At 43.4% G+C, this 72,089-nt stretch overlaps 2 protein-coding genes and 1 pseudogene across 4 annotated transcripts; all 3 read right to left on the bottom strand.

The window, feature by feature from the left end:
- Nucleotides 1–1,730, bottom strand: part of LOC109773570 (uncharacterized) — a 2,781-nt pseudogene extending 1,051 nt beyond the window's left edge.
- Nucleotides 1,731–24,920: 23,190 nt separating this feature from the next.
- LOC141041270 (uncharacterized) lies at nucleotides 24,921–28,001 on the bottom strand. The gene is made up of 11 exons (XM_073507398.1): nucleotides 27,522–28,001; nucleotides 27,274–27,429; nucleotides 26,972–27,175; nucleotides 26,780–26,885; nucleotides 26,665–26,729; nucleotides 26,288–26,573; nucleotides 25,996–26,168; nucleotides 25,680–25,880; nucleotides 25,278–25,393; nucleotides 25,124–25,199; nucleotides 24,921–25,037 (listed from the first exon to the last, which is right to left on the bottom strand). Exons 1-11 carry the CDS (start codon nucleotides 27,999–28,001, stop codon nucleotides 24,921–24,923), a joined length of 1,980 nt encoding a protein of 659 aa, XP_073363499.1.
- An 11,728-nt stretch (nucleotides 28,002–39,729) lies between these two features.
- LOC109773568 (small ribosomal subunit protein uS11m) lies at nucleotides 39,730–42,003 on the bottom strand. 3 transcript variants are annotated; one of them, XM_073509005.1, is made up of 3 exons: nucleotides 41,754–42,003; nucleotides 41,025–41,198; nucleotides 39,730–40,528 (listed from the first exon to the last, which is right to left on the bottom strand). In XM_073509005.1, the coding sequence occupies exons 2-3, from the start codon at nucleotides 41,118–41,120 to the stop codon at nucleotides 40,052–40,054; spliced, it is 573 nt and encodes a 190-aa protein (XP_073365106.1). In that variant the 5' UTR covers nucleotides 41,121–41,198; nucleotides 41,754–42,003; the 3' UTR covers nucleotides 39,730–40,051. The 3 variants fall into 3 exon arrangements, with proteins under 3 accessions (XP_073365106.1, XP_073365107.1, XP_073365105.1); XM_073509006.1 differs by having other exon boundaries at nucleotides 41,025–41,120; nucleotides 41,754–41,983; XM_073509004.1 differs by having other exon boundaries at nucleotides 41,025–41,193; nucleotides 41,754–41,978.
- Between the last annotated feature and the right edge of the window lie 30,086 nt (nucleotides 42,004–72,089).

Consider the following 72,089-nt stretch of genomic DNA (forward strand, 5'->3'; position numbering starts at 1 on the left):
TGCATGGCCAGGGCGTCGTTGTCGGCGCCGAAGCCGAACGTGTGGATCGGCCCAGGCCGGGTGCCGGCGTGCGTGAACAAAGGCGGCACGAGCGTCATGTAATCCTGGGCGGTGCGATTGGGGGGTGGCATGAACGATCTGGGCGCCCACGCGGAAGCCCTCGCCGATGTTGGTGCCCGTCCATCGGACGACCATGCCCTCCACGGCCAGCTTGGCCCGGGCCTTGCCCGCGACCGTCATGCGCGTGAGAGGGATCAGCCGGGTCGCCTCCCCGGAGAAGTACACCATGGAGAGGCGGTCGTCGGGGCCGAGCTGGTCGACGACGAATCCCGTGGCCTGCTTCAGCAGCTCCATCTTCTGGCCGTCCATGCTGCCGCTGACGTCGAGCACGGTGACGAGGTCGAGCGGCGCGCGCGCCACGTCGGCCGGCGCCCTGACGTGCACGAGCACCGCGAACTTGTCCCGGGACGCGCCCCTCCCGAGGGCCGGGAACTCGCACTGCGTCTTGAGGACCAGCCCGCCGTCATCTGCCGGCGCCTGCGCCTGCGCCCCGGCGGCAGCAGGATGCTCCAGCGGCTCGTCGTCATGGTACGCGCCGACCTGGGCCTGGGCGTACGGGGTCGGCGGCGGCGCGGCGAGATGGAGAGCCTTGGTGAGTGACGTCGCTTGGCGGAAATGGATGGCGCCGGCGATCCGGCCGACCAGAGGCCCCAACGGCTCGTCGTCTTGGTACAAGCCAGCCAGCTGGGCCTGCGGAGTCGTCGGCGGCGCGGCGAGACGGGGAACCTTCCTGCCCGACATGTCGCTCGTCTCGGTGGGTGCTAGGGTTGTGGGAATGGATCGGCTTATGTATGTTTGGCCCAGCCGCCCGAGGTGTATATACGGAAAGAAACGCATCAAAAATATATGAAAAAAATATATATCCATGCAGTGCAGTTACTAACCCGGACGTCCGGCGCACTTGATTGCTTGATATCCGATGGCTCCGGTGATTAGGCCACTATCCTTATCCATGCAGTGCTGTTACTACGTAGTAATATATAGCGCACAAAACATGCAAAAAACTGCTTTTTTCATATTCAAATACAGTACAACAAATCATTTTCGAAATATAAAAATCATCAAATCACCATGCTCCCTAATTTTGGGGCTCTCCCATTTAATTGAGCCATTCAATTTTGATCTGATTCATGATTTTGACGGGGTTAACTATTTTTAATTTACTATGTTTCCTAATTTTGCATCTCTCCCATTCAAGTGAATCGTTCAGCTTTAGATTTAGTTCCTGATTTTGACCGGGTCAACCATTTCTTAACAAGCTCTCTCATTCACTATAGATATTCAATTTTGAATTTGATTCACTATTTTTACTGGGTCACCGATTTCTCAATTAATCGGCAACAAACAATTTGTAAAAACACAGCAGTCCTGTCCACCCTCCCACCATCAAAAAATGAAGCGTCCACATATGACATTGTAGCATCAATATAGTATTCCCTCCGTTCTAAAATTCTTGTCTTAGATTTGTCTAAATACAGATGTATCAAGTCACGTTTTAGTATTAGATACATCCGTATCTAGACAAATTTAAGACAAGAATTTTGGGACGAAGAGAGTATATACAATCATCAACGCAAGAAACTTCTCACATAAGTATTGTTTGATTAGCAGATACCATAGAATCACCCTGCCAAGAAAAGCCAACTAAAACACCGTATCATGAAAAAAGAAAACACACTTCATCATCTTTCCCATGCACTACCAGATTTTATCTTTTTGAATCCCAACAGCACCAACGGCGAGCGAAGCGGGTCCAACCCTTCTAGTACATGATTATGTATACATTTCATTAAAATCCTAGATTTTAGGTATTTCAAGCTTTTGGACCACTGTATTGCACACACTTTCATCTACTTCCACTAAAACTAACATTGCATTGGACAATCTTGTAATCAAATGTTGTCTTAGAAGAAAACATAAATATCAGAGTGGTAGATGGATTAACGTTTTCACTAAGTGCAAGCACACCGCTCTTAATTTCACAGATAGAAGTGACTGTCTGTGAAGATGACAAGTACTCCCTTTGTAAAGAAACATAAGAGCGTTTATATCACTATTCTTCTGCTCTGCAATCCCACTGGACCAAACAACGCTTGTGTCAAATATATTGATCTGGGTTACTTATGCTTAAAGTTGCCTCCTGTTTTCTTATGGCGTCCATCGATACAGGTGATCTCAAGTGTCTGGTGCTAAGTACTGCTCTTCTAGATAGTTTAACATACACTGGTGCTCCTGGTCAAGTTTATGCAGACAAGATGAATTGTGTTGGTTGCAGTGCTTGCGTGTTCGCTATTGTGATTTTATGACATGGAAATGATGTTACACGCTCCACATCTTACCAAATTTGAGTTCGATGACTATCGAACGCAAATTGTGCTCAGTGAATGTTTGACATTGTCATAGGCAACCTTTGTGTCAAACATGAGAGTCACCAGATTTTATCATTAGAGATATCATTAGTAGTATGGAGGAGAGGGATTCTTGCATTGCTCATACTCGTCGGAATTGTAATATGGTTAGTCACGCCTTGGCTAATTTTGGTAGGGTGCAACGCCGAACTATGGTTTGGCTAGGCTCGGGACCGGATGAGGTTATGGAACTTGTAAGACGAGTGTAGCGACCAGACCTCAAACAGTCTAGTCTCTGTGCATCAGTGTCATCCCTGGATCGGTTATGCTGACACGCACAATACTTTGAAGGATTTATAATAGAGTAGCAATCACACACTTATTACATCAAATAGTTCAAGAGAACTCAATACAATAAATATGGCTTCAGGCCATCTAAAATACGATAACAGCAGAAGGCTTGGAAGATAAAGTGAGTCCATCAACTCCAACGGCATCACTGAGTATAAGACCACGACCTAAGGCTCCTTACTCGTCGTCTGAAAAGTCTGCAACATGATACGTTGCAGCCCAAAAACGGGTCAGCACATGGAATATGCTGGCAAAGTAACACATAGAGAGTAATGAACAGAATAATGCTATCACTACATGCATATTTGGCTGGTGGAAAGCTCTATGGTTACAGTTTTGCGAAAGCCAATTTTTCCCTACCACAAAGGAATAAATTTTATTTAACTATCATGGTGGTTGTTAAACATTGAGAAGGTACCTCCAACTCAATCCCAATTAAGAACGTGATTAACCCAATCAAATTAAATTAAGTAACATGATAATGAGATTCACATGATGATCTAAGAACTAGATACTCAAGATGTCCATAACCGGGGACACGGCTAATCATGATTAGTTTGTACACTCTGTAGAGGTTTGTGCACTTTTCCCCACAAGACTCGATCGCCTCCGCTTGATTTCTCGCACTACATGGTGTTTGAGAAACGGATGACCGAGACACAGTTTTTCAGAAACACTACTCTTTACTCCGGGTGGACAGTTACACCTACTTTCCCCTATATCTGCTAGCCCACCTCTTCAAGAGGTCATGTAACCTACTCAACTATGCTAGAGCCCATAATAGCTTGTGGCTGCACACGGAAGTTTCTAGCATGAATAATCTCATGATCCCTTTGAGTCTGGGTGGCGGTCCATAGGATGATCACACGGGTACTCCGGGATATCCAAAAATACAGGCAACACTGGTTTCTCCAGGTGCCTCAATCCACCCAGATGTAAATTAAAGTAGCCACCTTAAGTTGAACCATAAATTAATAATCTCACATCTGTCATGAAGAATTCACTCAAACCCAATCCACGTCTACGAGCATAGCATAGCAATATAAGCAAACGTAGAAGTAACTCCCAAAGGTTTGATAGTAAACAAGACAATAGGTACTACCTCATCTACTTCCCAAAACCCACATATTAATCAGATCCTAATCATGCAACTGTTTGAGGATTGATCTAATGTAATAAAACTGGGTGATGAAAAGTATGATCAAAGTGTTACTTGCCTTGCTGATGATCCGTGAAACCTAGAGACTCGTATTAGCACGCTTCGCACTCCGGGTACTCTATCGCAAACAAAAAATACATACATAAGCAATCAAGCAAGGGTGCACGAAAACTCAAAATAAGAGATCTAACCAGCAAGTTCAACTTAAGAACTCCGGTTTGCAAAAAGAATCAATTCAAACGAAGCAACGAAGGTCAAACGGCGAAAGAAACAAGCTTCATTTACTAATCTGGATCCAAGTCAAATTTTACAGTAGCAAAAACTTGTTTGAGTTTGTTAAACGTAAAGAGAATTTCGAGATGAAACTCTAGGCGCTTGAATCGCCTGATTCTGATAAACGAGCGAAAAGTTATACTAAAACGAAAAACAGATCGGAAATCGCGATCAGGAATAATCGCGGAAAATCCGAGAAAAAGAAAAACTGACGAACAGGCTAACGATCGAACGTTCGCTGTCTGAAAAAAAACCGAAAACCGTTCGTTAAAATGAACGAACGAACGAACCGGCGTTCGCTATTTAACTAAACCAGAAAAAATAAACCGATCTAATATAAAAAAACGCATCTCGGTTTCGAAATAAAACCGAACGGTTTTTCGAGAAAAACCGGCGGCTACCTCGGTTCGCGTGACGGCGGCGGCGAGCGGCTCCGGCGGGTGGCGGCGTCGGGCGAGAGGCGGCAGTGCTCCGGCGGGCGGCGGCGGATGGAGGCGGGGCTCCGGCGGGTGGCGGGTCGGGCGGCGGGGCGACGCGGGCGGCGGCGGATGGAGGCGGGGCTCCGGCGGGTGGCGGGTCGGGCGGCGGGGCGACGCGGGCGGCGGCGGCGGCTAGGGTTTCAGGGCGGCGGTGACTTGGGCTGAGGTGGGGCTCGGGCCGCGGCTTTAAAGGCCGGCCGGGCTGAGATGTCCGGGTCGGACACGGCCCGCAAGGCGGTTGACTTTTAAAAAAAATTCGGACGTGCAAAAAAAGTAAGAAAAGAAATACTAAACGGACTCCAAAAATCACGAAATAAATTTTCTCCGTCCTCTAAAAATAAGCCGGACAAGATGAACATTTATTTGGTCCTAAAATGCAATTTTGAAAAACGCGTATTTTTCCTAATTCGAATAAAATCAAATAAAATCCAAATAAAATCAAATATTTGTTTTTTAATATTTTCCTCCAATATTTCATTATTTGTGGAGAAGTCATTTTATTCCCTCTCATATATTTTGATATGAAATATTTTTGAAGAGAAAAATAATTAAAACAAATGATCCTATTTTCAAAATTTGAGAAACCCAAATATGAAAATAACGAAATCCCCAACTCTCTCCATGGGTCCTTGAGTTGCGTGAAGTTTCTAGGATCGCAAATCAAAATACAATAAAATATGATATGCATGACGATCTAATGTATAACATTCCAAATTGAAAATTTGGGATGTTACAAACCTACCCCCCTTAAGATGAATCTCGCCCTCGAGATTCGGGTTGGCTAGAAAATAGGTGAGAGTGGTCCTTCCGTAGATCTTCCTCTCGCTCCCAGGTGGCTTCATCCTCGGTATGGTGACTGTACTGAACTTTGCAAAACTTGATAACCTTGCCGCGGGTGACTCGGCTGGCATACTCAAGAATCTTAACTGGTTTCTCCTCATAGGTCAAGTCACTATCTAGCTGAATCGCTTCCAATGGCACTGTATCTCTCAGTGGTATCTCAGCCATCTCTGCGTGGCACTTCTTCAGCTGAGAAACATGGAACACATCGTGAACTCTCGACAATCCTTCGGGCAATTCCAACTTGTAAGCAACTTCCTCCATACGCTCCAAAACTTTGTATGGTCCTACAAAACGTGGCGCTAACTTTCCCTTAACTCCAAAGCGCTTTACTCCTCGAAGTGGTGATACTCGAAGATAAACTCTGTCTCCGACTTTGTAAACTGTCTCCTTGCGTTTAGAATCCTCATAACTCTTCTGCCTGGACTGGGCTACCTTGAGCCTATCGTGAATCAACTTCACTTTCTGTTCAGACTCTTTAATCAAATCTGGTCCAAACAACTGGCGGTCTCCAACTTCGTCCCACAACAACGGTGTCCTGCACCTCCTTCCGTACAGAGCTTCGAAAGGGGCCATCTTCAAACTGGATTGATAACTGTTGTTGTAAGAGAACTCTGCATATGGCAAATTGTCGTCCCAACTAGATCCATAATCTAGCGCACAAGCTCTCAGCATGTCCTCCAAAATCTGATTGACTCTCTCGGTCTGTCCGTCTGTCTGTGGATGAATGGCTGTACTGAACTCTAGCCTGGTACCCAAAGTCTCGTGCAACTGATTCCAAAACTTTGAAGTAAACTGGGTTCCTCTATCTGATACAATGGTCCTCGGAACTCCATGCAGACATACGATCCTGGTCATGTATATCTTTGCCAACTTAGCACTTGTATAAGTGGTCTTTACTGGGATGAAATGAGCTACCTTCGTCAAACGATCGACTACAACCCATATCGAGTCATAGCCTGAACGAGTCCTGGGCAATCCTGTGATAAAATCCATGCCTAGCTTATCCCACTTCCATTCGGGTATCGGCAATGGTTGTAGAAATCCTGCTGGCTTCTGATGCTCTGCCTTTACTCTCTGACATACATCACAAACTGCTACATACTCCGCAATATCCTTCTTCATTCCGGTCCACCAGAAAATATCCTTCAAATCCAAATACATCTTGGTATTTCCTGGGTGAATCGAATATGGTGAATCATGGGCCTCTTGCAGAATCAACTTCCTGATCTCCGGATCATTGGGCACATAAACGCGGTCCTCAAACCATAAGGTACCGTGTTCATCCTCACGAAATCCCTTGGCTTTTCCTTTACTCATCCTTTCCTTTATCTCAGCAATTTCCTTGTCTGTTTTCTGAGCTTCTCTGATCTTATCCATCAAAGTAGACTGAATCTCCAATGCTGCTACAAAACCTCTTGGAACTATTTCCAAACATAGTTCACGAAGATCCTCTGCTAATTTCTTGGGTAACTCTCCGGTCATGAGCGTGTTGGCATGGCTCTTGCGGCTCAACGCATCGGCTACTACGTTAGCCTTCCCTGGGTGATAATGCAATCTCATATCATAATCCTTAATGAGCTCCAACCATCTCCTTTGCCTGAGATTCAACTCCTTCCGCGTGAAAATGTACTTCAAACTCTTGTGATCCATGTACACCTCACAATGGTTTCCGATGAGAAAATGTCTCCATGTCTTCAACGCATGCACTACGGCTGCTAACTCCAAATCATGTGTAGCATAATTCAACTCATGGGGTTTAAGCTGTCGTGAGGCATATGAAACAACTCTTCCCTCCTGCATTAGCACTGCTCCAAGTCCTCGACGAGAAGCGTCGCAATATACTTCATAATACTTGCGTTGATCTGGCAGAATCAACACTGGCGCTGTAACCAAACGTTTCTTCAGTTCCTGGAAACTAGCCTCACATTCCTCAGTCCAAATGAATTTGGTGTCCTTCTTCAACAACTCCGTCATAGGCTTTGCAATCTTCGAGAAATTCTCGATGAATCTCCGGTAATATCCTGCGAGTCCAAGAAAACTTTGGATTTCTCCAACTGTCGTGGGTGCTTCCCAATTTGTCACAGTGTTAACCTTGGTGGGATCTACTGTTATTCCTTCTCCGGATATAACATGTCCAAGGAATCCAACTTCCTTTAACCAAAACTCGCACTTGCTGAACTTGGCATATAACTGATGTTCTCTGAGCTTTCCAAGTACCAAACGCAAATGCTCCTTATGCTCTTCTTCATTCTTCGAATAGACCAGAATATCATCAATGAACACTACGACGAACTTATCCAAAAACTCCATAAACACTTTGTTCATCATGTTCATGAAATAGGCAGGTGCGTTAGTCAGGCCAAATGACATAACGGTGTACTCATATAGCCCATACCTTGTGGTAAAAGCTGTCTTGGGTATATCCTGCTCTCGAATCTTCAATTGGTGGTATCCTGATCGCAAATCAATCTTGGAAAATACTTTAGCTCCTTGTAGTCGGTCAAACAGATCATTGATCATCGGCAGTGGGTACTTGTTCTTGATTGTTACTTCATTCAATCCACGATAATCAACAACCATCCTCAACGATCTATCTTTCTTCTCCACTAGAAGTACGGGTGATCCCCAAGGTGACGAACTTGGGCGAATATATCCTTAATCCAGTAACTCCTTAATCCACTTCTTAATTTCTTCCAAATCCTTAGCGGGCATCCTGTACGGTCTCTTAGATATTGGCCCAGTGCCTGGCAAAAGCTCAATCAAAAACTCGATGTCTCTATCCCGTGGCATGCCTGGCAACTCCTCTGGAAATACGTCAGGGAATTCCTTCACCACTGGTACTTCCTCCTGTACAACTCCTGATAAGGAATTCACTTGAGTCCTCTTCGGCACATGTCGGGATACATACTTAATCCTTCTTCCTTCTGGGGTAGTAAGCAAAATCGTCTTACTGGCGCAATCGATGTTTCCTCCATACATCGATAGCCAATCCATTCCCAAGATCACATCCAAACCTTGTGACTCCAAAACTATTAGGTCTGAGGGGAAAACATGCCTACCTATGGCCAATGGCAACTGAAAACATCCTTGGCTTGCCATATACTCTGCTCCTGGCGAGGTTACTAACATAGGTGTTCTAAGAACTTTGGTGGGCAACTTAAACTTATCCACAAATCCCCTTGATATGTATGAATGTGATGCACCAGTATCAAAAAGAACGATTGCAGTAAATGACTTAACCAAGAACTTACCTATTACTGCATCAGGTTGTGCTTCAACCTCCTCCACATTAACGTGGTTCACCTGTCCCCTGTTGAAAGGGTTCGGCTTCTTCCCCGAGCTTCCATTGCCATTTCCATTCTTTGCTTCTAGACAATCAGTGGCATAATGTCCAGTCTTCTGGCACTTGAAACAGGTAACGTGGCTTAGATCCCTCTTGGCTGGGGTTGATGGGTTGGTACGGTTCTGTCCGTTGCTTCCTCCGTTCCCATTGCCATTCTTGGGGCCACTATGATTGTGCGAACTTCCTCCATTGTGATTGTGACCTCCATGGTTATGCTGAAGGTGTCCTCCCGCGTTCGGGGTAAAACGAGGCTTCTCGTGAGCTCCTGTACTGTACTTTCCTTGTCCATACTTCCTCTTACGACTCTCAATCTGCTGCTGCTTCCCTTCAATCATGAGAACTCTATCTACCAACTCCTAGTAGTTGTTAAAAGTTGCCACCATCAACTGCATGCTCAGCTCATATTCAGTCCTTCCAGAAACTTCTCCTGCTTAGCTGCGTCCATAGCAACGTCATCTGGGGCATAACGTGCTAACTTACTAAAATCCTCCACGTACTGGCCAACGGTACGTCCTCCTTGGCGTAAGTTGCGAAACTCACGCTTCTTCATGGCCATAGCTCCTGCTGAAACATGGGCAGTACGGAAAGCTTGCTGAAACTGGTCCCATGTGACAGTGTCAATGGGGTGAGTGGCTGTGTAATTCTCCCACCATGATGCTGCGGGTCCATCAAGCTGATGTGCGGCAAAACGCACTCTCTCCGCATCTGTGCATCCTGAAGTGGTCAGCTCCCTTCCAACCTTGCGGAGCCAATCATCTGCCACAATTGGCTCGGTGCTACTGGAAAACACCGGCGGATTCAGCCTAAGAAATCGGGCTAAGTGATCAACAGGTGGTGGTGGTGGTGGGTTATTGTTGTTGTTGCCTTGGTTTTGAACTAGCACTTGCATCAGGGCATTCTGCTGCTGAATCAACTGAGTGATCTTCGGTGGGAAAACAAATCCGGTGTCACGTCTCAGAGGCATCTGATGGTTTAGAAAAGATGAGAAAATAGAATAGAATGAGGTCTAGAGGGAAAACACTACCCATATGCACATGAGACAAACACAATCATATCACTCCAATCAATTCAAACAAGGCATACAATCGATCTAACTATTGTTACAAAGTGCTTGGACTATAATATATACATGGTGGAATACTACTACTAATTTGGTGTTCTACTAGAAAAATTGCTCAGTCGAAGACTCCATGATATCTGCTCCGGCTTCATCCTCCAAATCATCCTCACTGGGTCCGAGTCGGTGTCGTCAATGATGATGTAATTCTCCGGGCAAGTAGAATCGTCATCATCTCCTCCTGGTGTTGGGTCTCCCATGAAAACTCCTAGCTTCTTTGTCAGGTCGTCATTCTTCTCCACTAGTGCGACGATTTCCTCCATATAATCCTCGCATGTAGCCTTGAGTTCTTGCTCCAGTTCCATGATCCTAGTCTTTGCCTTCTTCAGTTCTATCATGCCTGCGCACATCTGGTTCTCCTGGCGACGAATGTGCTGGTTTAACTCCTGGATGAAAGCTGCAATAGATATATCCTTCCTGGTACTGATCATCTCCCATTACTCGTCTCGGCGCCCACAAATCTGATAGATAGTATCCTTGAGATCATTGTGGTACACTTCTCCAATGCGTCCCATGGTGATGTGGGTTGCCATGCTCTTTCCTAGACTCCAGGTTGGTGCATCAAAGGAAAACTCTATGGGCTCAGTGATTGGCGTGAACGTCCTTCCTGGAACTTGAACTTGAATCATCCAGCGCTCCTCTTCTGGTAGTGTGGCGTTGTAGGTTCCGGTGAAGCTTGGTATTCCGATGTTCAGGTATTAGTAACTTTCTTCAAGTGTCGTCCAAAAGGTGTATCCTCATCTGGTTGCGCGAACTTGTTCCTTGCATCCGCCATCCTAAAAGAGTGGAAGAAAGGAGAGGAGTCAGAAATGAGAAGAGAGTAGTGATCTAGTGCTTTAGCTTAGTGGTCGTGTCCTACAGTCAGCGTGTGCTCTGATACCATCTCTGTAGCGACCAGACCTCAAACAGTCTAGTCTCTGTGCATCAGTGTCATCCCTGGATCGGTAATGCTGACATGCACAGTACTTTGAAGGATTTATAACAGAGTAGCAATCACACACTTATTACATCGAATAGTTCAAGAGAACTCAATACAATAAATATGGCTTAAGGCCATCTAAAATACGATAACAGCAGAAGGCTTGGAAGATAAAGTGAGTCCATCAACTCCAACGGCATCACTGAGTATAAGACCACGACCTAAGGCTCCTTACTCGTCGTCTGAAAAGTCTGCAACATGATACGTTGCAGCCCGAAAACGGGTCAGCACATGGAATATGCTGGCAAAGTAACACATAGAGAGTAATGAACAGAATAATGCTATCACTACATGCATATTTGGCTGGTGGAAAGCTCTATGGTTACAGTTTTGCGAAAAGCCAATTTTTCCCTACCACAAAGGAATAAATTTTATTTAACTATCATGGTGGTTGTTAAACATTGAGAAGGTACCTCCAACTCAATCCCAATTAAGAACGTGATTAACCCAATCAAATTAAATTAAGTAACATGATGATGAGATTCACATGATAATCCAAGAACTAGATACTCAAGATGTCCATAACCGGGGACACGGCTAATCATGATTAGTTTGTAGACTCTCAGAGGTTTGTGCACTTTTCCCCACAAGACTCGATCGCCTCCGCTTGATTTCTCGCACTACATGGTGTTTGAGAAACGAATGACCGAGACACAGTTTTTCAGAAACACTACTCTTTACTCCGGGTGGACAGTTACACCTACTTTCCCCTACATCTGCTAGCCCACCTCTTCAAGAGGTCATGTAACCTACTCAACTATGCTAGAGCCCATAATAGCTTGTGGCTGCACACGGAAGTTTCTAGCATGAATAATCTCATGATCCCTTTGAGTCTGGGTGGCGATCCATAGGATGATCACACGGGTACTCCGGGATATCCAAAAATACAGGCAACACTGGTTTCTCCAGGTGCCTCAATCCACCCAGATGTAAATTAAAGTAGCCACCTTAAGTTGAACCATAAATTAATAATCTCACATCTGTCATGAAGAATTCACTCAAACCCAATCCACGTCTACGAGCATAGCATAGCAATATAAGCAAACGTAGAAGTAACTCCCAAAGGTTTGATAGTAAACAGGACAATAGGTACTACCTCATCTACTTCCCAAAACCCACATATTAATCAGATCCTAATCATGCAACTGTTTGAGGATTGATCTAATGCAATAAAACTGGGTGATGAAAAGTATGATCAAAGTGTTACTTGCCTTGCTGATGATCCGTGAAACCTAGAGACTCGTAGTAGGACGCTTCGCACTCCGGGTACTCTATCGCAAACAAAAAATACATACATAAGCAATCAAGCAAGGGTGCACGAAATAAAACTCAAAATAAGATATCTAACCAGAAAGTTCAACTTAAGAACTCTGGTTTGCAAAAAGAATCAATTCAAACGAAGCAACGAAGGTCAAACGGCGAAAGAAACAAGCTTCGTTTACTAATCTGGATTGAAGTCAAATTTTACAGTAGAAAAAACTTGTTTGAGTTGGTTAAACAGAAAGAGAATTTCGAGACAAAACTCTAGGCGCTTGAATCGCCTGATTCCGATAAACGAGCGAAAAGTTATACTAAAACGAAAAACAGATCGAAAATCGTGATCAGGAATAATCGTGGAAAATCCGAGAAAAAGAAAAACTGACGAACAGGCTAACGATCGAACGTTCGCTGTCTGGAAAAAACAAAAACCGTTCATTAAAACGAACGAACGAACGGGCGTTCGCTATTTAACTAAACCGGAAAAAAAATAAACCGATCTAATATAAAAAAAGCATCTCGGTTTCGAAATAAAACTGAACGGTATTTCGAGAAAAACCGGCGGCTACCTCGGTTCGCGTGACGGCGGCGGCGGCGAGCGGCTCCGGCGGGTGGCGGCGTCGGGCGAGAGGCGGCGGGGCTCCGGCGGGCGGCGGCGGACGGAGGCGGGGCTCCAGCGGGTGGCGGGTCGGGCGGCGGGGCGACGCGGGCGGCGGCGCGGGCGGCGGCGGCTAGGGTTTCGGGGCGGCGGCGACTTGGGCTGAGGCGGGGCTCGGGCCGCGGCTTTGAAGGCCGGCCGGGCTGAGGTGTCCGGGTGGGACACGGCCCGTAAGGCGGTTGACTTTTTTAAAAATAAAATAATAATTCGGACGTGCAGAAAAAGTAAGAAAAGAAATACTAAATGGACTCCAAAAATCCTGAAATAAATTTTCCCCGTCCTCTAAAAATAAGCCGGACCAGATGAACATTTATTTGGGCCTAAAAATGCAATTTTGAGAAACGCGTATTTTTCCTAATTCGAATAAAATTAAATAAAATCCAAATAAAATCAAATGTTTGTTTTTTTAATATTTTTCCTCCAATATTTCATTATTTGTGGAGAAGTCATTTTATCCCCTCTCATATATTTTGATATGAAATATTTTCGGAGAGAAAAATAATTAAAACAAATGATCCTATTTTCAAAATTTGAGAAAACCCAAATATGAAAATAACGAAATCCCCAACTCTCTCCGTGGGTCCTTGAGTTGCGTGAAATTTCTAGGATTGCAAATCAAAATGCAATAAAATAGGATATGCATGATGTTCTAATGTATAACATTCCAAATTGAAAATTTGGGATGTTACAACGAGAGAGTAACAATTGATTTGAGTAATGCAAGAATTATTTCGCAAAAAAAAAACATGAGAGCCACCAGGTTTTATTATTATGGTTTTGACTCACCGTGTGCAAAAACTATTTCTACTTACTAGGCGGCAAGCCTGATAAGCTATCAAACAAACAAAAAGAACTATTTCTACTTTTAAATGTTGATCAGGTTTGCTCTACAAAGAAATGCTTCCTTTTATAGAATTTTCTATCACAAATATTTGCATCTCAAATAGATTACTCCCGTCAATCTGAATTAAATGACGCAACCTCCATATATACATTGTATAGAGGTTGCGTCATTTAATTCGGATCGGAGGGAGTATTATTTTTGCGTTTGTTCCAGGTGCTATGATTCACTAGAAACCAGGCTAATCTGAGGCATCTGAACATGACCTTGAGATCATGTTCAATCCATGTGCTGGTAGTTAGGTTATGGGGTTTGTTGAGGTTTCACCTTCCTGCTATGAGGACGGTGAGGGCCTCTATCATCACCTAAGGAGTGTCCACATGTCAGCAATGCTACCAGGCTTAAACGTATGGTAGTAGATTCAGTGGCATATGGTGACCCTCATCGTACAGATGATATCTATTCAGTCGGCAACGCCGGTACTACCGGGGGTGGAGTTGGTGAGGCTTGCTCCGGTGCACCCCCTAACTCAATTTCCTAGGGGTATTCTTGACCCCCGCCATCTATTTTTTCTCCGGCCCGCCGCTGCCCATATCCAAGCCCTGTAGCCCATATCCAAGCCCCGTATAACCCGTATAACCCATACGTATGTATATGGTGACATCCCAAAAAAAAGGATGACACGACCCCACGACCAGGTAGGACCTGCCGACGGCCGATCCATCAATCACGCAGCTCCATCATTCACACAGCTCCTCCATCATTCTGGTGAGGTTCTGTAGGAATATCGGCGGCGGCGATCTTATCGCCGGCGATCTCGTCCGAGAGCGCGCGCGGCACCGTCGTCAACCTCCAGCGCTCGCAGGTACCGCATCCCGTTTTCCCACGTTTGTCTCGCTCGCGGCAGCATCAAACGAACTGCCGCTGTTTTCGTCGTAGTGGTTAACCTAGCGGGGCGGGCAACCTAGCTTTCTGGCGGTCCAGGCCATCGCAGATCTTGTTCTGGTAGTGCTGCTCGTCGTGATATACACAGTGATCACGCGGGCTAAAGTGGGTTTCTTCTTTCTAGGGTTAACCTAGCGTCGGTTGCCGTCGGTTGTGTGCACGACGGCTCCGTTATTTGATGCGGCGGCTTACCTAGGTATCCGGCGATCCAAAGTAATCACGACTGGTGCCGTGGGCTAGGAATCCGGCGGCGCATGTTATCATGGGTAGCGCTGCTTCTCGCGATCCAAAGTGATCACGTACTGGATTCGTGGGACGTACCTTAACGCCGCTCGGTGTGGAGAGGGGGGAGGATCCATGGGCGATCAGAGGTCGTTGGCGTCGGTTGTGTGCATGATCTGAACGCCCTCGGTTGGGGCGCTCTCCGGTTGGTGTAGTTTATTTAACATCCGTGATCGTGCGCTAGGTGTTGTATATGTCAGCATTGATAATGTTTGCACATGTGATGATACATATTAATTGTTGTAGGAAATGGCGGACGATGAGTTAACTGATATGATGTATGACATGGAGTTTGGAGAGCTGATGAAAGACTGGATAGAAGATTGGTCAGATGATGAAAATTCAGATCGTGGAGATAAGTCAGAGAATGGGAACGTATTGGAAGATCTTAATGTGAGTGGCATTATCATGTTGTAATTTTTTGGTGGCATCCAACAATATTATATTTTGAAAATTTATAGATGGATGAACATGATGATGGTCAGGAAAACAATGAGCATGATGATGGTGAGGAAAACAACTCGGAGATCTCGAATGAAGATTACATTAGTCAGGTATGGAAGTGGAATTTTTTGTTGGAATGCATGCAAATTGAATTAATCCTGGAATATTATATGATAAGTACTTATGTATTTGTGTTATATTTTTCAGCTCATTTCCGAATGTCATAATGCGTACGACTATTACGGTGAATTCGACGCGGAGACAGGCCTTGATGTCGAATCATTAGCTGCACCTGATTCTGGGGAGTCGCAATCGTCGGTCATCATGAGTGAGGTATGTATGTAATCAATGTTGTATGGAAGTAATGTTATACCATAGAAAACTGTTTTCATGGCTATGTTATGATTGTGTAGGTGACAGAAGTTGAGGGGAAAAAGAATGTCCAAGATACTGCTAGTGCAGATGATAAGAGGGATATGTTCATGCAGATAATACAAATGACTTTTACGTCTCACGAGGCTGCCTATGATTTCTACAACAGCTATGCTAGAGATAATGGTTTCAGCATTAGAAAGAATAGGGTCAGGTATAGCAAAACCGAGTCACGCCATATGCGTTATAGGTGGTTTGTTTGTTCCAGACAAGGAAAACGTGACAGCAGGTTGCTAACCGAGGAAGGACACAGCCGTAGGCTCAGTCCCGAGACACGCTGCCACTGCGAAGCGCACCTGACCGTGAAGCTTGACCAAAAGCATGGGGTTTGGTATGTTGATAGTTTTGAGGACAAGCATAGCCATATCTTGGCAGGACCGGATGAGGTACCTTTTCTTTGGTCCCACAGAAAAATCAAAGAGTACCAGAGAGCTGAGATACTTTCCATGGGAGCTGCAGGGATTAGAATTCACGACATGATGGATTCCTTCATCAGCAAACATGTATGGTATGGCGGTGTTGGTTTTACCAGGCGTGAAATATACAACCTTTGCGCCAGGGAGAAGAGGAAGCTGCTTTCAAAAGGTGATGTTGCCACAGTCATAGGCATCATGGTCAGTAGGAAACAGAGGGATCCTAGCTTCTTTTTCGAGTACAAGCTAGACAAGGAAGGACATATGAATAGGATGTTCTGGTGTGACTCCCAGTCTCGTCATGACTATGAGGACTTCGGCGACGTGCTTGTATTTGACAGCACGTACAAGATGAACCGGTATGGTATGCCATGCATACCCTTTGTTGGTCTTAACAATCACCGGAAGACCACTGTTTTTGCTTGTGACATAGTTTCAGACGAGACCGAAGAGACATATGTGTGGCTGCTGGAGACTTTTTTGAGGTCCATGTGTCAAAAGATGCCGAAGAGTGTTATCACGGACGCCGACGCTGCGATGATCAAGGCAATTCGCCAAGTCTTGCCAGACGTGTGGCACCGTATATGTACGTGGCATATAGAAAAAAATATGAAGATTCACCTCAGTCACAAGTCCTTGAAGGAGTTCCGAACTCTTTTGTACTACAGCACGTCCACGGCCACGTTTGAGGAGAGATGGCACGCGTTTTCCAAAAGATGGCAGTCGGAAAAAATAGTAACATGGTTGAGACGGATGTATAAGAAGAGGAGACTGTGGGCCGCGGCTTATCTGACGGAGGGTTTTTGGCTTGGCATGAAAAGCAACCAGAGGAGTGAAAGTCTAAACTCATGCCTTCTGTGACGCCCCCGATTTGACCGTACACTAATCATGCACGCAAATGTGTACGATCACGGTCAGGGACTCACGGGAAGATATCACAACACAACTCTACAACATAAATAAGTCATACAAGCATCATAATACAAGCCAGGGGCCTCGAGGGCTCGAATACAAGTGCTCGATCATAGACGAGTCAGCGGAAGCAACAATATCTGAGTACAGACATAAGTTAAACAAGTTTGCCTTAAGAAGGCTAGCACAAACAGGGATACAGATCGAACGAGGCGCAGGCCTCCTGCCTGGGATCCTCCTAACTACTCCTGGTCGTCGTCAGCGGCCTGCACGTAGTAGTAGGCACCTCCAGTGTCGTAAGTGTCGTCGTCGACGGTGGCGTCTGACTCCTGGACTCCAACATCTGGTTGCGACAACCAGATAGAAAGGAAAGGGGGAAAAGAGGGAGAGAAGCAACCGTGAGTACTCATCCAAAGTACTCGCAAGCAAGGAGCTATACTACATATGCATGGGTATATGTGTAAAGGGGCATATCAGTGGACTGAACTGCAGAATGCCAGAATAAGAGGGGGATAGCTAGTCCTGTCGAAGACTACGCTTCTGGACATCTCCATCTTGCAGCATGTAGAAGAGAATAGATTGAAGTCCTCCAAGTAGCATCGCATAGCATAATCCTACCCGGCAATCCCCTCCTCGTCGCCCTGTTAGAGAGCGATCACCGGGTTGTATCTGGCACTTGGAAGGGTGTATTTTATTCAGTATCCGGTTCTAGTTGTCATAAGGTTAAGGTACAACTCCGGGTCGTCCTTTTACCGAGGGACACAGCTATTCGAATAGATAAACTTCCCTGCAGGGGTGCACCACATAACCCAACACGCTCGATCCCATTTGGCCGGACACACTTTTCTGGGTCATGCCCGGCCTCGTAAGATCAACACGTCGCAGCCCCACCTAGGCTCAACAGAGAGGTCAGCACGCCGGTCTAAACCTATGCGCGCAGGGGTCTGGGCCCATCGCCCTATGCACACCTGCACGTTGCGTACGCAGCCGGAAGCAGACCTAGCCCCCTTAATACAAGCGCGAGCTTACGGTCCAATGCGGCGCGCGCCACTCAGTTGCTGACGTCAAAAGAGCTTCGGCTGATACCACGACGTCGGGATACCCATAACTACTCCCACGTAGATGGTTAGTGCGTATAGACCAAATGGCCAGACTCAGATCAAATACCAAGATCTCGTTAAGCATGTTAAGTAACCGCGAACGCCGACCAGGGCCAGGCCCACCTCTCACCTAGGCGGTCTCAACCTGCCCTGTCGCTTCGCCACAAAGATCCACTCGCGGGTACTCCTACGAGCCGACCCGACTTAAATCATCACATGTGTCATGTATATAGTATATAAGTATATACCCGTGATCACCGCCCAGGTGATCACGGCCCGATAGTATAGCACAGCAGACGGACAAGAATGTAGGGCCACTGATGGAAATCTAGCATCCTAGACTAAGCATGTAGGATTGCAGGTAAGGTAACAACAATAGTAGCAAGGATAGGCTATGCATCAGAATAGGATATCGGAAAGCAGTAACATGCTACACTACTCTAATGCAAGCAGTATAGAGAAGTATAGGCGATATCTGGTGATCAAGGGGGGGCTTGCCTGGTTGCTCTGGCAAGTAGGAGGGGTCGTCGACTCCGTAGTCGAACTGGGCAGCAGCAGTGTCGGTCTCGTAGTCTACCGGAGAGAAGAGGGGGGAAGAAACAGTAAATACAATGCAAACATAAGCATGACGATGCGTGACATGACAATGAGCGGTGCTAGGTGTGTCCTAACGCGACAGTAGGTGGTACCGATGAAGGGGGGGAACATCCGGGAGGTATTCCCGATGTTTCGCGTTTTCGGACAGTCGGACCGGAGGGGGAAAGTTGCTAGTTCGATAGGTTAGGGAGGTGTGGTGGATGAACGGACTGCGTATTTGGATTCGTCTCGTCGATCTGAGCAACTTTCATATAGAAAACATTTTCATCCGAGTTACGGTTTAAAAGATATGAATTTTCAAAGATTATTTGAATTTCTGGAATTATTTATATTCAGCAAAAATGAATTATGACGTCAGCATGAGGCAATGCTGACGTCAGCAGGTCAACAGGTCGGCTGACCAGTCAAACCAGACAGGTGGGTCCAGTGGGACCCACATGTCAACCTCTGTTAGTCTAATATTTAGTTAAACTAATCTAACAGTCTAATTCGAGGGGTGGGCCCCATATGTCAGTGAGTGTTTAGTTAAACTAATTATTTTTATTTATAAAACATTTTCTTTTTCTTTTTTTTATATTTTTGCGGCGGGGCCCGCATGTCAGTGACTGGGCCTGCCCAGTCAGCAGTTGACTGGGTCAACCCAGTCAACTGGGGCCCGTGGGGGCCACTGGCAGGGGCACTGGGGTGGCCCCAGGCCAGCCACGTCGGCGGCCGGCGCTGGAGCGGCTCCGACGAGCCAAACGCGGCGGCGCGGCTCGGGAGGGGGTGCGGGTTTGCGCTACGGTGGGTTTGCGGGGGCGTGGCTGGGCGCGTTCGACGCGGCTCGGCGTCGCGCGTCCAACTGCGGTGGTCGGAGGGGCTGGAACGGCCGGGGGCGAGCGCTACGAGCTCGCCGGCGGCGAGGTGCTACGGGTGCCCGACGGAAACGCGGCTACGGCGGCCTATCGAGCAAGCGGAGGGGCTGGGGGGCATCTATGTATGGTGGGGATTGCAACGGGCTTGAGCCCGTGACCAAAAGGTCACCGGAGACCCGCCGGCGGCGAGCTCCGCGGCGCGGCGTTCGGGCGCGCGTGGGGGAGCAGCTACGGAACGCGGGCGAGCTAACGGAGAGGGGGAGGAGAAGCGGGAGCTCACAGCGGAGCCGTAGGGAGTGGCAGTGAGCTCGGGGAGGGCGCGGGGTAGCCGGAGTCGGCGACGATCGACGGCGGCCGTGCGGGGAAGACGAGCTCGGGGAGGTCGGTGCAGTGGCGCTCGGCTCGTTCCCGATGGCGTAGTCGACGGCGGGGAGTCGTTCGGGCACGTCGTCGGGGCAATCGGGGCACGGTGGTCGCGGGAACGACGGTGAACGGCGGCGAGCGCGCTCGGGCAGAGGGGATCGAAGTGGAGAGGGAGGTGGATCTGACGGGGGAAGGCGCAGAGGCCGAGGGGAGAGCGGGGGCGAGTGGGAGAGAGGCCCGAGGAGGCGGGGGGAGCTGGCGCCCTTATCCTCCCCGTCGCCGGCGAGAGGGTGCGGCGGGGACGGCCACTGTTCGACCCCGGTCGGGGGAACAGGGAAGGGGGCGAGGGGGAGAGTGGGCTGGGCCGGGGGTCGGGGGGGTGGTGGCCCAGTTTGGGCCGGGGGTTCGGTCCAGATGGGCCACGGGTCCAGTGGGGGGGGGGAGGGCTTCTCCTTTTTCTTGTTCTGCTCTGTTTGTTCTGTTTTCTGTTTTCTTTTTATTTGTTTATTTTCTTTTCTGTTTTATTTCATTTAAAAGTATTTAGGTGTTTTATAAAAATGTGTTTTCTCCACCATAATTACCAGTGTATTATTTAGCACCCACCGAACATTTTTGTTTAAATTTTTGAAAACTTTTATTTTCCACTTTTAAATTTAATTGAAGTTTGAACTAGGAGTTTGAAAAGGGTGTGATTCAAATGTGATCAAGCCCTGTTTAGCAACATGATTAGCTTAATCACAGGGGGTTACTGTAGCATGATTCTCAGGGTGTTACACCTTCACCTCCACCTAGACGGTGAAATGACCCTGGTGGATATGATTTTGCACTATGAGAACGCCGTTGTACGTATCTGTGAGAATGAGGCACGAGATGATTGCACGGCCTCACAGAGTTTACCGGTGCCAGTTACTAGCTCGAGGGAACTGGAGATAGCTGCTTCTCACGTCTTCACTCCAGCAAACTTCTATATGTTGCAAGCTGATCTTAGGAAAATTGGTGGCATGGAGATTGTAGAAATAAAGCTCGGAGACGAATCACAGCAGTACATCGTGGCCTGGAAGAATAACCGGAAGAGCCGTTTTTGGGTGGAGTACACTCCAGTAAATTCCGCAGAAACTATAAGGTGCAGCTGCAGAAGAATGATTTGAAAGGGTCTACCTTGCAAGCACATATTCCATGTACTGAAGTACTTGAATATATCTGAAATACCAAAGTGTTTAGTTCTTGTGCGGTTCACGAAAGACGCAAGGTTGGGACTGTCCGCCAGGCGCACAAGCGATCTGTTGGGATTTGGATGGACTGGAGCAGCTGAAAGAATGAAATATAGCCAGGTCAGTGTGTTGGCTTCAGAAGCTATGCATGCAGCATGCAAACACCCAACTTTGTGGGATCAGTTACATGAGAGTTTGAAGACCGTGATAGCTAAGAGCCATGAGTATGATCAGCTAAAGGAAAATTTGAGTAAGAAAACGGCTGATCTTAGTACTTGTGCAATTGAATATGTAGACGATGGTGAAGGCAACATAGTTGAAGTTCATGATCCTATTAAAGTATCAACGAAAGGTGCAACTAAGGTAGATGAGAACCGCCCTATGTCGAAAAATGGTAGGCCACTTTCGTACGACGAGATCAGAATCAGGTGTGGCGCATGCAAATTGCTAGGGCACACTAAACGCAGCAAGAAATGCAAACTAAATAAGAAGTAAGTTTTTGTATGCATTGTAGGTTATAATTGTTTTTAACTTGTCATTCATTAACTTTTCCTGTTATCGTGTGCAGAAGCGTGGTGGGCGAAGAAGAGTAGAACAGTTGCTAAAGTTATGTTAGGATGAATCCAGTGATCTAATAGTGAGGTGTTTACATTGTGTTACTGCATACATGATACATGATATATACTATTGCAAGAGGCCAATACCTTGAGATAGTGCTTGTAGCATATATGGACTAAACAGGAGGCGGTCACTAGGGACTTTAATCATGGAAAATGGATAGCATTTTAGCCATTGTAATGATGGCATCTTTTGTGTTGTCCACTGTAGTTATATTATATTAGAAAACTAGACGATACCCGACATGTTGTTGCGGGAATGTTTTGCAATATATTCATAGAGAAATGGTTACGTGTAACATGTATATGTTGTTGCGGGAATATTTTGTTTGCATGTTGTGGTGGACCTTCCTCCATACATGTTGAATGACGAGGTGGCAAACTTGCATGTTAAGAGAAATAGGTTAGTGGTGGCTAGTTGTTTAGATATAGAAGATGTAATTATGTGTGCTAATAATTAAATTTTTTCACTCCTTTGGTTCACCACCATTTAGATATAGAAGACACCAGCTCTCTTTGGTCTATAGTATAGACTTCATACCAAAAACCCACCATTTTCCCCTCATAAAGAAAAGAAAAACCCACCATTTTATGGCTTGTAGTGTAACTCGTGCCGCTTGTCGCGATGACGTGGAGGGGGGGTGACGGATGCCGTTAGACGGCGCGACACACGGCCGCTCCCGTTGCCGAGCCCATTTAACAATTTTTATTTTGATTACAGCCCGTTTAAATGGGCCGCGCTGGCCACCTGGTCGGGGCGGTTCTTCCCTCGCGATCTCCACGCGCGTTCTATCTATCCACTGCGACCGCCGCCGCCGCCGCCACCGATCCACGTCTTGCCGCCGGTCACGTTAAGCCATGGTTTCGTGGAGCGACGAGTCGAGCTCTTCTTCAGATGGCGAATCCGTGACTAGCCTGCAGGTACGCTCCTACTATATAATCTCCAAATAGTGCTAGGCTTAGGGTTAGGGTTCTTCATTTCCGGTATTTAACGCAGGGCGTTGATTTGTGCATTATCTCTGTTGTTTCGTTTAGCTTCCTACGACTATCCCTTGCTATGAATGGAGTGGCATTGCTCACGATCTGTCTTCTCGTTGTCTGCATCGAGAACCTTGCGTCAGGCTAGTTGCTTTTGATTCCTTGGACACTGGCAAACGTTTTCTTGCATGTGGTCAGAAGGTATGTTGTTCCGTACTGTAAATATATGTTTACATTACCTCGTGCTCGATTTACTTCGCGGTAATCCATTGTTCTGCCCAAAATTGCATACAATTTCAATTAATTTGTGCATTTACAAAGTCCGTATTTATGTTGTTTTTTTACGGTCTAATATTTGTTTTAGCACATAATAGCATATACTTGTAGTTAATTGATCCATATATATATGTATATCATTGCATGCTACATTTTGTGTTTATATGATTGAGACCATATTTTTAGTGCATTGCATGTAATTGTATTGCATTTGTGCATATATGATTGAGACCATATTTTTTCATACTGTAGGAAGAAGTGAAATGTAACTATGTGGAATGGGTAGACCCAGAGTGGTCAGTGGCTACGAAGTTCTGCCTGAGAGAACTGTGGAGCATGTATGACGAGAAGCTGAGACAGAATACTAAGAATGCTGAAGAAAAATGCATGTTAATTGGAGAAAAGAGGAGGACGGAGGAAGAGCTGAGATTTTTCAAAATGGACTTTGCTAAACTGGTGGCTGATAAGGAGGATGCTCTCACGCAATTGGGCAATGCAAGATTGTCACTTAGCAATCTCAAAGAGGAGCTGGAGAAGAATAAGATGGCAGACCATGGTTGTGCCAATCTACATCAGGTCCTGAGGATAAAGGCTGAGAAAGACCGGGACCGGGTGGTGCTAGAGAGAGACCAAGTGATGAGAGAGAGGGACCAGCTGAAGCAAGAGAAGAAAAAACTTGAGTATATTATTGCAGATTTTCTCAAACAGAAACATGGGTACGTTGATAAGATCAAGAAGCTGAAGGAGACTTGTGATGAATTTTAAGTATGTTTTGTGGTTTATTGTTGAAAAGAATGATCAAGTCCTATCTGCATTGTGGCCAGTTCATTTGTGTAAGGTCTAAGTATATTATATTAACCAATAAATTATATCACTTTCGAAATAGTTTGCCCTTGTTTGACCTGCATCCTAATGCGGGTTCTCGGCTAAGCACTGAAATTCTTTTGCTTCCACCGGAGCTCTAAATCGTACTGATCAAGGGGGCGAAATAGTAGTTGATCATGTGGTTGATGGTGCTACTGATCCTGATCTTCATGATGCAGAAAAGGAAAAGGCTAACAAAAATGCAGCAAAAAAACTGTGCAACGTGATTTCAAGCAACACATAACGCCAAGGGAGTCTGGCGCAAGACACGAGGAAGATCCACCTGCGGACGCCGATCCCGAGAGATCCAGCGGCAATCATGCGCACGGGATCCCAGGTGGATCTGCCTACTCCACCAATCGCAGGATCCATGGGTGGCCCGTCTGCGTCCGACACACGGGCTATCTCCACCGAGGGGTCGGGCGGGACCGGACCTGGCGCGTCCCCCCGTGCCAACTGGCGCTCGTCGACTGGGTCGCCCGCGCGGGGACCGGATCTGTCGTTGTCTCGGGAGCGGGATCCCACACCGGATGGCACGACAGCCGAGGTTGATTCTCAGGCAAACAAAAAGGAATTTATCAATTTTTTTCTTATTGTTGAATAATGCCAAATCAAATCAAAGAAATATGCAAAAGTAAAAAAGAAATGAATTACTCTTCCATGACAGAAAAGAATGAACACAGCAGCAAAAAACATTAAGGTAGAACAAATGAAGGGAAGCAAAAATTTATTGGTACGAAACGTATAGTCTGACTGCATTACACATACACAAGTATGTGTGAGCGACCAAAAATCCACACAAAATCCATGGTATCGTGCTTATTACATGAATGGTAGAAAATCAAAGTTGTCCATGCCGGGAAACGTGCTTCCGGACTTAAAACAAATGACTAAAACTAGAATCTTGAATCATGTATGATGTCTTCACGCCTTGCTTTTCTTTGCGATGTCGCGGATTTTGTTCTTCACACATTCGAGCGTGTTGGTAGGTGAGAGAACCAACTCGGCGACGAGACGCCTTCTCCTTGCATTAACCGTGCCCTGCAATTTTTAGAACAAGGTTTAATGAATAGAAGTTGGTATTATACGACAATTGTACAAGTGTACGAACAGAGAGGACAAATTACCTGGGTAAAATCGGCGGTCCATCGATCCCCGTCCCAACGCTCCATAACTTCAATCACAAAAAGGCCACATGAGTTCCTAATATATATGCAAACATTAGTCACCGTGCACACGAACATGTCTTTCGTAAGTAGAAAATGATGAACCATAACTCACCCGTCCTCTTGTAGTGGCATGTCGATCTGAGGTATGATAGGCCACTTAGTGACGTCTGGATATTTGCCAGGTGTAATACGGTTTGCCTCTTCCATATCAATTGCTATTGCTAGTCGCTATTTGAAAGAAAGTAGTAGTGAGAAACCATATGACATTTCATATGAAGAATGCTCAATGTTGGGGAGAGTACCAGTGCTTTCACAATGTCGAGAGAGAACTCGAGAGGATAGAGCGAATCAAAAACTCAGAATTCTTTCTTGAGGTTGTGCATCACCACGGTGATCCAGTGTGTATTGCCAACGTTCAACAGGATAAACGACTAAAATGTGGAACACATTTGTAATCAGATGCAATTATGCTTGTTGAAATGAGTGTTAATGAACTAGGAAGAACATATCGTACCTTATCACGGACAGTATACTCGTCCAGAACCCTACGTACTGCTTCAGCTCTGCTCAGCGCACTATCCATGTTGTATTTCGACGGTTTAGGGTTGTCTCGTGCCTTAGCACGATCAACAAGGTATTTGGACCTCCAGGCTGGACAGAGGTGCCGATCATGACCAACGCGCAGAGCCAAATGTGTCTGATAAGCATCGATAATCTGCGTAAAATAATAGAACATTTTATTTTCATAGGTGATACCTAGGTTATGCACTTAAATAGCAGGACATGGTAATAGATCTTACGTCATCCGCCAGCCATGTATGCTCAAGTACCGGTCGTATACTCTCCACAGTCACAGAGGTGCCATGTTCATTGTAGTAAACTCTTTTTGTCATATTCTTCTCAGACCGAGCAGCTGCCTCCACAAACGTAACAACAGCATTGATGAGTTCCGGTGTCAAATCGTCCTTACCAGAGCCTTCCATGTCATTGTCACTAAACAGAGCTGCATGATAAATTACGAACGTCACGAACGGTGAGTACATGAAATGGTAGTAAATTAAGCACTAAGATAGCTACTAACGGTACCTCTAGTTGCGGTAGTGTTGCCGGATGGCTTAATACCGTGAGCGCTTCGCTTGCCGGGCTTGTCAAGTTTAAAGGGGGATTCAAATTTCTTGGGAACAGTCCGTCGGCGCTTCCCGGATATAACATCGTCTTCTTTTGCGGTTGCTGCAGACTTTTTCCCCTTGCTCTTACCCACCATCCTATCGATAGAACTTGCAGAAATGTCAATGTCGGACGATTCTGCTCGAGGAGAATTACCTACAATCCAAGGGTTCTCCGGTGTTGCGCCACACTCATCAGTAGGCTTCGTTGTCTTGTCAACATTTAACTTGGCAGGTGTTTTCTAGTTAACAAAGAAATAATGTGATAGGTTCAGTTAACAAAAATGAAGATGCATAATTGAGATAAATGAAGACAAATAAATGAAAACATACTTCCTCATCAAGGTTGTTCTGGTTTACAACAGGCTCGTCAAGCTGTGTCAAATCAATCACCGGCTCTAGACCGTCAGAGTCATCCTTGTACACGAATTCTTTTTTTCTGGCGGACCATTCTCAAAGGAATCCACTTCTAGGTCGGCATCGTTGTTGCCGGAAGCCGCAGCAGCCGCTGGCTTGTACATCACACCATTTTGGTTCAACTTCTCTAATAATCTCTGCATTACATAAAAAATATTAATTAATGTCGGCACGGTTTTGCAACTTCAAAAATGTTGTAAACATAGAATTAAGGGTGTGTCACCTCGGCTACTTGTTCCGGTATTTCCTTCATTTGGCTGCGTATGTAATCCATACACTGCTTCATGATGAGGTTCATCATCTCGTCCGCGTTTGAGGCTAACTTGGACTTCTTTGCCGCACCAACGGCGGGCTTCATTTTTGGCTTTTCTGGTTCGGGTACTTTGCGCTCCTGCGCCCTATACTCCTTGGTTATGTTGTCTTCAATCTGCATGTGAAATACAAGTATATGTGATCAATAAAAATATTAATACAACTAATTATGTTATATAAAAGATTTAAGAAGTACCCAACGTAATGAATTACCTTGATGTTACCACGGCCACAGCCGTGGTCATAATCAAACTTGTCTCTCCTTGAGGCTGCAGCTTCAGTCCAATTCCTCATTAGAGGTTCCATGGACAAGCTAGGATTGAATGCGCATTCACCTTCCAGAGGCTGAACCTTCTCCCAGTACAGGTACTGCATGAATATGAAAAATTACAATTAGTACTATACAGCAGGTAAATTAGCAATCATATTTTTTTGCAATGGTACAACTCTGAAAGGTGTACCTGCAGGAGAGCTAAGTTCCCTCTCGGCCATTGGCGGAGGTGTTTGCCTTTCCTCACGTTGCGAAGGCAGACCAGCAGAACCCGGAGGGTGAATGCATTCCAATTAATCTTGGATATACGCTTCACATCGTCCACCAATGCGTAATATTGCTTTGGTACAGTCTTGCTCGACATGGGAGCAAGAAATGTTCCAAGCAACACGAGGACAACTCTCCGAAGGAAATCGTCGTCAGCAGATTTATTTTTTGTGATGTCCACAATCAGATCATCGATGACTATGTTACCTGTGGTCTTGCTCAGGAATTGAGGCGGCACTCGATCTTTAACATCCTCACCTTCCTCACCGAGAATACCTTCTGCCGACAGTCCGTGCTTCTCCAAGGCCAAGATGCACTCAACATCCACGGCACCGAGAGACACTTCGCCAACCAAGTCTTGTACAATGAATCTGCCCTTGCTAGGATCAAAAATCTCAACCATGTACCGGATCAACAGTGTACGCATCTTCAGCGAAGGTATCTGAAGCATGCTACGGAGTGGTGTTTCGGCAAGTGCGGCCCGTTGACCGGAAGATAGACCGGCAATAAGTTTGCATCATTTTTCAACGGCGCAAACAATTTCTCCGTTGAGTTCATCCATCCTGTTAAAAAAATATACTTGGTTATAGTACCATAAATTATGTAATCAACTTTTTTCCTAACATATTGTTGCATAAAACATAATAATGGAATACACTATCCCACAATAGATAGAAAACTATACAACATAATTTATTCATACTGAAACATTCAGCAGAGAGACGTGCAGCACATAAAATGACAGTTTAACAAGTACTTATTTAACCAATTAGTTTCATAATAAAAAGTAACATAATTTATCTAATCATTTATTTTCATATGGTACTGTACAAATAGATATAAGAATCGGTGACAGTGCCTAATTAACAGTAAATCGAAAAGAAAAAAATGAAATTATGCATACTGGAACATGCATCAAACAAACATGCAACACATACAATATTAGTCGGCGTCTCATAGTTGCAATATGCATGTCTTAGGGCATTGCTATAACTTAAAGTGACTATGCTATAACTAACACTGATTAAAAATTGTTGTTTATTCATCAATCCAACCTACAAGTGAAAGACAACAAACAACATGCAGAAACTAATTTGCAATCGTAGGGCTATCTAATCTAATACACGCACAAACAAATCTAGTGTCATAGGCCTATCTAATCTAATACACGCACAAACAAAAAACATCTACTCCAACAGATGTAATGCGAAGATTATGCGCTAATTAATCTTAGTCCTATCGAATCTAACACACGCACAAAGAAAAGCATCATGGATGCGGTACGGTTGCCAACATACTAGATCGCTCGATGAAGATGGAAGTTGTCGGCGTTGTAACGTGGACGCAGTTCGTCCATGACGGCCAGCACGCGATGCCGAGACTATATAGGAGGAGGAGGATCTCCTAGGTCGCCGTAACCACCAGGGAAAGAACGCCCGTGATCTTTGCCTTCCTTGGTTGAGGAGAGGCAGTACGTGCTCCTAAATTAAAGGGATAGGCTTCCCACGCTCGAGTTTTTTTTGTAGATTCCGATCCGGGAATTGTGTAACAAATCGCAGCTGCTCCTCTCTTTGAGCGACGAGGGGCTCGTTTCATGTACTTTTTTTCTTTTATTTTTCATATTAGAAATTTTTGATATCAAATAATTATTTCAACTCAACCAAATGGCCCCAAATTTTTTTCACACAATGGGATGACCATGGACATCATGCATGCCAATTCTCATCGATTTCCGACACTCGATGCATTTACTAGGATTTTGCCGGCGAAAAGAACCCGAAACACTGCCCGGACGTGACGCAACGTTCGTTCGGTGTCAGGAATGGCTCACATGTTGCATGGGGGCCTACATTGGGCATCCTCACATGGTGCCAAAGTTTGGTGTCATTTCATGCAGGCCAGCACATAGCACATGTGCAATCACCATCATTCGGGTCTGCCAGAGGGGGAGCCCGAAGGACGTTGTTTTTCTGGACTCAACCAAATGGCCCCAAAAAAATTTCACACAATGGGATGACCATGGACATCATGCATGCTAGTTCTCATCGATTTCCGACACTCGATGCATTTACTAGGATTTTGCCGGCGAAAAGAACCCGAAACGCTGCCCGGACGTGACGCAACGTTCGTTCGGTGTCAGAATGGCTCACATGTTGCATGGGGGCCTACATTGGGCATCCTCACATGGTGCCAAAGTTTGGTGTCATTTCATGCAGGCCAGCACATAGCACATGTGCAATCACCATCATTCGGGTCTGCCGTAGGGGGAGCCCGAAGGACGTTGTTTTTCTGGACTCAACCAAATGGCCCCAATTTTTTTCACACAATGGGATGACCATGGACATCATGCATGCCAATTCTCATCGATTTCCGACACTCGATGCATTTACTAGGATTTTGCCGGCGAAAAGAACTCGAAACGCTGCCCGGACGTGACGCAACGTTCGTTCGGTGTCAGGATGGCTCACATGTTGCATGGGGGCCTACATTGGGCATTCTCACATGGTGCCAAAGTTTGGTGTCATTTCATGCAGGCCAGCACATAGCACATGTGCAATCACCATCATTCGGGTCTGCCGGAGGGGGAGCCCGAAGGACGTTGTTTTTCTAGACTCAACCAACTGGCCCCAAATTGTTTTCACACAATGGGATGACCATGGACATCATGCATGCCAATTCTCATCTATTTCCGACACTCGATGCATTTACTAGGATTTTGCCGGCGAAAAGAACCCGAAACGTTGCCCGGACGTGACGCAATGTTCGTTCGGTGTCCGGAATGGCCCAGATGTTGCATGGGGGCCTACATTGGGCATCCACACATGGTGCCAAACTTTGGTGTCATTTCATGCAGGCCAGCACATAGCACATGTGCAATCTCCATCATTCTGGTCTGCCGGAGGGGGAGCCCGAAGGACGTTGTTTTTCTAGAGTCAACCAAATGGATTTTGAAAATAGAATGAAAATTGTATTTAAGAAGTGAAACAGAAGACAACATACATTCATGGAATTTTGATTTTTATAACTATAATAAGAAATAAAATACAAAACATATACTTGAATTTTAAAACTCTAAGAAGAAATAACATAGAAAAATATATTTGATATACCTTTTTTGAAATAGAAAACAGAAAAGATATATTATAATAAAGATGAAACATATTATATTGCATTTTTTTTGAATTTTAATAGTGTGAGAATAACTGAAAGAGTAAAATATATTAGATTTTAAATTATTCTACATATAAAAAGAAAATAAATATTTGATTGAATAAGTGAAATATAAGACATTAATTTTTCGTACACATTGAATAAGTGAAATATAACACATTGAAGCAGCTCGGTTTTAAATGTGGTAATAATCTGCGCGCGGGTGAAGCTGGCCTGGGACGGCCCACCCGAATTAGGCCCAAGCAAGCGTCGCGCCGGGCACATCCCAGCGGTGCTGGGAGTTTAGTCCCACCTCGCCAAGCGAGGGGAGCTCGCACCGGTTTATATACCGGGCTGAGCTTCCCTTTTCAAGTTCCTTTCTAAAGCGGGCAGCACATTGCCTAACCCTGTCTGTCCCTGCCCAGTGGGGCCTACTAGCTGCCTATTATCACAATCTGGCGGGCCTGCATCCTGGCCCATTAAATGATTGGGTTGCTAGTCGTATGCTGGCCGTTGAATTGTGTAGTATGCAGCTAGTAGGCTGGCTTTTTTTGTCATATTTCACTTTTTGCATTTGTCACCATTATTTGTTGTTCTTCAAATCACCTCATAAAAGAATATAACACAACAATTTTTCGCACATTCATGAATTTTCTAACTGTCAGAACAAATAATACAGAAAAATATATATGTGATTCAAAATTATTTCAAAGATAAAACTAAAAAGAAATATTTTAATTAACAAGTGAAATGAAAGAGAATGTATTATCTTGCATAATTTGAATTGTAAAACTGTCGGAATTAATGAAAGAGGAAAAATAGATTTGATTTTCAAATATTTGAAATATATATAAGAAATGAAATACATACACATCATGGCAATGCACACATTTCCATTGCAACCAGTAATTTAGGCTAACTAGGATTGTTTTCAAACACAAATGTGAGATTATGATAACGTTGCAGGGTTAAGCTATGTATTTGAATCTAGAACCAAATTAACGCAACCTTAGAGTTGAAGAACTGGCTGATCCATATATCAATAATAATGCTCTATTTTCACTTCAAGCCAGCATAAACCTGTATAACCAAAAGCCAGCATGGCCTGCAGTCTACCTAACCCATCATCCTAGGCTTACAAAGTTCATGACCACCGCAAAATAACAGCAACAACTACTAAAACATCGCAACAAAGTAAAGGCCACATCTTCAGCAGGAAGTAGAGTCTTCTTTTTTATCCTTCCAGTCTTGCCACGTTGATTCTCCACCCCTGCTTCGTTGTGTACACTTCACTTGCTACTCGCTCTAGCAGTCTTGCTCCCACCTCCAGCACCTTTTTTGTGGCTCCTTTGTCTGCAAAATAGATCAATCAACAATCCAATGTCTCATTAGTTTGATTATAGAGAAAGTAGAAATTGGATTATTTTTGAAAATAAAAGGATAACATATGCATTACATTAACAACTGCATTACATAACTTAACAGTTTGAACACATCACATTTGCACTACATAAACTTCATCAGTACATAACTTAACACTTACTGCAGTTCTCTGGGTTTGGTAGCATGGTACTATATGAACCAACGTATTAAAAACTACAGTATTCTTGCGTATACATATGAGATAACATGGTTTGACTAAAACAGAGATTTTTGGAGTATTCACAATAGATACAACTGTTTGGTATGCTGTTAATTGTGCTGCCTAGCCATTGCATTTAAGCACTCACAAACTCTGTTTTTTTTAAAGAGGCTACATTTTTCATGCAGGGAAATAACTATAGTTTTCCCAATACTGCAGTACTAAAATCACATTTATTAGGGGCAACCAAACAGCTCACTGTAAATAAAACTAACATAATCTCAAATACTGAAGTATTCTCAAAGAACTTAGAACATAGTATGCTATCAAACGGGTCCAAACTGACTCACGCAGATAGACTAACTGAAGACACTGACATGCCATCACTCTGTTTTCTTGTCCTTCAACTTGTTGATGCGCTCTGAGTGACGAATGCCCATACGGATGTAGGTCTCCGCTTCAATTGGCATGGTCATGTCTCCGAGCTGCGGGATCCCTAGACCCACAATCTGCACGTCCGCCGGCTGCTCCTGGACAACATCATCCTGCTCCTCCTCTCCAGCACTGTCGTCCAGCAGCAGAACAACCTCCTCTTCCCCACTCTCATCCTTGCTCTGCTCCACATCTTCGCTATCACTCTCATCCTCGCTATGCTCCACATCTTCACTATCACTGTCATCCTTGCTCTGCTCCACATCACTGTCGGAGTGAACATTGGACTGATCAACCGGAGCAGGCACCGCGAGCAACACTCCGACAAGATCTGGCACTGGAATAGGAGGGGCGCGGCGGAGGGAGCAGTACATGTACCACCTCGCACGCTGACGCGGATCCGGGGAGTTCCCCGCTTCGTTCATAGCCCAGAGGAAAACCTGGACTGGAACAACTCCTCGAGCAGGACCAAACAGCGATTTCTTCTCATTACCCGTAAGCACTTTGATGAGACCCCTACCATGGTCGATGAACATCTGCAAGCTGGGAAACCAGCTGCAGATCTCCTCCACATTCGCCCTCTTCTCCAGATCGCCCTGACAGAACTTCCCAATTGCGTCCTCCCACTTTTCTTGAGCGCGGCGGCAATCACTTGCCGACTGCGACCTCCTTCCCTTCTTGGCCCCCATCGCCGGCGACGCCAGATGTGAGATTTGAGCTCACGGAGTGAATGGGGAATAGAAGCAAAGACCTAGGGTTCGTATCTACCAGATGAAATGGGGAATTTTTCCCTCTCTAGCTGATAACCACGTGTGAGGCCAGCCTGGTACGGCCCACCCAAATTAGGCCCAAATCAAAGCCGCGACGGGCACTGTCTCGGGGTGGTGGGAGTTTAGTCCCACCTCACCAACGGAGAGGAGCTCGCACCGGTTTATAAACCCACCTGAGCTAATCATCTCAAGTTCCTATCTAAAGCAGGCAGCTCATTGCCTAACCAGTCTCTCTCTGCCCCGTTGGGCCTACCGGCAACTTATATACATTCACCGCGGGCCTGCATCCTGGCCCAATGGGTTACTAGTCGTATGCAGGCCGTGGGGTTTCATATAAATGCTGTTGGTAGGCTGGCATTTTTTTTATTTAATTTTTTTGCATATGTCACATGTCTAATTTTTTGCATATGTCACATGTCAAATTTTGCAAACAAGTTTGAATCATTAAATTTTCAAATTTTAAATTAAATATAAATTTAAAAATATTAAAATATTTGGACCAAACATTTCCACCATGTGAGGATACCCAAAGTAAATTTTTAAATTTGTATTCAATTTTTTTGCATATGTCAAATGTCTAATTTTGCACACAAGTTTTAAACAAAATATGTCACATGTCTAATTTTTTGCATATGTCACATGTCAAATTTTGCACACATGTCAGGACCACCTCCAAATCACCTTAAATTTGGCACACATGATATCTTGCACAAACAAAGCTTGGTTTCCAAGGTTTTAAATTTTTCCTAATTTTTTTTTTTGAATTTATAATGACCTCTAGACTGACTGGTCAAAACATCGATCTATACCTCAAGGGGGCATTGTAAAGTATTGTTTTTCCAAATTTTCTTTCATAGCCATGTTTGGCACATGTGGGTCACCATGTACAAGAAAATTTGGGTGATTTGGAGGTGGTGGAAAAAATCACGTATGTTCAAAAACTGGCTTAAGTTAAAAGACCAAATGGCCCCTCCGGAATGCGATGATTTTTTCGACCACCTCCAAATCACCTCAATTTTAGCACACATGATCTCTTGCACAAACAAAGCTAGTTTTCCAAGGTTTTAAATTTTTTTGAATTTTTTATTAATTTATAATGCCCTCTAGACTGACTGGTCAAACCATCGGTCTATACCTCAAGGGGGCATTGTAAAGTATTATTTTTCCAAATTATCTTTCATAGCCATGTTTGGCACATGTGGGTCACCATGTAAAAGAAAATTTGGGTGATTTGGAGGTGGTGGAAAAAATCACGTATGTTCAAAAACTGGCTTAAGTTAACACCAAATAGCCCCTCCGGAATGCGATGATTTTTTCGACCACCTCCAAATCACCTCAATTTTTGCACACATGATCTCTTGCAAAAACAAAGCTAGTTTTCCAAGGTATTAATTTTTTTGAATTTTTTATTAATTTATAATGCCCTCTAGACTGACTGGTCAAACCATCGGTCTATACCTCAAGGGGGCATTGTAAAGTATTATTTTTCCAAATTTTCTTTCATAGCCATGTTTGGCACATGTGGGTCACCATGTACAAGAAAATTTGGGTGATTTGGAGGTGGTGGAAAAAATCACGTATGTTCAAAAACTGGCTTAAGTTAGACCAAATGGCCCCTCCGGAATGCGATGATTTTTTCGACCTCCTCCAAATCACCTCAATTTTGGCACACATGATCTCTTGCACAAACAAAGCTAGTTTTCCAAGGTTTTATATTTTTTTTGAATTTTTTATTAATTTATAATGCCCTCTAGACTGACTGGTCAAAACATCGGTCTATACCTCAAGGGGGCATTGTAAAGTATTGTTTTTTCCAAATTTTCTTTCATAGCCATGTTTGGCACATGTGGGTCACCATGTACAAGAAAATTTGGGTCACAATTTAAGAATTTTTTCTTAATTTTTTATGCCCTGCCCAATGCCGGTTCGAAACATGCGGCTTCACGGAGCCACTATAAATTGTACAAAAGGAGATCTTTCATATTACAAATAATCAACTTGCATTTCATGAAAAACTCCTTCATATTACAAATAATCATTACACCTTTATTCAAATGTTGTTTTTTGCACACACACACACACACCATCTTTAACTACTTTTTTATTAGTATTTGATGAAATGATGGAATATGTGCTCAGTTATTGGAATATTTGATCATATGGTGGGGTATTTGCTATTTTTGCTTACTCAAATGAAGGAAAGATGTCATATGTGTGGATGAACAATTTCCACTTACTTCACTAAACAACATTAATTAACTTAACGCAAAGTTTTACATTTGGTCCGATTTGCTTATGGGCAGAGCATGTTGCACATGGCCACAGCATGGGAATTTATTGCACCATTGCCACAGCATGTTCCACATGGCCACAGCATGGGAAGTGTTTGCAGCATGCCTGATCAGTGAAGCAACACTGATGCGGCATGTCTGATCATTGCAGCAGCTAAATTCAAGCAAATCATACATCTAAGGAACCATAATGGCAAATTTAAGGGACACAAATATAGATAGCAATATATATTACTACCATAGACAGCAGCATCCACACAGCACACTTGCTGATGCAGACCACTAGCATATTAGATATGTTTAGACCACACATCACAGTACTACACTTAGATAAAGGTTCATACTAAATTACCACTAAAAGTTTCCACCATCAGAATACCACATGAAGTTCACCAAAAGGACTGAGCCTTCCTCCATCATACGACAACCAGGGTCTAGGGCAACTACATGTTAGGGTTTCTTAGGACCTTGTGGAGGGCAGAAGGTTGAGCCCTGATCTTGTACTCATCACTGCTGATGGATGTAGCCCGACAGTGTTCCATCAGATGCTCAGCAACCCAGACCTGGGCTTGGGCCTGCTGCAGTAGGGGCACCGGTACTTGTCCGTCCTCCAGTTGTAGTACATAGCAGATCCTTGGGCCCTGATCTTCTACACCACCTTCTCTTCAAAGGACTTGACGTTCCCCTCGACCACATCATCTCCACATTGATACTGCACACATTAATGACTGACATTAATACATTATGCATTCAAATACTATAAACATCTAACACTAAGTCAATGCACAAATAACATTTCAGCTAGGCCTTACCTCGTACGGCTCATCCTCATCACTGTCATAAGGGTAGTAGCCAGATGAGTCCCACTTCCTCTTGTTGCCAACAAGATCCTCCTTCTGCTATATTGTCAACCAAGCAAGTCATTTACAAGGAATTGAATTGCAGTTCAAATAATGTCATTACAAACAAGTTGATTTTGCATAATGATGGAAAGCTCCTAACTATATTGAAAAGGTGCACAGGTTACACATGGTATGTACATTTCAACAACTAATCCATAGACTATATATGAAGCTATATAGATACTAAACAATTGGGTTATGAACATACAAGTTCATTCATATGGACATACAAATTCAGATTTTGCTTTTGAACATGCATATGAAGGTATAAATGAATATCATTCCTCTCTTATTAACCAATGAGATAGCAGTTTTTGACAGACAATGCAAATAGGACCTTTATATATAACTTCACAAACATGTCAGGTTTTCATTTCATTTGTAAATATTAATAAATATTTAGTTCAGAGCAGTTCTCAATGATCACTCATATGTCAGAATAAGTGAAATGGTGAAGCCTAACTCCTACATCTAATTAAAATACCCTAACTCCAGCATCTAATTAAAAAACACTAACTCCTAGATCCACTGGAACATTGAATCACAAAATTTACTTACATATATCATTGGATATAAATGAATCCACTACAAATAACACTAACTCATACATCTAATTAAAATATAATAACTCTTACTTGTACTGCATCATTCAGTCACACCATTTAACTACATTTATCTCTGCCTATAAATGAATCCAATACAAAATAAACCTAACTAAACATCTAATTAAGAAACACTAACTAGTACATCTACTACATCATTCAATCACAGAATCTATATAACTATCTATAAATGAATAATACAAATAAACCTTAACTCACCAACTAATTGAAAAACCATAACTACTACATCTACTGGATGATTCAATCATAGATCCTACATATAACCGGCTATAAATGAATCCAATACAAGAAAACCCTAACTAAACATCTAATTAAAAAACCCTAACTACTACATCTACTGGATGATTCAATCACAGGTTCTATATATAACTGTCTATAAATGAATCCAATACAAATAAACCTTAACTAATCAACTAATTAAAAACCATAACTACTACATCTACTGGATGTGATTCAATCACAAATTCTACTTATCAGTGGCTCTAATTGAATCCAATACAAAAAATCCCCAACTAAACATCTAATTAAAAAACCTAACTACTACATCTACTGGATGTGATTCATTCACACATTCTACATATCAGAGGCTATAAATGAATCCAATACAAAAAAACCTAATTAAACATCTAATTAAGAAACCCTAACTAGTACATCTACTGGATGTGATTCAATCACAGATACAACATATCAGTGGCTCTAATTCAATCCAATACAAAAAAATCCCCAACTTAACATCTCATTAAAAAACCCTAACTACTTGATCTACTGGATGATTCAATCACAGAATCCAAACTTAACCTTCACTATAAATCAATCAAACATCTAAAAACCCTAACTATCAGAAGGGGATGCAGCAACTAGCAACAACAAAAAACCCTAACACCTAAATCTACTGCTTAACGGGGGTAACTAGCAATGGAGGGGACTGCTGGCAAGGATTACCTGCAGGTCCACGTGCTTGCCTCCGGCCTCTTCAGGTCCATCAGACGGGCCGCTCGACGCCGTCACGCCAAGCACCGGCACGGCTGAGTCCGCCACGGCGGAGTCCGCCACGACCACCTTCTTCTCCTCCAGATCCGCCGCCGCAGCGACCGATCCAGCGCGTGGGGATGCAGCACCTCCTGCACCCGCACCGCCGACGAGGGTCTGCACGGCATCTGCCACGGTCTCCGCGCCCGTCTTCTGCAGATCTCCGCCCGCGACGGCGGCTTCGCCACGGCCTTGCTCCATCCGAGCCAGAAGCAAGAAGGAGAAGAGAGGGAGGCGGCGGCGGGTGAGCGAGCAGGTGGGGTGGCCGGTGAGGGAGACGATGAGGTAGAGCAGAGAGGAGGGAGAGGGAGGCGATTTGGGGGAAATGGGGTGGGCGATGCGGCCGGTGCCCGTTCGCCTCCTCTTATACTAGGGGCCTTTTTTTGGAAACTATCCACGCACACGTGCACGCGCACGTCCGCGGGGAAACGCAACCGCCAGCGTATAATACACGTACACGCCCGGCGTACAATAGTACACGGGCCGGCGCGGGCTCATACAGGGCTCTACGACTGGTCTACGCGCGCTCTACACCCACCTGAAATGACCATCGTGCCCCTAATTACGAACCGCCATCGACGCATCTGGACCGTCCTTGTGTTTTTCCCACTCGCGTTCAGCCTCGGGGGGAGCACCGGAGCAGAAACGGGAGTTGGTACCGTGTCCATGAGAATAGGAAGTTTGAGAAAAACTTTGGCAGAGGAGTTTTGTCATATCGTCACCATTTTGTGAATTACAATGTTAGGGCTGGAAATCTTGTCTATATATGTCGATGGATGTGCACTGTGGAAAATGGATCAATCGGGCGCTTTCTTTTTCTTTCCATGGTAAAGCTTTCTGAAGCTTCGTAAGAATCACTCACAAGGGAGGCATGTGCACCAAAATTCAGTGGTGTCTGCATTTTGATTGGATCCTGGGTTAAATGTGCTTTCCTTCTACGTTTTCTTGTTTGTGAATTTGCTAGTTATGAACTGTCCATAATTACGAATAATATATGTGGTACTCTTTCATTAATGAAATCATGGAATTATTTATCTCGGTTCATTCATCACATGTCATGCATGGTCTGTGTTTTGATGCTGTCAAGATTCAGTGTCTTTCTTGCTGCAACTAATCTTCCATCAGTTCCTTGACAATACTACATTCTTGTCTGAACCACCAACAATGTCAGAGAGGCCACAACTTTTAACTACACTAGAGAATAGAGATTTCAGTCAAGTTATAAGTAACCACTCACTTTTAAAATACTTCCATTACTTAAGAAACGCAAGAGCGATGCATTCCCGTTCAAATACTTGCAACTTGAAACTTTTTTTGCTTCTTGCAAACTGCGAGTATAGAAGGGTTTGACGTGAGATAACAAGTTTGCATCCTAACATTACTGCTTAGTAGCATCTCAACACATACACTTGCAGTGCTCTAAACAAGGAATAATCCACAAAAAGAGGGAACTGCAAAAATGTCGTATCAAAACAAAGCCATCAATTCAGCAGGATTACAGGAAATGACAAAATGGTTATGTCTTACAAGAGTCGATCTAAGACTGGCTAATAATCATAAATACTTGTAGGCTCATGATGTTATTAGGGAACCAGTCGATCTTTTTTGCTTCTCCTTCGGGCAGGATATTGATTTTCACTCTTCTTGCTTGTTCCTGCAGGTCTATTGTTAACCTTATTTAGGAGAAGGGCTCCTCACTCTTGCACCACGGGAACCGGCTGCAAAGCTCAAGAGCACTTTCTTCTTCTTCCTGAAAAAGGAACTTCCTTTCACTTTCACGACAATTGATTTGAGGCCAATCTTGCTGGCGGATCGCCCCATGTGTTCCCCTGTTGCTTCACCGGCATACCGAGCAAGACGAGACCGCCCTTTTCGATCCTCCAAGCAGCCAGCAGAAGCCCGGGCCTTCCTGTTCTCCTTGACGTCCTTAACGGTCACAAAGGTCTTTTTCTCCTTGGGTGTGATGCGTAGAACATCTATCTTTACTCGCAGAGCCGCTGTCCACGTTATTTCCATGTTTAATCGGCCAGACCTGCTACCGCCGCCTGTGAAATCGTTTTCAGCAAAGCGACGGTAAATGCTGTCATTCTGCTTCCGTGTTTGCATGAGGCGGCTCACCGGATCGCCGTTCGTAAGGCCCTGCAGTGAGTTCTGCAAAAGCATAAATTGAGACTCAACTATCAAGCACCAGATAACAAGATCGACTGCTTTGTTGATGTCTCAGCAAAACTTGAAAAAACGAACAAGACAAGGTGTGTGTATATAGTAACGAGACTGTAAGATCACATAAGATTCAAGGCTATATAGAGTGGCATTTGTGGTTACAAACAGCACTCGACTTGGTTTGGTAGGTTAGCTGTCAATGGCAAAGGGAAAGGGCCACCTTTAGAAGAGTGGAACAGTAGCAAGAAACAAGGAAATGATGACAAGAACACCTATGTTTTATTCTTATCTTCTTCTAAATCAGTATGAAGCATTGTGCCACTCAAGAGGCATGCACACACATGCCTAACTCATGAAATTTATCTGCTTCAGTTCAAATTCACTCTACCATCGTATTGCCACTTAAGATTTCATTTAGACCATGTTAGCAGGAAATGCAATGGAAGGGAGCGATGTTGATTTGAAGGGCAGCTGGTAAATGTACCTTGTCAGTCGACAGCAGCCGTTGGGTTCCTGTTGAGGCAACCGGTCGCAGCAGCGCTCGTCCGGCGAGCCCAAGTGCCCTCACCGCCGTCACCATCTGCAGGGCAGAGGAGGATGTGGTTCAGTAGAGGCCGCTGACAACAGCAGGGACGAAATCCTTGTCTTCCGACCTGAGCTATGGCGGCGCAGGGGAAGAAAAGAGCGATAAATATTTGTACATGTCAATGAAATAAATATTCAAATATGCAGCAACTTAATTTATTAATCGAGTGGGATCACTGGGCAGCTATATAAACAGAAGCAATACTAAATAAGCAAAATAAACTAGCCCGTGAAATAATCTAAATAAACTGGCGGCCAGCTGGGCATGTTATGGTGGATTCAGAATATGAATGCGACCAAATGGTGGGCTTGGACAAAGGAGTCTATAAACATCACAGTTTATCTATAAACAAAGGAGTCTATTCAGTCTATGCACACCAAAACATCACAGTTTATCATACAGATACACACCAAAACAGGTGGATGGATCTTATATGTGCATATACACATTCTTTTAGCAGGGCAGGACACACTCAACTAGTTAGAACTCCATCTCAGATTATCTGTAAACTGCACGGAAACCACACAATATCTATAAACTGCGGAAGAGAAACCTCTAAACAGCGATGACATTATATTTATATCTATAAAACTGCACAATGCACACAGGCACACCGCGTTCCTTTACCTTGACGGAAAGCGGGCAGAGGTGGCGTGGGCGTCGGAGTGCTGCAGCGGTTGGGGCTCGGGGCAGAGTTGGATCGGGGGAGGCAGCGTCGTCGGCTTCGGTGGCGTGAAGGATGGAGCCGGAGTTGGTGGGAAGGGGCGGAGGCGTCCGTGCGGTCGGGGCTCGGGTGGAGCGGGGGTGGGCGCGGGGTAGTGGTACGGGGCGGCGGGGTCCCTACGCTCGGGGCTCGGCGGAGGTTTTGGGGGCGGGGGATCCGGATCCAGTCGCCGGAGGAGGCAGCGGCCAGAGATCGGGGACGGTGGCGGCGTTCGGCTCGGGAGTGAGGGTGAGGAGAAAGGGAAATGCAGGGGACGACTAGCATGGGATGAGCACGTGAGGTGAGATCTTGCGATCCAGCTACCTGAGCCGTCGGATGAAGACCTCATGGTACATCATGCAGTGGAGCCCTTAAATTTTGCCTAAATTCTGAAAAGTGCATATGCACTAATTAGAGGAAACGAGCGGCCGGTCTTACACACGCATGCATGTAGTTTTGTGGTCTAAGTTTTGTCTTTATTCGTGACGTGGCATGTACTTCTAGGATGGTCACATGGGCAAGACACCGCATTATTCCATGGATGCGCATGTCCATTTATTCGGGTTTTCAAATTTTTAAAAAGCCATATCTTTTAAACCGTGCTTCGGAATTTAGATCCGTTTTCACTATTGGAATCCTCGCGACGAGATCTTTGAAACTAGATCCCGCATGGGTATGTTTTGACGAATTTTTTTTGATGCCAACTTTGATGTTATATTATGCAACTCTATTACTGTATTGTGCAATTTTATTACTACATCGTGCAACTTTTTTCCAAAACTAATGTTTGGAGCTGCACCTTCGTATGAGGTTGCAACCTAGCAATCACGACAACTTTGATGTGCAACTAGTCTATTGCCTCGACGAAAGTCGATGTGCAACCTCCTCTTGTAATGTAGTCTAGTTGCACACACATTGATATTTAGTTGGCTTGTAATGTACTCTAGTTGCACACACATTGATGTTTAGTTGGCTTGTAATGTAGTCTAGTTGCACACACATTGATGTTTAGTTGGCAGGAAGACTAGTTGCACACACATATGCTCAGTTGGCTTGTAATTTAGTATAGTTGCACACACATTAATGTTTAGTTGGCAGGACACTAGTTGCACACACATATGCTCAGTTGGCGCGGCAATGTAGTCTAGTTGCGCACACATTGATGTTTAGTTGGCAGGACTTTTTTGGCACACATATATGCTCAGTTGGCACGTCAATCTAGTCTAGTTGCACACACATTGATGTTTAGTTGGCAGAAAGACTAGTTCGTCGAAACATCCCCATGCGGGATCTAGTTTCGAAGAGCACATCGCGAGGATTCCAGCGGTGAAAACGGATCTTTCCGACGCGCGAATTAAAAGTTATGCTTTTTTTAGTTTTTGAAACCACGAATTAAATACACCAAAGAATAAAACGCATGCATCGAAGGGATGGCTGTGCAGACATTTAAGGACCAGGTGAAAAGCTTTCTTAATTAGGATGGTTAATTAGGAAGGGGAACAAAAAATTATTAAATAGCCGGCCGCCACGCAGCGCTAACGGACAACTGTTTGCCCGCTAGACGCGTCCTAAATTTTGATAGTTTAGCTCTCTCCAACCTCAACCTCCGGACACATGGCCAACACTTGTTGGTTGGCTCCACCAACAAGCTTGTGTACTACTACATCCCGTGCAACATTGAGCTTAGTTGCCACCTTATGATGTGAGGAGTCCATCCCAACAAGTGCCCCAACAACAAATATACCGCAATTGTCCTTCCACCATTTCGCCAAGTTTTTAATTGTACAACTTTCCCATGTTTATGGCACAGTTCATGCAATGTAATCACAAGTTGCTCATTTATTGTAAGCTTAGGCCAAGATGTGTGGATTCAGCAGTTTAGGTTGATTTGCATGCTAAATGTAATTAAGATTGAAGTTTTCCATGTTGTAACTAATAGGATACTTCTATTTCTCATTCCGTTGTTTGCCCAATGCAAACGTCCTTCATGCCAGGGCGACACATTGTGGAGGGAGTGGTTGTCCTACATGAAACCATTCATGGGCTCCACTCTAAGAAACCCAACTAAGTTATTTTAAAGTGATTTTTAGAAGGTTTATGATAAATTGAAGTGGCCTTTCCAACAAAAAGCTTTGCGCATGAAGGGTTTTTCTTCTCACTGGTGGCAACAAGTGAGAAGTTTTGTCCAGGGAGACGGTGTTCGGGTGAAGGTTAACAATGACATTGGTTATCATTTCCAAATCCACAAGGAGTTGCGGCAGGGAGATCGCATGTTACCAATCCTTTTTAACATAGTTGTCGACATGTGTGGCAATTATCATTGCAAGGGCTAAGGAGGATGGGAAAGTTGGTGGTATGAGTAATATGGTGCGTCGATTCTTCAACAGATGGCACTATCATCTTTTTGGAGTATGATTTAGTAAAAGCGGTCAATATGATGTTGATTTTGTGTCTCTTGGAGCAGTTTTCTGGTCTCACAAATAGTTTCCATAAAAGTGAGGTTTTTTACTTTTGCAATGCCAAAGAAGCAACAAATGAGTATGAGCAACTGTTTGTTTATGCCATTGGACTCTTCCGAACATGTATCTTGGAATACCTATTCATCCTAGAAAACTCACAAATAAAGAAAGGAAGATTATCAAAACTAGATAATACCCCGCGCATTGTTGCGGAGATCGATTGCAATATATCTCGAGTGATTTAATTGTATGAAACATGAGTAGTCGAATTAGTAATATATTAACCAAAACTAAAAAATATACATATTATATAGTATTGTGTAGTCAATTTTTTTTAATATAAGTTGCATAATATAATGAAAGAATACCATGCATGTTGAGTGGACCATTGATGAGGTGGCATGTGTGGTGAGCTGAGATGTGTGCATGAAACCAGCTAATAATGAAAAACTTTTTCTCATGCATGTTGTGATGGGTCTTTTGATGACGTGGCATATGTGGATAACAGAGATTGTGAGGATGGACTATTTAGATATATAGGATATCGGCTTGAAAAGAATCTTAGCAATTGGAAAGCCAAGGTCATGTTTTGTGCTGCTCGTTTGATCCTTATCAACGCGCAGTAATTATTAGTCCACCCAGGTTTATGCAATCACTCTTTTTTTCTGAGAAAACTGTCGATCTATTTATCTTCAATCATTATAGTATAATGAACATAAGAAATAATAAAAGTTACAGCCAGATCTATACCCCAACTAGGGACCATTACAACCATTTAAACGAGCTGAAGGCGCGCAGTCGTCATCGCCTCTCATTCGTCGGAGCAAAACTTGTTGTAGTAGATAGTCGGAAAGTCGTTGTGCTAATGCCACATATGACCAGCTCACCAAAATAGGAACCACGACCGAAGAAGAGATGTATAGATCGGAAGGATCTAACCTGAAGACACACGATCAACATTTCGTTTATGTATCTCTTTGAGTTGTAATGGATGATCGCCACATTTTTAATAAATAGTGGTGGTGTAGATTATAATGATGAAGCCCCCGATGGTCATCTTTCTTTTTGGAAATAATATATATTATGAGTTAATAAAAAATACCCGTTATCAAATAGACAATATTTATCAACATTTTGTGCTTGTAGAAAATGAGAGAAAGTTCCAAAAAGAAAATGATTCTCGCCCTTCAGTTTTGGAGGAGTTTGATGCCAAAATTTACCCACTCAAAATTTGGTCTCGAATAAATAGAAACTTCCAACAAGTCATAATAGCACGTGGCCAAAAAGAGCTGGAGGAAAAAAACTAACCGAGAGGGAGCGAGAGCTAGAGACTCAATTGGCCAAATGAAGCTGTGACAGAACTTCAGAAGTACCCATCTGAGGTATGGGTCGAAGCGGAACTATCGGCATCAGTTCAGCTCACACACGTGGAATCTCCATGACCCACGGCACCGTGCACATTATCACCATCGTTCCACTGGTCATTCTTGCTTCTTTCAAGAGAATTCTTATCTAGAAATATCTAATAAAATAAATATAAAAGATGATAATTATGACTGCGGTCCAAGCATGCTCGTTTCACGGATAGTTGTCCACTCATCGCCGCAACAAAACAGCGGGTCCTGCAAACTTAGACCCCTTCCAATGCAAAGGTGTTTAGATGAGGTGTTAAGTGTATTAAATATCTTAGTAACGGATAGCTTGCTTCATTTAATTAGTTGTAGACTCGAAATTATACTTCCACCTAGGTACACGCGCCTAACACCGTTTCTTTCTGGGGTCACCAAAGTACTCTCTCTTCTTAATTATCCTGCACATCAAATTTTATGCCTACTTGGCAGCCTTAGCATCTGGGCGTGGTGGAGCATTGGGAGGGGCCTAAATATATCACTACTGGTGGAATAGACAAGGAGAAGAAAATAAGATGCATTTGATTGGTTGGGAAAACATGAGGCTTCCCTAAAAAGGAGGATGGTTTGGGATTTCGAGATCTTTATCCGTTTAACATAGCGATGCTAGCGAAACAAGGATGGAGGCTGATTCAAACTCCTGATCCTCTGTGTGCACAAGTACTCCGAGCCAAGTATTTTCCACAAGGTGATGTTCCGCTTAACTTATTTGTGGTATGAGCTATGTCTGGAGAAGTATTTTAAAAGGCATTACTATACTCAAGGAGGGTCTAATTTGGAGAACTGGGGATGGGACAAACAGGATTTGGGAGGACCCCTGGATCCCGAGGGGAATTACTCGACGCCCAGCAACTCATTGGGGTCAAAATATACCGACGATAGTTAGCGTGCTAATTGATTCTGTCATGGGTATTTGGGATAAGGAGCTCGTTCAGAACTGTTTTCATCAAGACGATGTGCAAGCGATTCTTTGCATCCCCATCAGTGAGTATGGAGACGACTTTCTTGGCACTTTGACAACAAGGGCCTTCTTTCTGTCAAGTCAGCTTAAAAAGTTCATGTTGATATGCTGAAGAGAGAGGCGAGTAGGCAAGGAGGATCATGCTCAGTGATTGATGATAATCACTCTGAGATTTTTTTCTGCCCTTTGGAAAGTAAATTGCCCACCGAAAGTGCACCATTGCCTCTGAAGGTTTGCGCATAATAGTCACCCAGTGTATATGAACATTAATAGGAAAGGTGTTGACCTGGACACAAGATGCGCAGTATGTGGGAAATTTTTTGAGGATGGTGATCCCGTGAGTATGTCAAACAACGCTGGTGAGCACTCCTCCTAGATGTCCGAGTCCATTTATCCCAGCTAAGTAACCCGAAAGCGATTATTCAGGCCATCCTAAAACTGACAGAGGAAAATAAACTTCTGACAATTGCACTACTTTGGCAATGATGGATTGAACATAATCGAGGTAACCATGGTGAGAAACGAACGGAGGTTGACGCTTTTCAATATACTGTTCACAGCCATGTAAGTGAGTGGATAGAGCTCCTTGGTCAGAAAACATGCTTGCAAACGCCTGCCCCAGCTGCATGGAGAGCATCTCCACAGGACACTGTCAAGATTAATGTGGATGATGCACTTTATGTTCAGTCTGGACAGGGGGGGGGGGGGGGGGGGGGGGGGGCTGGGGTGTGGTCTGCCGCGGCGGGTTCAGTGAATGACTTGGCTGATGCTCTTCGTGCAGAGAGTTTGGCCCTATTCAATGCAATTATTGTTGCTGATCAGCTTCGGGTAGGTCGGGTGTTGTTCGAAACTGATAGTCTCACTCTTCAAAAAGCTGTGACATCGAGCTCTTGACTTCGCACCTCTGGGTCTCAAGTTTAAACTGAATACCCAATTTATTCAGGCCGAGGTTGTCCATGCTGGACATAATTGTAACAAGCCAGCGCATGTGCTGGCCGACATGGGTGCAGGGTTAGCTGTTGGTGAAGCGTGTTTGTGGATTGATAATTTCCCTGTTGATGTAACCCGTGTTGTAACCGCCAATTTTGTCATTTAATAGATGGAATACACGTGTTTCATTAAAAAAATAGCGGGTCCTGCCTCCGTGTATTGCACGTCCATCACATAAGAACATCTATAACCGGATTTGGCAAATTTGGCCCCCTATACATCGGTGGGCACGTCCGCGGACAATGCCGGGCAGCCCCTCACATGGGTTGTTGCACATCCACACACCTCAAATACGGAATCACAAATCCATGCAATTCATGCATGTCGATCATACGATACAAATCCTCCCAATTCGCCAGTTCGAAACAAATAGGACAAAGCCAAATATATCATAGTTCATCAATCCGAGCATGCCAAAATGAAACCAATGCTCGAGTGGGGCGGCCCATTAGCTTGCTGGCTGGATCACACTCATTGGACGCCATCGATGCCGCCAGCTCCGCGGCCATCCTTGCGTCATGCTTCGCTTACATCCGGGCTACATACTCTGCCTGCATCCTTGCGCATGCGTCGCTGCCGCCATAGCCGCCCTCGTCGCTCCATACTCCATACGGTCGTTGATCTCCTTCTTCTTCTCCGCAAGCCAATTCTTTGCATGCTCATCCAAGATGCTTTCGTCCGCCAACATGATATTCACATTCTCCGCGTACTGTGCGAGTTACAACCTCTCCTTCTCAAGCTCAATCTCTCCAAATGTCTTGGCCTTCTCGAGCTCCCATTTGATCATCGTCTCTTGCTTCTCCAACTCGACCTTCTCCCTTGAACATTGAACATGGCATATGCAAAGTTGATCGGACATGAGCAACAAGAACATACCGAGTCTTGTTGTGTCATTCCGTCGAACAGATCGTGAGTAGCCTGGGCACCGCCAGTGCCCGTGCTTGTTCGCGCCCGAACCAGCTACAACAAGTGATAGACGTCCATCGTCAGCATCTACGTGGGTGGAAAGTTCTCCGGAATGCCCCAACCGGACGTCGGATCCTTCTCTATCCCAACCTGGTCCGACGGCGTGATCCTTGTCGATCGACGGTTGGATGGATGGGGTGCGGGGTCCTGGGGGCAGCGGGGGGACAATTGATCATCCAAGTCCGCATCGACTCCCTGCGACGCCAACGCTTCCTTCTCTTGCTGCCTCCTTCGCCGGTCCCTTCGGGTGATGTTCTCCGGCTTGTAGGACAAAGCCGAGGACGGGACACCGATGGACGACACGGACGCAACCTCTGTCGTGGCGGCGGGGACGGGCTGGATGACATCTAGGGCGATGGATCAGGACCGACGGCGTGGATGGGAGAAAGGGTGGCAAACGGTGAGGGCTCCGAAGAGGGAAAGGTTAGAGGAAGGCGGGAAGAGGAGGAAGGGTTGGTGGATTTGGTGCAATTTGTAGTGGGGTATGTTGGGGAACGCAGTATTTCAAAAATTGTACCTACGATCACGCAAGATCTATCTATGTGATGCATAGCAACGAGCGGAAGAGTGTGTCCACGTACCCTCGTAGACCGAAAGCGGAAGCGTTAAGTAACGCGGTTGATGTGGTCGAACGTCTTCACGATCCAACCGATCAAGTACCAAACGCACGGCACCTCCGTGATCTGCACACGTTCAGCTCGGTGACATCCCTCGTACTCTTAATCCAGCTGAGGCCGAGGGAGAGTTTCGTCAGCGTGATGCTACCTCTTGAGCATGCGTTGGTTTTCCCATGAAGAGGAAAGGATGATGCAGCAAAGTAGCGTAAGTATTTCCATCAGTTTTTGAGAACCAAGGTATCAATCCAGTAGGAGACTACACGCAAATCCCTCGTACCTGCACAAACAATTAAGAACCTTGCAACCAACGCGATAAAGGGGTTGTCAATCCCTTCACGGCCACTTGCAAAAGTGAGATCTAATAGAGATAATAAAGTAAATATTTTTGGTATTTTTATGGTATAGATTGAAAAGTAAAGATTGCAAAATAAAATAGATCGGAAACTTATATGATAGAAAATAGACCCGGGGGCCATAGGTTTCACTAGTGGCTTCTCTCAAGATAGCAAATTCTACGGTGGGTGAACGAATTACTGTCGAGCAATTGATAGAAAAGCACATAGTTATGAGAATATCTAGGCATGATCATGAACATAGGCATCACGTCCGCGACAAGTAGACCGAAACGATTCTGCATCTACTACTATTACTCCACACATCGACCGCTATCCAGCATGCATCTAGAGTATTAAGTTCATAAGAACAGAGTAACGCATTAGGCAAGTTGACATGATGTAGAGGGATAAACTCAAGCAATATGATATAAACCCCATCTTTTTATCCTCGATGACAACAATACAATACGTGCCTTGCTGCCCCTGCTGTCACTGGGAAAGGACACCACAAGATTGAACCCAAAGCTAAGCACTTCTCCCATTGCAAGAAAGATCAATCTAGTAAGCCAAACCAAACTGATAATTCAAAGACACTTGCAAAGATATCAAATCATACATATAAGAATTCAGAGAAGAATCAAATTGTTCATAGATAATGTTGATCATAAACCCACAATTCATCAGATCTCGACAAACACACCGCAAAAAGTATTACATCGAATAGATCTCCAAGAGAATCGAGGAGAACTTTGTATTGAGATCCAAAGAGAGAGAAGAAGCCATCTAGCTAATAACTATGGACCCGAAGGTCTGCGGTAAACTACTCACACATCATCGGAGAGGCTATGGTGTTGATGTAGAAGCCCTCCGTGACCGATTCCCCCTCCGGCGGAGCGCCGGAAAAGGCCCCAAGATGGGATCTCACGGGTACAGAAGGTTGCGGCGGTGAAAAAAGTGTTTCGTTGTGCTCCTGGATGTTTTCAGGGTATATGAGTATATATAGGCGAAAGAAGTAGGTCGGTGGAGCCACGAGGGGCCCATGAGGGTGGGGGCGCGCCTCCCTATCTCGTGGACGCCTCCTTGCTTCCTTGACATCCACTCCAAGTCTCCTGGATTGCGTTTGTTCCAAAAACGATCCTCGCGAAGGTTTCATTCCGTTTGATATTCCTTTTCTGCGAAACACTGAAATAGGCAAAAAAAACAGCAATTTGCACTGGGCTTTCGGTTAATAGGTTAGTCCCAAACATAATATAAAAAGGTATATTAAAGCCCATTAAACATCCAAAACAGATAATATAATAGCATGGAACAATCAAAAATTATAGATACGCCGGAGACGTATCAAGCATCCCCAAGCTTAATTCTTGCTCGTCCTCGAGTAGGTAAATGATAAAAACAGATTTTTTGATGTGGAATGCTACCTAGCATAATTTTCAATGTAATTTTCTTTATTGTGGCATGAATGTTCACATCCGAAAGATTCAAGACAAAAGTTTAATATTGACAGAAAAATTATAATACTTCAAGCATACTAACAAAGCAATCATGTCTTCTCAAAATAACATGGCCAAAGAAAGTTATTCCTACAAAATCATATAGTCTGGCTATGCTCTATCTTCATCACAAAATATTTAAATCATGCACAACCCCGATGACAAGCCAAGCAATTGTTTCATACTTTTGATGTTCTCAAACTTTTTCAATCTTCACGCAATAAATGAGCGTGAGCCATGGACATAACACTATATGTGGAATAAAATGGTGGTTGTGGAGAAGAAAAAAAAGGAGAAGATAGTCTCACATCAACTAGGCGTATCAACGAGCTATGGAGATGTCCATCAATAGATATCAATGTGAGTTAGTAGGGATTGCCATGCAACTGATGCACTAGAGCTATAAGTGTATGAAAGCTCAACAAAAGAAACTAAGTGGGTGTGCATCCAACTTGCTTGCTCACGAAGACCTAGGGCATTTTGAGGAAGCCCATCATTGGAATATACAAGCCAAGTTCTATAATGTAAAATTTCCACTAGTATATGAAAGTGACAACATAGGAGACTCTCTATCATGAAGATCATGGTGCTACTTTGAAGCACAAGTCTGGTAAAAGGATAGTAACATTGTCCCTTCTCTCTTTTTCTCTCTTCCTCTTTTTTTGGGCCTTTCTCTCTCTTTTTATGGCCTCTTTTCTTTCTTTCTTTCTTTTTTTTAGTCCGGAGTCTCATCCCGACTTGTGGGGGAGTCATAGTCTCCATCACCCCTTTCCTCACTTGGGACAATGCTCTAATAATGATGATCATCACACTTTTATTTACTTACAACTCAAAATTTACAACTCAATACTTAGAACAAAATATGACTCTATGTGATTGCCTCCGGCGGTGTACCGGGATATGCAATGAATCAAGAGTGACATGTATGAAAGAATTATAAAGGTGGCTTTGCCACAAATACGATGTCAACTACATGATCATGCAAAGCAATATGACAATGATGAGACGTGTCATAACAAACGGAACGGTGGTAAGTTGCATGGCAATATATCTCGGAATGGCTATGGAAATGCCATAATAGGTAGGTATAGTGGCTGTTTTGAGGAAGGTATATGGTGGGTGTATGATACCGGTGAAAGGTGCGTGGTATTAGAGAAGCTAGCAATGGTGGAAGGGCGAGAGTGCGTATAATCCATGGACTCAACATTAGTCATAAAGAACTCACATACTTATTGCAAAAATCTATTAGTTATCGAAACAAAGTACTACACGCATGCTCCTAGGGTGATAGATTGGTAGGAAAAGACCATCGCTCGTCCCCGACCGCCACTCATAAGGAAGACAATCAATAAATAAATCATGCTCCGACTTCATCACATAATGGTTCACCATACGTGCATGCTACGGGAATCACAAACTTTAGCACAAGTATTTCTCAAATTCACAACTACTCAACTAGCATGACTCTAATATCACCATCATCATATCTCAAAACAATCATAAAGAATCAAACTTCTCATAGTATTCAATGCACTTTATATGATAGTTTTTATTATACACATCTTGGATGCTCATCATATTAGGACTAATTCTATAGCCAAAGCAAATTACCATGCTGTTCTAAAAGACTCTCAAAATAATATAAGTGAAGCATGAGAGACCAATAATTTCAATAAAATAAAACCACCACCGTGCTCTAAAAAGATGTAAGCGAAGCACTAGAGCAAAATTATCTAGCTCAAAAGATATAAGTGAAGCACATAGAGTATTCTAATAAATTCCGATTCATGTGTGTCTCTTCAAAAGGTGTGTACAGCAAGGATGATTGTGGCAAACTAAAAAGCAGAGACTCAAATCATACAAGACGCTCCAAGCAAAACACATATCATGTGGTGAATAAAAATATAGCCTCAAGTAAAGTTACCGATAGACAAAGACGAAAGAGGGGATGCATTCCGGGGCATCCCCAAGCTTAGGCTTTTGGTTGTCCTTGAATTTTACCTTGGGGTGCCTTGGGCATCCCCAAACTCAGGCTCTTGCCACTCCTTGTTTCAAAATCCATCAAATCTTTACCCAAAAACTTGAAAACTTCACAACACAAAACTCAATAGAAAATCTCATGAGCTCCGTTAGCGAAATAAAACAAACCACCACTTTAAGGTACTGTAATGAACTCATTATTTATTTATATTGGTGTTAAACCTACTGTATTACAACTTCTCTATGGTTCATACCCCCGATACTAGCCATAGATTCTTCAAAATAAGCAAACAACACACGAAAAACAGAATCTGTCAAAAACAGAACAGTCTGTAGTAATCTGTATGAAACGCAAACTTATGTAACTCATAAAAATCTACCAAAATAGGAGGACCTATATAATTTTATTATTGATCTGATGCAGTTGGAATCAGTGTTTTATCACTTTCTGGTGATTTTTAACAATTGTTTTCGTGAGCAGAAAGTTTCTGTCTTTTTCAGCAAGATCAAATAATTATCACCCAAGAAGATCCTATAGGTTTTACTTGGCAAATACACTAATTAAAACATAAAACCACATCTAACCAGAGGCTAGATGAGATATTTATTACTAAACAGGAACAAAAAGCACGGAACAAAAATAAAATCGGGTTGCCTCCCAACAAGCGCTATCGTTTAACGCCCCTAGCTAGGCATAAAAACAAGGATAGATCTAGGTATTGTCATCTTGGGTATGCAATCCATAAGTGGCTCTCATAATAGATTCATAAGGTAATTTAATTTTCTTCCTAGGAAAGTGTTCCATGCCTTTCCTTAACGGAAATTGGAATCTAATATTTCCTTTTTTCATATCAATAATTGCACCGATCGTTCTAAGGAAAGGTTTACCAAGAATAATAGGACATGTAGGATTGCAATCTATATCAAGGACAATGAAATCTACGGGCACATAATTCCTATTTGCAACAATAAGAACATCATTAATCCTTCCCATAGGTTTCTTCATGGTGGAATCCGCAAGATGCAAATTTAAAGAACAGTCATCAAATTCAGGGAAACCTAGCACATCATAAAAAGTTTTAGGAATCGTGGAAACACTAGCACCCAAATCACACAAAGCATATCATTCATGATCTTTAATCTTAATTTTAATAGTAGGTTCCCACTCATCATAAATTTTTCTAGGTATAGAAACTTCTAATTCAAGTTTTTCTTCATAGGATTGCATGAAGGCAGCAACGATATGTTTGGTGAAGGCTTTATTTTGATCATAAGCATGCAGCGAATTTAACACAGATTGCAACAAGGAAATACAATCTATCAAAGAGAAATTATCATAATTAAATTCCTTGAAATCCAAAATAGTGGGTTCATTGCTATGTAAAGTTTTGACCTCTTCAATCCCACTTTTACCAATTTTTGCATCAAGGTCTAAAAACTCCGAATCATTGGGACACCTTTTAACTAAAGTTAACTCATCTCCAGTCCCATATTTATCAAGATTAATATTGCAAAACAAAGATTAATTAGGAGACACATCAACCACTTTTAGATCTTCATCATTATTATCATGAAAACTAGAAGAACATGCTTTCATAAAGCAATCTTTTTTAGCACGCATCCTAGTGGTTCTTTCTTTGCACTCATCAATGGAAATTCTCATGGCTTTGAGAGACTCATTGATATCATGCTTAGGTGGAATAGATCTGAGTTTCAAAGAATCAACATCAAGAGAAATTCTATCCACGTTCCTAGCCAACTCATCAATCTTAGGCAATTTTTCTTCAAGTAAAGCATTGACATTCTTTTGCGAAATCATAAATTCTTTAACACTAGTCTCACAATCAGAGGTTATCTTATTAAAATTTCCATAAGAGTTGTTGTAGGAATTACCATAATTATTAGAGGAATTACTAGGGAACGGCCTAGAATTAAAGTTTCCTCTATACGCGTTGTTACCAAAATTGTTCCTACCAACAAAATTCACATCCATAGATTCATTATTATTATCAATCAAAGTGGACAAATGCATATCATTAGGATCGGAAGAAACACTCTTATTAGCAAACAATTTCATAAGTTCATCCATCTTTCCACTCAAAACATTAATCTCTTCAATTGCATGAACCTTTTTACTAGTAGATCTTTCGGTGTGCCATTGAGAATAATTAACCATAATATTATCTAGGAGTTTAGTAGCTTCTCCTAAAGTGATTTCCATAAAAGTGCCTCCCGCGGCCGAATCTAAAAGATTTCTAGAAGCAAAATTCAATCCGGCATAATTTTTTTGTATAATCATCCATAAATTCAAACCATGTGTAGGGCAATTACGTATCATTAATTTCATCCTCTCCCAAGCTTTTGCAACATGCTCATGATCAAGTTGCTTAAAATTCATAATATCGTTTCTAAGAGATATGATCTTAGCGGGAGGAAAATACTTAGAGATAAAAGCATCTTTGCACTTATTCCATGAATCAATACTATTTTTAGGCAAAGAAGAGAACCAAGTTTTAGCACGATCTCTAAGCGAAAACGGAAATAGCTTCAATTTAATTATATCATTATCCACATCTTTCTTTTTTTGCATATCGCACAAATCAACAAAGTTGTTTCGATGGGTAGCGACATCTTCACTAGGAAGGCCAGAAAATTGATCTTTCATGACAAGATTCAACAAAGCAGCATTAATTTAAAAAGATTCAGCATCAGTAATAGGAGCAATTGGAGTGCTAATAAAATCATTGTTGTTGGTATTGGAAAAGTCACACAATTTAGTATTTGTCTCGAGCCATCGTGACAAACACACACAAGCACACAAGAAGCAAGCAAAAAGAGGCGAACGGAAAAAGGGCGAATAAAACGGCAAGGGTGAAGTGGGGGAGAGGAAAACGAGAGGCAAATGGCAAATAATGTAATGCGAGGGATAAGAGTTTGTGATGGGTACTTGGTATGTCTTGACTTGTGCGTAGATCTCCCCGGCAACGGCGCCAGTAATCCTTCTTACTACCTCTTGAGCATGCCTTGGTTTTCCGTTGAAGAGGCAAGGGTGATGCAGCAAAGTAGCATAAGTATTTCCCTCAGTTTTTGAGAACCAAGGTATCAATCCAGTAGGAGACTACACGCAAATCACTCGTACCTGCACAAACAATTAAGAACCTTGCAACCAACGCGATAAAGGGGTTGTCAATCCCTTCACGGCCACTTGCAAAAGTGAGATCCGATAGAGATAATAAAGTAAATATTTTTGGTATTTTTATGGTATAGATTGAAAAGGAAAGATTGCAAAATAAAATAGATCGGAAACTTATATGATAGAAAATAGACCCGGGGGCCATAGGTTTCACTAGTGGCCTCTCTCAAGATAGCAAATTCTACAGTGGGTGAACGAATTACTGTCGAGCAATTGATAGAAAAGCGCATAGTTATGAGAATATCTAGGCATGACCATGAACATAGGCATCACGTCCGCGACAAGTAGACCAAAACGATTCTGCATCTACTACTATTACTCCACACATCGACCGCTATCCAGCATGCATCTGGAGTATTAAGTTAATAAGAACAGAGTGACACATTAGGCAAGATGACATGATGTAGAGGGATAAACTCAAGCAATATGATATAAACCCCATCTTTTTATCCTCGATGGCAACAATACAATACGTGCCTTGCTGCCCCTGCTGTCATTGGGAAAGGACACCGCAAGATTGAACCCAAAGCTAAGCACTTCTCTCATTGCAAGAAAGATCAATCTAGTAGGCCAAACCAAACTGATAATTCGAAGAGACATGCAAAGATATCAAATCATACATATAAGAATTCAGAGAAGAGTTAAATATTGTTCATAGATAATCTTGATCATAAACCCACAATTTATCGGATCTCGACAAACACACCGCAAAACGTATTACATCGAATAGATCTCCAAGAGAATCGAGGAGAACTTTGTTTGAGATCCAAAGAGAGAGAAGAAGCCATCTAGCTAATAACTATGGACCCGAAGGTCTGCGGTAAACTACTCACACATCATCGGAGAGGCTATGGTGTTGATGTAGAAGCCCTCCATGATCGATTCCCCCTCCGGCGGAGCGCTGGAAAAGGCCCCAAGATGGGATCTCACGGGTACAGAAGGTTGCGGTGGTGGAAAAAGTGTTTCGTGGTGCTCCTTGATGTTTTCAGGGTATATGAGTATATATAGGCGAAAGAAGTAGGTCGGTGGAGCCATGAGGGGCCCACGAGGGTGGGGGCGCGCTTCCCTATCTCGTGGATGCCTTGTTGCTTCCTTGACGTCCACTCCAAGTCTCCTGGATTGCGTTTGTTCCAAAAATGATCCCCGTGAAGGTTTCATTCCGTTTGGATTCCGTTTGATATTCCTTTTCTGCGAAACACTGAAATAGGCAAAAAACAACAATTTGCACTGGGCTTTCGGTTAATAGGTTAATCCCAAAAATAATATAAAAAGGTATATTAAAGCCCATTAAACATCCAAAACAGATAATATAATAGCATGGAACAATAAAAAATTATAGATACGTCGGGGACGTATCACACGACTGCGTGGTGACGGTGATGATGAGGTTACCGGTGCAGGGCTTTGCCTAAGCACTGCAATGATATGACCGAGGTGGAAATCTGTGGAGGGGGGCACCGCACACGGCTAAGACAACTATCAACTTGTGTGTTTATGGGGTGCCCCCTCCCCCGTATATAAAGGAGTGGAGGAGGGGAGGGCCGTCCCTCTCTATGGCGCACCCCAAGGGGGATTCCTACTCCTAGTAGGAGTAGGTTTCCCCCCTTCCCTAGTTGGAGTAGGAGAAGAAGGAAGAGGGAGAAGGAGAGAAGGAAAGGCCCCCCCAATTCGGATTGGGCTGGGGGGGGGGGTTCCCACTTGGCCGCCTCCTCCTCTCTCCCACCATGGCCCATTAAGGCCCATTAACTCCCCGGGGGGTTCGGGTAACCCCCCGGTACTCCAAAAATGCCCGAACTCATCCGAAACCTTTCCGGTGTCCAAACATAGCCTTCCAATATATCAATCTTTATGTCTCAACTATTTCGAGACTCCTCGTCATGTCTGTGATCATATCCGGGACTCCGAACAACCTTCGGTACATCAAAACACATAAACTCATAATACCGATCATCATCGAATGTTAAGCGTGCGGACCCTACGGGTTCGAGAACTATGTAGACATGACCAAGACTCATCTCCGGTCAATAACCAATAGCAGAACCTGGATGTTCATATTGGCTCCCACATATTCTACGAAGATCTTTATCGGTCAAACCGCATAACAACATACGTTGTTCCCTTTGTCATCGGTATGTTACTTGCCCGAGATTCGATCGTTGGTATCTCAATACCTAGTTCATTCTCGTTACCGGCAAGTCTCTTTACTCGTTTCGTAATGCATTATCCCGCAACTAACTCATTAGTCACATTGCTTGCAAGGCTTATAGTGATGTGCATTACCGAGAGGGCCTAGAGATACCTCTCCGACAATCGGAGTGACAAATCCTAATCTCGATCTATGCCAACTCCACGAACACCATCGGAGACACCTGTAGAGCACCTTTATAATCACCCAGTTACATTGTGACGTTTGGTAGCACACAAAGTGTTCCTCCGGTATTCGGGAGTTGCATAATCTCATAGTCATAGGAACATGTATAAGTCATGAAGAAAGCAATAGCAACAAACTAAACGATCATCATGCTAAGCTAACGGATGGGTCAAGTCAATCACATCATTCTCCAATGATATGATCCCGTTAATCAAATGACAACTCATGTCTATGGCTAGGAAACTTAACCATCTTTGATTAACGAGCTAGTCAAGTAGAGGCATACTAGTGACACTCAGTTTGTCTACGGATTCACTCATGTACTAAGTTTCCGGTTAATACAATTCTAGCATGAATAATAAACATTTATCATGATATAAGGAAATATAAATAACAACTTTATTATTGCCTCTAGGGCATATTTCCTTCAGTCTCCCACTTGCACTAGAGTCAATAATCTAGATTACACAGTAATGATTCTAACACCCATGGAGTCTTGGTGTTGATCATGTTTTGCTCGTGAGAGAGGCTTAGTCAACGGGTCTGCAATATTCAGATCCGTATGTATCTTGCAAATCTCTATGTCTCCCTCCTTGACTTGATCGCGGATGGAATTGAAGCGTCTCTTGATGTGCTTGGTTCTCTTGTGAAATCTGAATTCCTTTGCCAAGGCAATTGCACCAGTATTGTCAGAAAAGATTTTCATTGGGCCCCATGCACTAGGTATGACACCTAGATCGGATATGAACTCCTCCATCCAGACTCCTTCATTTGCTGCTTCTGAAGCAGCTATGTACTCCGCTTCACACGTAGTTCCCGCCACTGCGCTTTGCTTAGAACTGCACCAACTGACAGCTCCACCATTCAATACAAATACGTATCCGGTTTATGACTAAGAGTCATCCGGATCAGTGTCAAAGCTTGCATCGACGTAACCATTTACGGCGAGCTCTTTGTCACCTCCATAAACAAGAAACATATCCTTAGTCCTTTTCAGGTATTTCAGGATGTTCTTGACCATTGTCCAGTGATCCACTCCTGGATTACTTTGGTACCTCCCTGCTAGACTAATAGCAAGGCACACATCAGGTCTGGTACACAGCATTGCATACATGATAGAACCTATGGCTGAAGCATAGGGAATGACTTTCATTTTCTCTCTATCTTCTGCAGTGGTCGGGCATTGAGCCTGACTCAAATTCACACCTTGTAACACAGGCAAGAACCCTTTCTTTGCTTGATCCATTTTGAACTTCTTCAAAACTTTATCAAGGTATGTTCTTTGTGAATGTCCAATTAAGCGTCTTCATCTATCTCTATAGATTTTGATGCCCAATATATAAGCAGCTTCACCTATGTCTTTCTTTGAAAAACTCTTGTTCAAGTATCCTTTTATGCTATCCAGAAATTCTATATCATTTCCAATCAACAATATGTCATCCACATATAATATTAGAAATGCTACAGAGCTCCCACTCACTTTCTTGTAAATACAGGCTTCTCCAAAAGTCTGTATAAAACCATATGCTTTGATCACACTATCAAAATGTTTATTCCAACTCCGAGATGCTTGCAACAGTCCATAAATGGATTGCTGGAGCTTGCACATTTTGTTTAGCATCCTTTGGATTGATAAAACCTTTTGGTTGCATCATGTACAACTCTTCTTCCAGAAATCCATTCAGGAATGCAGTTTTTACATCCATTTGCCAAATTTCATAATCACAAAATGCGGAAATTGCTAACATGATTCGGACGGACTTAAGCATCGCTACGGGTGAGAAGGTCTCATCGTAGTCAACTCCTTGAACTTGTCGAAAACCTTTCGCAACAAGTCGAGCTTTGTAGACAGTAACATTACCGTCAGCGTCAGTCTTCTTCTTGAAGATCCATTTATTCTCTATGGCTTGCCGATCATCGGGCAATTAAAGCAAAGTCCACACTTTGTTCTCATACATGGATCCCATGTCAGATTTCATGGCCTCAAGCCATTTCGCGGAATCTCAGCTCATCATCACTTCCTCATAGTTCGTAGGTTCGTCATGGTCAAGTAACATGACCTCTAGAACAGGATTACCGTACCACTCTGGTGCGGATCTTACTCTGGTTGACCTACAAGGTTCGGTAGTAACTTGATCTGAAGTTATATGATCATCATCATTAGCTTCCTCACTAATTGGTGTAGGAGTCACAGGAACTGATTTATGTGATGAACTACTTTCCAATAAGGGAGCATGTACAGTTACCTCATCAAGTTCTACTTTCCTCCCACACTTCTTTCGAGAGAAACTCTTTCTCTAGAAAGGATCCATTCTTAGCAACTAATATCTTGCCTTCGGATATGTGATAGAAGGTGTACCCAACAGTCTCTTTTGGGTATCCTATAGAAAGGATCGATATAGTTGACTAGAGGGGGGGGGGGGGTGAATAGGCAACTAACAATTTTTAGCTTTTCTTTACCAAATTAAACTTTGCATCAAAGTAGGTTGTCTAGATATACAACTAGGTGAGCAACCTATATGATGCGACAACAACAAGCACACAAGCAAGCAAGGGATAAAACACAAATAAGCTTGCACAAGTAAAGGCACGAGATAACCAAGAGTGGAGTTGGTGAAGACGAGGATGTGTTACCGAAGTTCCTTCCTTTTGAGGGGAACTACGTCTCCGTTGGAGCGGTGTGGAGGCACAATGCTCCCCAAGAAGCCACTAGGGCCACCGTATTCTCCTCACGCCCTCACACAATGCGAGATGCCGTGATTCCACTATTGGTGCCCTTGGAGGCGGCAACCGGACCTTTACAAACAAGGTTGGGGCAATCTCCACAACTTAATTGGAGGCTCCCAACGACACCACGAAGCTTCACCACAATGGACTATGGCTCCGCGGTGACCTCAACCGTCTAGGGTGCTCAAACACCCAAGAGTAACAAGATCCGCAAGGGATTAGTGGGGGGGGGGAATCAAATTTCTCTTGGTGGAAGTGTAGATCGGAGCCTTCTCAACCAATCCCTAGAAAATCAACAAGTTTGATTGGCTAGGAAGAGAGATCGGGCGAAAATGGAGGTTGGAGCAACAATGGAGCTTAGGGTTAGAAGAGGTGGTCAACTCGGAGAAGAAGACACCCCTTATATAGTGGAGAGACAAATCCAACCGTTATCCACTTAACCAGCCCGCGACCTGCGGTACTACCGCACCAAACAAATGGTACTACCGCAGCGAACCGTGGTACTACTGCAGCCATGGTAGGAGCTAGCCCAGGCCTGTAGCACAGAAGCTGAGAGCGGTACTGCCGCTGGCGCGGTACTACCGCTCTCCCTTGCGGTACAACCGCAAGGCAGGATTGGACTAGCCTGGGAAGGGCACGGACAAATAAAAATACATCCGTGCCAACTTCCGCTGAGTTACAAACGATGCAAAAGTCTGACACGGTACTACCGCACTTGGCACGCGGTACTACCGCGCAGGGAGCGGATGTAAAAAATTACATCCGCCCCTACTTCCGCCCATATTGTTGTGCCAGATCAGGACTCATGGTACTACCGCGCGCATGGGGCGGTACTACCGCGTAGGGCGCGGATGTAAAAAAATTACATTCGCCCCTACAGCCGCACGAGCAGCTGAGCCTGGCCGGAGGCCATGGTACTACCGCTCCCGAGGAGCGGTACTACCGTGAGCACCTGCGGTACTACCGCAGGGGCCTGCGGTACTACCGCTCCCAAGAGCAGTACTACCGCATGCCCCTAGAACAGCAACACTAGGAATTCTTCTTTTTGCATAAACATGAAGAAACGAATGATGCTCCAAAGGCTAAGGGAAAGGCGGTGCAAAAGTAGTAAACGTGTACGTGATGATTCCACCCAAAGCCTTTCCAAAGCGGACCCCCTCTTAATAGTACGGCTTTCCTACGACTCAAGTCCACCGAAAAGAAACGTAGAAAAACGCCGTCTTCTATAGTCTTCGAGGGGCACCAAACCGTCTTGTGCCTAGTGATGAAAAGTCTGAAATACTAAGGCACATGATTAGTCCACAAAAGCATTGTCATCAATCACCAAAACACCTTAGGGATAAATATGCCCTTACAATCTCCCCCTTTTTGGTGGATTGATGACAATACGGGATTTGCACAAGGGAGAAAATTTAGAACATGAGCAAACCCCACATCTCTAAAATATAGACGGGCTCCCCCTAGATGTGTGCAATCTAGATAAGTGCTTTGGACTGCACGGCACACAAACTAGGATCAACACCCCCCCTATATTTTATAGACAAGGCATATCTTGCAACAATAAGGCTAACACTAAGCAAGATAGTAAACAGGAGCATAATATAAGTAGCACAAGGTATTATAAGCTCAATAAGGTACGATAGAGTGCATATGTCTTACACCATATGAAAGAAAAGTCTCACAAGCGCAAACCAAACCAAAGCAAACAAGGTTCAACGGAAACAAAGGCAAGCAAAGCACGACACACGACTCACAAATCCCTACACTCTCTCCCCCTTTGGCATCGAGACGCCAAAAAGGCAGAGAGGACACCTACAACACAAGTGGTGGCTCAAGCGGAGTAGTCACTCGAACGCTCTTCATCAGACTCGGCAGCAGGGATGGGCTCCTCCTCAGAATCAGTCCACTTGTAGCCTTGTTTTGCCATCCACTCAGCCTCTGGAGTGATGTGCTCCTCGGAACCGCCAGAAACTTCCTCTCCAAAAACCCTCATAATCTTCTTCTCGCGGCGACGACTCTCCTTGGAGGCAACATGAGTCCTGTACTGCCCCTTTGCTTGCATGCAGAACAAGGCCTTCATCTTGGCCTTCAGCTTCTTAGCCCATGAGGGCTCAGTAAAGGGAGGAGCATACCCAGCAGAGCGGTCCTCATCTACATCCTCTGCCTCACTCTCCTCCCCATCAACATCCATCTTAGCAGCTGCCGCCTCAGCACGAGTAGTAGTGTTAGCCCACTGGGGCTTGATGCGGAGTCTGATGGGGTCATGACGGATCCAGTCAGGTGCCTGATACGTCTCCAACGTATCTATAATTTTTGATTGTTCCATGCTATATTATATTCTGTTTTGGACATTATTGGGCTTTATTATACACTTTTATATCATTTTTGGGACTAACCTGTTAACCGGAGGCCCAGCCCAGAATTGCTGTTTTTTTGCCTATTTCAGAGTTTCGCAGAAAAAGAATATCAAATGGAGTCCAAACGGAATGAAACCTTCGGGAACGTGATTTTCGGAACGAACGTGATCCAGAGGACTTGGACCCTACGTCAAGAAAGCTACCAGGAAGGCACGAGGTAGGGGGCGCGCCTACCCCCCCAGGGCGCGCCCTCCACCCTCGTGGGCCCCACGTTGCTCCACCGACGTACTTCTTCCTCCTATATATACCTACGTACCCCCAAACTACCAGATACGGAGCCAAAAACCTAATTCCACCGCCGCAACCTTCTGTACCCGTGAGATCCCATCTTGGGGCCTTTTCCGGAGCTCCGCCGGAGGGGGCATCGATCACGGAGGGCTTCTACATCAACACCATAGCCTCTCCGATGATGTGTGAGTAGTTTACCTCAGACCTTCGGGTCCATAGTTATTAGCTAGATGGCTTCTTCTCTCTTTTTGGATCTCAATACAATGTTCTCCCCCTCTCTTGTGGAGATCTATTTGATGTAATCTTCTTTTGCGGTGTGTTTGTTGAGACCGATGAATTGTGGGTTTATGATCGAGTTTATATATGAACAATATTTGAATCTTCTCTGAATTCTTTTATGTATGATTGGTTATCTTTGCAAGTCTCTTCGAATTATCAGTTTGGTTTGGCCTACTAGATTGATCTTTCTTGCAACGAGAGAAGTGCTTAGCTTTGGGTTCAATCTTGCGGTGTCCTTTCCCAGTGACAGTAGGGGCAGCAAGGCACGTATTGTATTGTTGCCATCGAGGATAACAAGATGGGGTTTATATCATATTGCATGAATTTATCCCTCTACATCATGTCATCTTGTGTAAAGCGTTACTCTGTTCTTATGAACTTAATACTCTAGATGCATGCTGGATAGTGGTCGATGTGTGGAGTAATAGTAGTAGATGCAGGAAGGAGTCGGTCTACTTGTCTCGGACGTGATGCCTATATACATGATCATACCTAGATATTCTCATAACTATGATCAATTCTGTCAATTGCTCAACAGTAATTTGTTCACCCACCGTAATACTTATGCTCTCGAGAGAAGCCACTAGTGAAACCTATGGCCCCTGGGTCTATTTTCCATCATATTAATCTTCCACTACTTAGCTATTTTCATTGTCTTTTATTTTACTTTGCATCTTTATCATAAAAATACCAAAAATCTTATCTTATCATATCTATCAGATCTCACTCTCGTAAGTGACCGTGAAGGGATTGACAACCCCTTTATTGCATTGGTTGCGAGGATTTATTTGTTTGTGTAGGTGCGAGGGACTCGTGCGTGGCCTCCTACTGGATTGATACCTTGGTTCTCAAAAACTGAGGGAAATACTTATGCTACTTTGCTGCATCACCCTTTCCTCTTCAAGGAAAAACAACGCAGTGCTCAAGAGGTAGCAAGAAGGATTTCTGGCGCCGTTGCCGGGGAGTCTACGCAAAAGTCAACATACCAAGTACCCATCACAAACCCTTATCTCCCGCATTACATTATTTGCCATTTGCCTCTCGTTTTCCTCTCCCCGACTTCACCCTTGCCGTTTTATTCGCCCTCTCTTTTTCGTTCGCCTCTTTTTCGCCTACTTCTTGTTTGCTCGTGTGTTGGATATCTTGCTTGTCACGATGGCTCAAGATAATACCAAATTGTGTGACTTTACCAATACCAACAACAATGATTTCCTTAGCACGCCGATTGCTCCTCTTACCGATACTGAATCTTGTGAAATTAATGCTGCTTTGTTGAATCTTGTCATGAAAGATCAATTCGCCGGCCTTCCTAGTGAAGATGTCGCTACCCATATAAATAGCTTCGTTGATTTGTGTGATATGCAAAAGAAGAAAGATGTGGACAATGATATTGTTAAATTGAAGCTATTTCCTTTTTCGCTTAGAGATCGTGCTAAAGCTTGGTTTTCGTCTTTGCCTAAAAATAGTATTGACTCTTGGAACAAGTGCAAAGATGCATTTATCTCTAAGTATTTTCCTCCCGCTAAGATCATCTCTCTGAGAAACGATATCATGAATTTTAAGCAACTTGATCATGAACATGTTGCACAAGCTTGGGAGAGGATGAAATTAATGATACGTAATTGCCCTACGCATGGTTTGAATTTGTGGATGATTATACAAATTTTTTATGTCGGATTGAATTTTGCTTCTAGAAATCTTTTAGAGTCGGCCACGGGAGGCACTTTTATGGAAATCACTTTAGGAGAAGCTACTAAACTCCTAGATAATATTATGGTTAATTATTCTCAATGGCACACTGAAAGATCTACTAATAAAAAAGTGCATGCGATAGAAGAAATTAATGTTTTGAGTGGAAAGATGGATGAACTTATGAAATTATTTGCTACTAAGAGTGTTTCTTCTGATCCTAACGATATGCCTTTGTCTACTTTGATTGAGAATAATAACGAATCTATGGATGTGAATTTTGTTGGTAGGAATAATTTTGGTAACAACGCATATAGAGGAAACTTTAATCCTAGGCCGTATCCTAGTAATTCCTCTAATAATTATGGTAATTCCTACAACAATTCTTATGGAAATTTTAATAAGATGCCTTCTGAATTTGAGACTAGTGTTAAGGAGTTGATGAATTCGCAAAAGAATTTCAATGCTTTCTTGAAGAAAAATTGCTTAAAGTTGATGAATTGGCTAGGAACGTTGATAGAATTTCTCTTGATGTTGATTCTTTAAAACTTAGATCTATTCCACCTAAGCATGAGATCAATGAGTCTCTCAAAGCCATGAGAATTTCCATTGATGAGTGCAAAGAAAGAACCGCTAGGATGCGTGCTAAGAAAGATTGTTTTGTGAAAGCGTGTTCTTCTAGTTTCTATGAAAATAAAGATGAAGATCTAAAAGTTATTGATGTGTCCCCTATTAAATCTTTGTTTTGCAATATGAATCTTGATAATGATGGGATTGAATATGATCCACCTTTACCTAGAAGGCGTTCCAAATATTCGGAGTTGTTAGATCTTGATGCAAAAATTGGTAAAAGTGGGATTGAAGAGATCAAAACTCCAGATATTAATGAACCCACTATTTTGGATTTCAAGGAATTTAATTATGATAATTGCTCTTTGATAGATTGTATTTCCTTGTTGAAATCCGTGCTAAAGTCTCCTCATGCCTATAGCCAAAATAAAGCTTTTACTAAACATTTCGTTGATGCTTTGATGCAATCTTATGAAGAAAAACTTGAGTTGGAAGTTTCTATCCCAAGAAAGCTTTATGATGAGTGGGAACCTACTATAAAAATTAAAATTAAAGATCATGAATGCTATGCTTTGTGTGATTTGGGTGCTAGCGTTTCCACGATTCCAAAAACTTTGTGTGATTTGCTAGGATTCCATGAATTTGATGATTGCTCTTTAAACTTGCACCTTGCAGATTCCACCATCAAGAAACCTATGGGAGGAATTAATGATGTTCTTATTTTTGCAAATAGGAATTATGTGTCCGTAGATTTTATTGTTCTTGATATAGATTGCAATCCTTCATGTCCTATTATTCTTGGTAGAGCTTTCCTTAGAACGATTGGTGCAATTATTGATATGAAGGAAGGGAATATTAGATTCCAATTTCCGTTATGGAAAGGCACGGAACACTTCCCTAGAAAGAAAATAAAATTACCTTATGAATCTATTATGAGAGCCACTTATGGATTGCCTACCAAAGATGGCAATACCTAGATCTATCCTTGTTTTTATGCCTAGCTAGGGGCGTTAAACGATAGCGCTTGTTGGGAGGCAACCTAATTTTATTTTTAGTTTTTTGCTTTTTGCTTCTGTTTAGGAATAAATATTTGATCTAGCCTCTGGTTAGATGTGTTTTTATGTTTTAATTAGTGTTTGTGCCAAGTTAAACCTATATGATCTTCTTGGATGATAGTTATTTGATCTTGCAGAAAATTCCAGAAACTTTCTGTTCATGAAAATAATTGTTAAAAATCACCAGAACGTCATAAAATATTGATTCCAGTTGCTGCTGATCAATAAACAAATTGTCTAGGTCTTCCTATTTTGGCTGAAGTTTTGCAGTTCCAGAAGTTTGCGTTAGTTACAGATTACTACAGACTGTTCTGTTTTTGACAGATTCTGTTTTTCGTGTGTTGTTTGCTTATTTTGATGAATCTATGGCTAGTAAAATAGTTTATAAACCATAGAGAAGTTGGAATACAATAGGTTTAACACCAATATAAATAAATAATGAGTTCATTACAGTACCTTGAAGTGGTGTTTTGTTTTCTTTCGCTAACGGAGCTCACGAGATTTTCTGTTAAGTTTTGTGTTGTGAAGTTTTCAAGTTTTGGGTAAAAGATTTGATGGATTATGGAACAAGGAGTGGCAAGAGACTAAGCTTGGGGATGCCTATGGCACCCCAAGATAATCTAAGGACACCTAAATGCCAAAGCTTGGGGATGCCCCGGAAGGCATCCCCTCTTTCGTCTACTTCCATCGGTAACTTTACTTGGAGCTATATTTTTATTCACCACATGATATGTGTTTTGCTTGGAGCGTCTTGTATTATTTGAGTCTTTGTTTGTTAGTTTGCCACAATCATACTTGCTGTACACACCTTTTGAGAGAGACACACATGATTCGGAAATTGTTAGAATACTCTATGTGCTTCACTTATATCTTTTGAGTTATATAGTTTTTGCTCTAGTGCTTCACTTATATCTTTTAGAGCACGGTGGTGGTTTTGTTTTATAGAAACTATTGTTCTCTCATGCTTCACTTGGATTATTTTGAGAGTCCTACAAAACATCATGGTAATTTTCTTTAATTATAATAGGCATCCAATTAAAATTTTTCTTATGAGTGTGTTGAATACTATGAGAAGTTAGATGCTTGATAATTGTTTTGAGATATGAAGATGGTGATATTAGAGTCATGCTAGTTGAGTAGTTTTGAATTTGAGAAATACTTGTGTTAAAGTTTGTGATTCCCGTAGCATGCACGTATGGTGAACCATTATGTGATGAAGTCGGAGCATGATTTATTTATTGATTGTCTTCCTTATGAGTGGCGGCCGGGGACGAGCGATGGTCTTTTCCTACCAATCTATCCCCCTAGGAGCATGCGCGTAATACTTTGCTTTGATAACTTGTAGATTTTTGCAATAAGTATATGAGTTCTTTATGACTAATGTTGAGTCCATGGATTATACGCACTTTTCTTCCTCCCACCATTGCTAGCCTCTCTAATACCGCGCACTTTTCGCCGGTATCATACACCCCCCATATACCTTCCTCAAAACAGCCACCATACCTACCTACCATGGCATTTCCATAGCCATTCCGAGATATATTGCCATGCAACTTTCCACCGTTCAGTTTATTATGACACGCTCCATCATTGTCATATTGCTTTGCATGATCATGTAGTTGACATTGTATTTGTGGCAAAGCCACCATTCATAATTCTTTCATACATGTCGCTCTTGATTCATTGCATATCCCAGTACACCGCCGGAGGCATCCACATAGAGTCATATTTTCTTCTAAGTATTGAGTTGTAATTGTTGAGTTGTAAGTAAATAAAAGTGTGATGATCATCATTTTTAGATCATTGTCCCAAGTGAGGAAAGGATGATGGAGACTATGATTCCCCCACAAGTCAGGATGAGACTCCGGACGAAAAATAAAATAAAAATAAAGAGGCCATAAAAAGGAGAAAAGGCCCAAATAAAAAAATGTGAGAAAAAGAGAGAAGGGACAATGTTACTATCCTTTTACCACACTTGTGCTTCAAAGTAGCACCATGATCTTCATGATAGAAAGTCTCCTATGATATCACTTTCATATACTAGTGGGAATTTGTCATTATAGAACTTGGCTTGTATATTCCAATGATGGGCTTCCTCAAAATGCCCTAGGTCTTCGTGAGCAAGCGAGTTGGATGCACACCCACTTAGTTCCTTTTGTTGAGCTTTCATATACTTATAGCTCTAGTGCATCCGTTGCATGGCAATCCCTACTCACTCACATTGATATCTATTAATGGGCATCTCCATAGCCCGTTGATACGCCTAGTTGATGTGAGACTATCTTCTCCTTTTTGTCTTCTCCACAACCACCATTCTATTCCACATATAGTGCTATATCCATGGCTCATGCTCATGTATTGCGTGAAGATTGAAAAAGTTTGAGAACATAAAGTATGAAACAATTGCTTGACTTGTCATCGGGGTTGTGCATGATTTAAATACTTTGTGTGGTGAAGATAGATCATAGCCAGACTATATGATTTTGTAGGGATAATTTTCTTTGGCCATGTTATTTTGAGAAGACATAATTGCTAAGTTAGTATGCTTGAAGTTTTATTATTTTTATGTCAATATTAAGCTTTTGTCTTGAATCTTTCGGATCTGAATATTCATACCACAATTAAGAGAATTACATTGAAATTATGCCAAGTAGCATTCCACATCAAAAATTCTGTTTTTATCATTTACCTACTCGAGGACGAGCAGGAATTAAGCTTGGGGATGCTTGATACGTCTCCAACGTATCTATAATTTTTGATTGTTCCATGCTATATTATATTCTGTTTTGGACATTATTGGGCTTTATTATACACTTTTATATCATTTTTGGGACTAACCTATTAACCGGAGGCCCAACCCAGAATTGCTGTTTTTTGCCTATTTCAGAGTTTCGCAGAAAAAGAATATCAAACGGAGTCCAAACGGAATGAAACCATCGGGAACATGATTTTCGGAACGAACGTGATCCAGAGGACTTGGACCCTACGTCAAGAAAGCTACCAGGAAAGCACGAGGTAGGGGGGCGCGCCTACCCCCTCGTGGGCCCCACGTTGCTCCACCGACGTACTTCTTTCTCCTATATATACCTACGTACCTCCAAACTACCTGATATGGAGCCAAAAACCTAATTCCACCGCCGCAACCTTCTGTACCCGTGAGATCCCATCTTGGGGCCTTTTCCGAAGCTCCGCCGGAGGGGGCATCGATCACGGAGGGCTTCTACATCAACACCATAGCCTCTCCGATGATGTGTGAGTAGTTTACCTCAGACCTTTGGGTCCATAGTTATTAGCTAGATGACTTCTTCTCTCTTTTTGGATCTCAATACAATGTTCTCCCCCTCTCTTGTGGAGATCTATTCGATGTAATCTTCTTTTGCGGTGTGTTTGTTGAGACCGATGAATTGTGGGTTTATGATCGAGTTTATCTATGAACAATATTTGAATCTTCTCTGAATTCTTTTATGTATGATTGGTTATCTTTGCAAGTCTCTTCGAATTATCAGTTTGGTTTGGCCTACTAGATTGATCTTTCTTGCAACGGGAGAAGTGCTTAGCTTTGGGTTCAATCTTGCGGTGTCCTTTCCCAATGATAATAGGGGCAGCAAGGCACGTATTGTATTGTTGCCATCGAGGATAACAAGATGGGGTTTATATCATATTGCATGAATTTATCCCTCTACATCATGTCATCTTGCTTAAAGCGTTACTCTGTTCTTATGAACTTAATACTCTAGATGCATGCTGGATAGCGGTTGATGTGTGGAGTAATAGTAGTAGATGCAGGCAGGAGTCGCTCTACTTGTCTCGGATGTGATGCTTATATACATGATCATACCTAGATATTCTCATAACTATGATCAATTCTGTCAATTGCTCAACAGTAATTTGTTCACCCACCGTAATACTTATGCTCTCGAGAGAAGCCACTAGTGAAACCTATGGCCCCCGGGTCTATTTTCCATCATATTAATCTTCCACTACTTAGCTATTTTCATTGTCTTTTATTTTACTTTGCATCTTTATCATAAAAATACCAAAAATATTATCTTATCATATCTATCAGATCTCACTCTCGTAAGTGACCGTGAAGGGATTGACAACCCCTTTATTGCGTTGGCTGCGAGGATTTATTTGTTTGTGTAGGTGCGAGGGACTCGTGCGTGGCCTCCTACTGGATTGATACCTTGGTTCTCAAAAACTGAGGGAAATACTTACGCTACTTTGCTGCATCACCCTTTCCTCTTCAAGGGAACACCAACGCAGTGCTCAAGAGGTAGCAGTGCCAAAAACTCATCCTGAGGGAATAGCTTCTCCCACGTCTTCGAGATCAAAAGAAACAGGTAAGGTCCATAGATGGGGACCTTACGGTTGAATACCGCAAACCGAAGCTCGCACCACATGATGTGAGAGACGTCCAAAGGCTGAGACTGAGAGAGACGCGCCTCCTCACAGAGAAGCAGCATGTCCACAAGATAAGCATGCACCTTGTCCTTGTCCCCAATGCGTGGGAAAAGAGAG

Source organism: Aegilops tauschii, chromosome 2 (genome assembly GCF_002575655.3).
Source record: "Aegilops tauschii subsp. strangulata cultivar AL8/78 chromosome 2, Aet v6.0, whole genome shotgun sequence".
NCBI lineage: Eukaryota > Viridiplantae > Streptophyta > Magnoliopsida > Poales > Poaceae > Aegilops > Aegilops tauschii.

Excerpts from the sequence above, each read along its gene's own strand:
- LOC141041270 (XM_073507398.1), bottom strand. The coding sequence starts at position 28,001 with ATGGTTGAGATTTTTGATCCTAGCAAGGGCAGATTCATTGTACAAGAC. Across the intron at positions 25,394-25,679 it reads AGTATACTGTCCGTGATAAG|CGACTAGCAATAGCAATTGA; the intron begins GTACGATATGTT and ends TCTTTCAAATAG. Across the intron at positions 25,038-25,123 it reads GGACCGCCGATTTTACCCAG|GGCACGGTTAATGCAAGGAG; the intron begins GTAATTTGTCCT and ends TAAAAATTGCAG.
- LOC109773568 (XM_073509005.1), bottom strand. The coding sequence starts at position 41,120 with ATGGTGACGGCGGTGAGGGCACTTGGGCTCGCCGGACGAGCGCTGCTG. Across the intron at positions 40,529-41,024 it reads GGCTGCTGTCGACTGACAAG|AACTCACTGCAGGGCCTTAC; the intron begins GTACATTTACCA and ends ATGCTTTTGCAG.